Source organism: Zingiber officinale, chromosome 3A, assembly GCF_018446385.1.
Source record: "Zingiber officinale cultivar Zhangliang chromosome 3A, Zo_v1.1, whole genome shotgun sequence".
NCBI classification, from domain to species: domain Eukaryota; kingdom Viridiplantae; phylum Streptophyta; class Magnoliopsida; order Zingiberales; family Zingiberaceae; genus Zingiber; species Zingiber officinale.
This window is the reverse complement of record NC_055990.1, coordinates 29,765,569-29,837,657: the sequence shown is the minus strand read 5'-3', so window position 1 is coordinate 29,837,657 and position 72,089 is coordinate 29,765,569. Positions and strand designations below refer to the sequence as shown.

General features: G+C 40.9%; 2 protein-coding genes and 2 long non-coding RNA genes across 5 annotated transcripts; 3 read left to right on the top strand and 1 right to left on the bottom strand.

Moving 5' to 3' along the window:
• Positions 1-34,215: 34,215 nt before the first annotated feature.
• On the top strand, positions 34,216-37,511 carry LOC122051617 (rootletin-like). The gene is made up of 6 exons (XM_042612826.1): positions 34,216-34,854; positions 35,152-35,274; positions 35,891-36,070; positions 36,149-36,230; positions 37,006-37,070; positions 37,154-37,511. Exons 1-6 carry the CDS (start codon positions 34,570-34,572, stop codon positions 37,430-37,432), a joined length of 1,014 nt encoding a protein of 337 aa, XP_042468760.1. The 5' UTR covers positions 34,216-34,569; the 3' UTR covers positions 37,433-37,511.
• A 301-nt stretch (positions 37,512-37,812) lies between these two features.
• Positions 37,813-39,926, bottom strand: LOC122053633. Its single transcript, XM_042615645.1, has 5 exons — positions 39,643-39,926; positions 39,446-39,551; positions 39,176-39,275; positions 38,296-38,384; positions 37,813-38,185 (listed from the first exon to the last, which is right to left on the bottom strand). The coding sequence occupies exons 1-5, from the start codon at positions 39,830-39,832 to the stop codon at positions 37,999-38,001; spliced, it is 672 nt and encodes a 223-aa protein (XP_042471579.1). The 5' UTR covers positions 39,833-39,926; the 3' UTR covers positions 37,813-37,998.
• Positions 39,927-40,144: 218 nt separating this feature from the next.
• Positions 40,145-41,940, top strand: LOC122051616. The gene is made up of 3 exons (XR_006131472.1): positions 40,145-40,403; positions 41,587-41,704; positions 41,798-41,940. It is a non-coding gene; the product is annotated as an uncharacterized LOC122051616 (long non-coding RNA).
• A 1,976-nt stretch (positions 41,941-43,916) lies between these two features.
• Positions 43,917-46,635, top strand: LOC122051615. 2 transcript variants are annotated; one of them, XR_006131470.1, is made up of 3 exons: positions 43,917-44,260; positions 44,350-45,910; positions 46,258-46,635. It is a non-coding gene; the product is annotated as an uncharacterized LOC122051615 (long non-coding RNA). The 2 variants fall into 2 exon arrangements; XR_006131471.1 differs by having other exon boundaries at positions 43,917-45,391; positions 45,683-45,910.
• Positions 46,636-72,089: the final 25,454 nt, after the last annotated feature.

The window sequence follows — 72,089 nt, the reverse complement described above, 5'->3', positions numbered from 1 at the left end:
GGACAATGGCCCAATCTTCTCAATCCCAAGACCAAACCCTCGGCCCATGGTACACTACCATGGAGTCGTGCTTCGATCGGCGTGACGCCGACCTTCTGATTAATACTTTTGAGATCCCCTCTAACCTTGAAATCATCCTACCCATAGATTTCGCTCGGCCACACAAACCGCCGCGCGGAGCATTTTGTGTTTTCCGCGACCAGTTCACGGCCGGTCTGCGACTCCCCATTCATCCCTTCTTTGTAGAAGTTTGCAACTTTTTCGGCATTCCGCTCGGAAGCCTAGTCCCCAATACTTTCCGCCTCTTATGCGGTGTAGTCGTCCTCTTTAAAATCCATAACATTCCCCTCTGACCTGGAGAAAAAGAATGTGGAGGCTCGGGGCCTAGAGCAGAAAGTAAAGGAGCTGATGGAGCAGCTCGATGGCGAGAAAGCGGGTCGCTCGGCTGACGCGCTCAAGCATATAGACGAGCTGAAAACTTTGCAGGAGTCCCTCGCCGCGTCCCAATTGGCCTTCCAAGAATACCAAGAGGCCGAGCCGAGCCGGGTCGCTGCCCTGAGACAGAATTATATCCGCTCGTCCGAATTTTCGGAGAAAGTTTGCGAGCGGATGTATACTGCGTTTGACCTTGCCATGGCCGCCACCGCCACATACTTGAAGTCCAAGGGGCAACTTCCCGAGTCCGCCGTCATCCCGGTCGCAGATCAGGTGGCGCTCCTCGACAATATCCCGAAGGACCTCTATGATTACCTAGAGTAGAAGTTTTACATGTAATTCGGCCGCTCGGCCAAAGACACTCCTTTTTTGTAATTTGGCCACTCGGCCAGTCTTTTTAATATGTTATCCTTTCGCTTGTTTTGTCCTTTTGCTAGTTAATATGTGTGTTGTCCGCTCGCCTCTTATCACACCTCTCGTGCTCGAAAGATATTTTTATGAAGTATTTTGCGTAATATTTCCGCTCGGACGAATATTTTCTGCTTCGACAGAAGAGGTTATTCACTAGATATTGATGAAGTACCTTTGGGTACTGGGCCGAGCGGAACGCATAGGTGGTCAAACGATATTGACGGCTAGTACAAGTTCTCTTGATCGCCTTCTTCCGCTCGGAGGGTTTATAGACGCTGGCTCGTCTCTCGATTTTTAACGTTGGAGCTCGACGGTCTTCCGCTCGGAGGGTTTATAGACGCCGGCTCGTCTCTCGATTTTTAACGTCGGAGCTCGATGGTCTTCCGCTCGGAGGGTTTATAGACGCCGGCTCGTCTCTCGATTTTTAACGTCGGAGCTCGAAGATCTTCCGCTCGGAGGGTTTATAGACGCCGGCTCGTCTCTCGATTTTTAACGTCGGAGCTAGACGGTCTTCCGCTCGGAGGGTTTATAGACGCCGGCTCGTCTCTCGATTTTTAACGTCGGAGCTCGATGGTCTTCCGCTCGGAGGGTTTATAGACGTCGGCTCGTCTCTCGATTTTTAACGTCGGAGCTCGACAGTCTTCCGCTCGGAGGGTTTATAGACGCCGGCTTGTCTCTCGATTTTTAACGTCAGAGCTCGACGGTCTTCCGCTCGGAGGGTTTATAGACGCCGGCTCGTCTCTCGATTTTTAACGTCGGTGCTCGACGGTCTTCCACTCGGAGGGTTTATAGACGTCGGCTCATCTCTTGATTTTTAACGTCGGAGCTCGACGGTCTTCCGCTCGGAGGGTTTATAGATGCCGACTCGTCTCTCGATTTTTAACATCGGAGCTCGACGACCATTAAGGCTAATTTTGACACTGCCGTTCGGCTAAGCTATTTGCCATCCTTTTTATCATTTCTGCTTCCTGCATTACAAGGACATAGGCAACCAAAACATATATAAAATTACATCAGCGCACCTCTCACCCAGCTCGGTACGGCTGGAGATGATTCGCGCTCCTTGGTCGATCTAGCCGCCACCCATCTTCATCCTCCAGATAATAAGCACCCGAGTGGAGCTTTTCGATGACTCTAAAGGGGCCCGGTGAAACGGAACCGTGGCCTGAGGTGCTTCCGCTCGGCCTCCTGATATTGATGTCGCTTGCTGCTCAATCCGCTCGGCTTGTGCCTTCTGTTTTTGTTCCACAAGCTTAGCTGCCCTTGACTCGATCAGAGCGTCGAGTTCCTCCGTGGAGAGAGTCACTGTATGCGGTCGTCCAGCTTCGTCCATTTCTTCCGATCGGATGCAGGAGCGTTCCCACAGACGGCGCCAAATTGATCCTGTCTGAAAGCTGAATCAACGGACGCTGGGCACGTGGCGCTCTCCGAGTTGCTGACGTAGATCTCCGACCGGTCGTACGAACCTCCGACGAACCTACAAGGAAGTCGGGCTGGGAAGGGGTTCCCGGCGACGACCCTCCGACGCTCAAGTTAGGTAAGCAGACAACCAAGAAATGGCTCACAATCTCCGAAAACGCGTACCTCCGGTGAAGTGCGAGACTCCTTATATAGAGCTGGGAATGAGCTCCTGCACACATGCCGAGGCGAATACATGTCCCCAGCCCATACCTCAGTAAGGGATTGTCAGAAAGCTTACCTGACACCATACTGCTACAGTCCAAGCACGTCTTTGATGGGACATCAGAACCTTCTGTCGTAAGGTTCGGAGTATGGCCTGGCCATAGAGCATGCCCGCTGTCAGAAGATGTTCCTTGTCCTTTTCTCTCCTTACTCCATGCCGGTCGTCCGGCCGGCCGGCACTCACCTCACGTTCGGCTGGTCATATGTACTGGTCCACTTGGGAAATTCCAATGTGCTCTGTGGAGACTTTGCAGTATGCTACTTTATGCCTTCAGCCGAACGGGCTATCCGCTCGGCCATATGCCTCTGTTCAACCCGAGCGTCGGAATCCCTAGTACCATCGGGTCGTCTATGGTTCAGCTGGGACCCCGTTTAGCCGACCGGGCTACCAATCTCCGGTCGGACGTCTGGTATTTTGACCTCCACGTGGCGTTGACTTCCCCGAAAGGGGGTCCCCCGTTCTTACCTCCGGATCACTATGCGATTGCGATCTTCTCCCAATCGATCCACTGATCGATTGGGAGGAGGCTTGTTGCGGGAACTCACCCAATCGATCAGCTGATCGATCCAGCTCAAGGTTTTTGCCCAAAACCAAATCCAAAGTCCCCTAAACCAACATCCGGTCAACCATGACCTGTTGGTACATCATGCCTAGCATCCGGTCACCCTTGACCTGCCAGGACTCCCTCACCAAGTGTCTAGTCAATCCCTTTGACCCACTTGGACTTTTCTCCTCGTGCCAAGTGTCCGGTCCTCCATGACCCACTTGGACTTCCACCAGATGTCTGGTCAACCTTGACCCATCTGGATTTCCTATGCCAAGTATCCGGTCAATCTCTTTGACCTACTTGGACTTCCCAACTGCCTGTCTTCACTCACCAGGTCTTTCCTTACTGCCTAGCTTCACTTACTAGGTCTTTCACCTGGCTTCACTCACCAGGATTTCCCAACTGCCTAGCTTCACTCACTAGGTCTTTCACCTGGCTTCACTCACCAGGATTTCCAGTCTGCCTAACCTCCCAGTTAGGACTTTCACCTGGCTTCACTCACCAGGATTTCCAGTCTGCCTAACCTCCCAGTTAGGACTTTCACCTGACTTCACTCACCAGGATTTTCCAGTCAAGTATCCAGTCAACCTTGACCTACTTGACTCTCCTTCACAATCTCCCCACATGACCAATCGCACCTGCAATCTCCATGTGTTATCTGCATGTATTGTCAAACATCGAAACCCAAACATCAAGACTCGAGCTTGACCCAATTCAAGCTCAGTCAACCAGGTCAACTTTGACCTAGGGAATATTACACCAACATTTCCTTCTGCTTGACTTCACTTACTAGGACTTTCTCATCAAGTGTTCAGTCAAATACTGACCCACTTAGATTTTCATCTTCTGTCAACATTCCCGTTGGACTTCCCTTACCCAACCTCCAATTAGGACTTCCCAGTCAAGTATTCGGTCAACCTGGACCTACTTAACTCTTCTTCACATTAGACTGGTCAACATTGACCAATCTCCCCAAATGGATAATTTCTTCTGCAATCTCCAAGCATTGTCAAAACAATCTTTATATATTGTCAAATATCGAAACTCGCACATTACAACTCAAGCTTGAACCAATTCATGCTTAGTCAACCTAGTCAGCCCTGACCTAGAAAAATTACACCAACAATCTCCTCCTTTTTGATGTTTGACAATACGTTTAAGTTAGGCTAATTCATAGCCTCAATCTCTTTTTCATGCCAAAGTATAAATGAGGGTTTTTTCTTCATTCTCTCCCTTTCCTAGAGGGCAAACTCCCCCTTTAGGTAATAAAAGCCTAACTAAAACCCTACATTCTCCCCCTTTGACACACATAAAAAACTCTCTTCCTGAAGAGTTATCCATACGTTGTTCACAACATCACAATGAAGGTCTCATACCCTTCATTGTCTCCAATGCTCACCCTTGAGTATTAACCCACTTCACAATGCTTATCCTAGAGTATTTACACTCAAATAATAAAGTGATCTAATCTTCCATTGTTTTCTAATGCTCAACCTTGAGCATTCATCATAATGAAAGTTTTACAACCTTCCATGGTTTTAAAGATTGTTTTCATGCCTTTAAGGAGTATCTCTCCTTTAAAACATGCTCTAAATTTCTATCATTGTACTAATAATGACTTGGAATTTCTAAAACTTTAGAAAGTCCAAAATTTAAAGCTTTGAGGTCTAAAATCCAATAATGAAACTAAATCTCATCCCAAACTTCAACTTAGTCTTTTTTAACCAATCAAATTTTATTTTCATCAAGAACACTACTCTTAAATGTTCAAAAAAGAATTTCATAGGGTTTAGGATGGTTAATATGACTAAAAATGACTCAGTGAGATAAAATCAGACCCTTTCAACTAAAATCAGCCTTTCAATCGATTGGAGCCTTTCAATCGATCCACTGATTGTTTCCACGAGGTTCTATTCACGGAAAATGCCCTTGAACCAATCACCCGATCGATCCAAGCAGGGTCAATCGATAGACTGATCGATTTCGTGAGCTTTTACTCACAAGAAAATCTAATTCAATCGATTGGCTGATCAATTGTGTTGGTACCCCGTGGTAGTTTTGATGTGATCGACCAAATCAAGTTAGGTCTTGTTAGTGTTTAACCCTTGTGTCTAAGTGTACAAGAGCTTAGAAATACAAGAAGTCGAGCGGAAGACGTGACTAGCGAGAAGGATGGCACGGGAGAGAGCCGCCAGACTCGATGCATCCGAGGGACGAGGTGTTACGGAAGAGTACACCAACGGACGAGAATGACACATGCGGTGGTACAAGGGACGAGAAGCCGGGGAGGAAGTCTGCTCGAGGAGAAGGTCAGAAAATGGGTTCGGGTGAGCCCTATTCCGATTGGCCGAAACCACCCTAGCAATCTGAGCAGCAGAAGAGCTAAAAAGGAGTTGCGGAGCTGCTGGAGGTGCCTTTATTAGAGTTAAAGGTGCCTCCGTGCCTTTTAGTGGGAAGCGTTGAAGGCGCCTTCAACCTACATGGAAGGTGCCTTCAACCTTGATTGAAGCTGCCTTCAATCTGACAGATTTGAGCGTTGTCGAGGATAATGTTTTATCCTCGGCAGATAAAGTTCTATCTCTTGAAGGTGCCTTCAAGCTATGGATAAGATTTTACAGGGGGTATCAAAAGACCCCTGGACCTAGGAAATAGGTAACAACTTCTGTATTGATTTCCTAGCTACTTTCTATGCTTCCAATGAGTGTAAGAGTCTTCTCCGCCTTCAAAGAAGGAGATCTTTAATGCCTTTACTTGCCTTGGATTAATAACCTCCCCGGTTGTAACCAAGTAATTCTTTTGGCCTCATTTTTTGTTGTTGTTCATTTATTTTGTTTTTTTTTTTGCACTACTAATCTAAGTTAAAAGTTGAGGAAGGTTTTTCTTAAACAACCAATTCACCTCCCCTCCCTCCGGCCTACCTGAGCCAACAATTGGTATCAGACTGAGGTTCGTTTCAGGAGAACTAACCACCGAATGAAGCACATGAGATGGTCGGATTAAGCATCTACCCACCGTAGTTCGAGAGGAATTTCACCAACTAGAAGAAGAAGATGGAGGTATTTTTCAAAACTGATTTTGATTTTATTTTAATAATGGAATTTGATTTTGTAACACCCAAAGGTAAAGAAAAATACCACTTGACCAAAAAGGAGCAGACTGATTTCGTGGAAAATGGCAAAGCAGAGTTCTATTTGCTAAGCGTCTTACCACCACAAGAAGTCAACCAGATCAGAGTCTACGAGTCTGCAAAAGAGCTCTGGGAGAAATTCCTGTAACTACACGAAGGAACCTCGGAGGCGAAACTCGCGAGATGGGATGTGCTCAAAAACTAGATCACCAACATTAAACTGGAAGAAGGTGAAACCATTGCACACCTTCACTCAAAGATCAAGGAGCTCATCACTAGACTCACGAATCTGGAAGAAAAGGTAAGTAACCGAGATTCGCTAAGGTACACTCTTAACACATTCCCTAGAAATACTGAATGATTATCATTAGTAGATGCTTATTATATATCTAAGGATCTAGATTCAACTACTTTAGAAGAATTATTTTCAACTTTTGAAGTCCATGAAACGAGGTGTGCAGCTCCGAAGAAGGAGCATAACATTACCTTAAAGGCAAAGGTGGACAAACAAGATTCAGAATCTTCTCTTGATGATAATGAAACGACACTGATGGTACGTAAATTTAAAAAGTTATTTAAGACCAAAAGATTTAACCAAGTGCAGGGTAGAAAAAGAAGGATAAGATGCTACCACTGCAATGAAGAAGGGCATGTGAAAGATAACTGCCCTAAATTAAAAGATAAGGATAAGAGCAAGAATAAGAAGCCGACCCAAGCTAATAAGTACAAGAATATGAAGGCGACGTGGGATGAAATGTCATCCGAATCGAAAATTGAAGCTATCGCCGAACTTGCGCTAGTGGCAAGCCACCAAGAAGAAGGAGACGAAGCAAACTTGTCCGAAATGAGCATCGAAAGCATCAATGAAGGGGGAGCGACATCGGAAGAAAGTAGTACTTCAGGGGGAGCTTCGGATCATGGGATCGACTAGGTAAGTCAGGTACGGTCTCTTCCTTCTGACAAGTTATTTCAGTTTATAAAACTATTAACAAAAAATTATTGTAAATTGAAAAAGAAATTAAAGAATTGAAATCAATTCTAGCTAAATCTTGTCGATTAGAAGATTTTGATAAAATAAAAAATTAAAATTAAAACTTAAAAAATGAAATAGAAAATTTAAAAAATCATGCATGCTCAAATATTCAATATATTAGAAAATATAATGGATTGAATTGGTACCTTAAATACCATAAGGGTCCGATTAGGAAAATTTCACAGAAATACATACCTAAGAAACTTTTAATTAATTCAATACGAAGGAACCTATATTGGGTTCCAAAATCATATTTGGATTGAATGTTTTTAATAATGGCTTTTAGAGGAAATTAAATATTAACTTTCTTTAAGAGACTTTGTCTAAAAAGTGATTGTTATTCCAATATTCAAGAAGGCCTAGTACCTCGCCATAGCCTGGAAGCCAATTATTGAAATAAGTATTTAATTGACTCATTGTTAAACATTTAGAAATTATGAAAATACCTTAATTTTCTATTAAAAATTAATTAAATATGTTTTTTTTTATTAATTCTTATCTTTTTAAAATAGTTAGATTTTTTTTTTATTTTTACTCTTAGACTTTTAAAAGTACCCTATTTTTAATGTGATCTAAAGAGGGAGTAGTAAGAGATTAAGTCTAGGGGGAGAGTAGTACAACAAATTTTAATTTTTGTACTTGTAAAATTTTTTTACTTGCAAAATATTTTTATAACTGTTTTTTATTTCTGGTTTACCCTAACTTAGCTTCGGTTTGACCACATTAAAAAGGGGGAGATTGTTGGTACCCCGTGGTAGTTTTGATGTGATCGACCAACTCAGGTTAGGTCTTGTTAGTGTTTAACCCTTGTGTCTAAGTGTACAGGAGCTTAAGAATATAGGAAGTCGAGCGGAAGACGTAGCTAGCAAGAAGGACGACACGGGAGAGAGCCGACGGGTTCGGTGCATCCGAGGGACGAGGTGCTATGGAAGAATACACCGGTGGACTAGAAGGACGTATGCGGCGGTCCGAGGGACGAGAAGTTGGGGAGGAAGTCTGGAAAATAAGTTCGGGTGAGCCTTATTCCAGTTGGTTGAAATCACCCTGGCAAACGGAGTAGAAGAAGAGCCAAAAAGGAGTTGCGGAGCTGCTGGAGGCGCCTTCATTGGAGTTAAAGGTGCCTCCGCGCTTTCAGTGGGAAGCGTTGAAGGCGCCTTCAACCCACATAGAAGGCGCCTTCAACCTTGATTGAAGGCGCCTTCAATCTGGCAGATTTGAACGTTGCCGAGGATAATATTTTATCCTCGACAGATAAAGTTCTATCCCTTGAAGGCGCCTTGAACATCTATTGAAGGTGCCTTCAAGCCACATATAAGATTCTACAGGGGCTATAAAAAGACCTCTGGACCTAGAAAATAGGTAACAACTTCTGTATTGATTTCCTAGCTACTTTTTGAGCTTCCAACGAGTGTAAGAGGCTTCTCCGCCTTCAAAAAAAGAGATCTTTAGTGTGTTTACTTGTCTTGGATTAACAACCTTCCCGGTTGTAACCAAGTAACTCTTTTGGCCTCATTTTTTTTGTTATTCATTTATTCTTTTTTTTTTTGCACTACTAATCTAAGTTAAAAGTTGAGGAAAGTTTTTATTAAACAGTTAGTTCACCTCCCCTCCCTCCAGCCTACCTGGGCTAACAGATTGAACTCTCCCAATCAATCGGCTGATCGATTGGGTTTATGATTTCCTGAAATTAAATTTTATCCGAAATTCAGAAATACCTCAATAATTCTTAAAAATTCTAAAAATTATGAAAATTCTTATAGACATTATTTGAGACATATATTATCAAGAAAAAATAGTTTTATAAGAAAATAATTTTTATTTTCAAAGATTGCCACAAAATTGGAAACTCTTGAGAACTTCAATGATTTTCTCTAGTTTGTGTCAAACTTTCAATGATGATTACTATCAAAAGATAGTCTACACCAAAGTTTTTTTAAAATATTTTGAAATGATTTTCAAAACCAAGTTCTTTGGGCTAAATGCATATGACTTGTATATTATCTTTCCCAATGATTGGATAACACATAACTATGTGTTTTGATAAAGCTAAAATCCAAATGGGTGCACTAAATCAACATCTTGAGTCTAGTTCATTATCCTAACATCTCACTTGTATCTAATATGTACTAAAACACATACAAGTCAACTTATAGTCTTTGTGAGATGTAGACTTTGATTTTTCCCTAAACTAAGGGATCATGCATATCTATTTAGGCATTGTAATTTTGATCATTCACCTAAGATGTCACTTGTTGATAAGTTCCCTTATCACACTTGTTGGTAAATGTCATTGTCATTAATTACATGGAATTTTAAAATAATGCATGGTGACTTATGACATATATCAAAATGAGTAATTTTCGAAAGAAAAATATACTATAGATACATGATGTATGTATTGTTAGAGTGTATACTAAAAGCCTAACTTTTTGTAAATATTTATTTTGAAATAAAGAATCACATTGGTCAAATGTCTATATTTATATGCTAAGTGTAGTTGTTCAATTAATTTATATTGTAGATAACATGGTGTGTGGTGTCACACAAAGAAGATCATGTTATCAGTTCCTTATAAATTATAAATAGTACCTCACGGCTAAGATGGATAGGAACAAACCATTGGAACAAGTCGTAGTGTAATTTGGTATTAGTTTATCTTGACTATAAAATTACACTAGTACACTCTGAGTGTATTGAGCAGGACCATTTAAGGTAGTTTCTTTTTATACTGACTGTATAAAAGCAAGACCTTTATTATTATGGAAGTGTGTGCTCTTAATCCTGATATAATAACAAGCGCATATATTTAGTATTTATTTTTTTAATTTATCAATGGGTGAGATTTAGTTCGATAAATCAAGAAGTCAGATAAATTGGGAAATAATATTATTTATAGTGTGTGTTGTTGATTATAGAAGGAAACTGTGTCCTAGCAATCTAGGTTGATGATGTCCCCAAGAGGAGTTCATAAGGATTGTCATGTAAACCCTGTAGGTGGATTTAGTCCGACATGATAATAAGGTTGAGTGGTATAACTCTTGGAGTTAGATATTAATTGAGTGAGTTGTCAGTAACTATTTAATTAGTGGACATTTGATATCTTAAACATAGGGAGATTAACACACTCATGATAAGAAAGAGCCCATATAGTAATATGGGATTGGTGCGGTAGTTCAATAATAACTCTTTAGTGGTATGAGTTATTATTGATGAACTGGAGTTGGGTGTTCAGGGCGAACACGGGAAGCTCAAATTTATCGAGAGACCAAAACCAATTCCTCCTCTCGGTCCCTATCGTAGCCTCTTATTTATAAAGTCTTATATCCACCCAAACCCAACTTTTTACCCACCTTAAGGTGGTCGGCCAAGCCAAGCTTAGAGCCCAAGCTAGGGCCAGCCAAACCAAGGCTAGATGGGTTCAAGTTGTGGCCGACCCTAGCTTGGAGCCCAAGTAGGGTGGCCGGTCACATTAGATTAAAAGGAGTTTTATTTTTTAAAATCTTTCCTTATGTGGAAGCCATGGTTTTAAAAGAAAGTTTAAAATTTAAATCTTTCCTTTTATAACTTTCTACAAAAGATTAAGAGAAAGATTTGATATCTTTCCTTATTTATAGTTGAAAAGGAAGATTTTAATTTTGGAGAAAACTTTCCTTTTTTGTAACCGTCCCTATGTTTTAAAAGACATTTTAATTTATAAAAGATTCCTTTTATAACCAACCATGAAGAGAATTTTAAAAGAGAAATTTTTATTTTAAAAATTTCCGGAAACAAATAAGAAGGTTTTAATTTTGTGTTTAAAACTTTCCTTGTTTGGAGCTCAATGAGGTGGCTGGCCATAGAAAGAATAAAAGGAAATTTTTAATTAAATTTTCCTTTTATTAGCAAGGAAAATAAGGAAGTTTTAATTATAACTTTCCTTATTTGCTATGACCAAGGATTATAAAAGAGAAAGAGAGGTTGCCCCATGAGACAAGACATCTATTATTCCTCTCCTCTCTTTTCTTTGGTGGTGGCCGGCCCTCTTCTCTTGCTCATCCTCTTCTCTTCTTCCTTGGAGGCCGGCGACATCACATCTCTTGGAGCTTTTGGTGGCTGGATCTTGCTTGAGGAAGAAGGAGAGAAAGGAGGCTTTGTTTCCTAGCATCCCTTGGAGCTTGGTGGTGGTGGCCGAAACTTGTAAGGAAGAAGAAGGCTTGGGTGGATTCTCATCTTAGTAGATCATCGCCCACACGACGTCTGAGATAAGAAGAGGAATACGACAGAAGATCGTGAGGTCTATAAGTTACAAAAGGTATAACTAGTTTTGTTTCCGCATCATAACTAGTTCATCTTTTGTATGGATTTTGAAATACCAAACACAAGAGGCTAACAATTCTAGGTTTCGGATTTATGATTCGATTTTATGTTTCTTTTGTTTTTCAATCTTGTGATTCGATTGTTCTTAATGGTTAAACCTAGGGTTACTGTAAGGAGATTAAATATTGAATTTCGTTGAAAGGTTTTGTCTAGGAAGTGGTGGATGATCTCATACCCAAAAAGGCCTAGTGCCTCGCCATATTTAATCTGGAAGTCGATATCTGAAATAAATATTTAATCAAATATGTAACATGGGTGAATTTGGATTAATAATGTTAAGCATCGTTTGCGATCCAAGTCTAAACCTCTAAGAACAGATAAGTTGAATTTGGAATCAATAATGTTAAGTTCTGTATGCAATTCCAAATTTAATTTCTAAAGAACACAATAGGTTGTTAGGAAAGGTTCGGGACTTGTACAAAATTTTTGTACAGGGGAACCGGTATGATATTCCGAGTAGCAACCAACATGTATAACATGACATAGTATTTTTGTTATGTTTTTCATAATAAAATGAATGTGAAATATGATGTCATTGTTGGTTGCTACTCGGAAAACCTAGAGGTTCTACTGTACAAAAATTTTGTACAAAGGTCTGAACCTTTTCCTAGTTACCATGTGTTCTTTTAAATTAAATTTTGGATCGCCTGCGGAACTTAACACGTTTGATCCAAAACTTAATCTATATGTTCTTTTAGGTTTTGACTTGGATCTCCTGCGGAACTTAACACGTTCGACCCAAATCACCTTAAGTTATTAATTCCATTAAATATTAATTTCCATAATTGGTTCCCAGTACTGACGTGGCGAGGCACATGGCCTTCTTGGATATGGGAGCAACCACCACCGACTAGACAAAACCTTTTATAGAAATCTAATATTTAATTTCCTAAAATAACTTTAGGTTAACCGAAAAGAACAATCAAATCAAATGGAAAAAAAAATAAAAAAACACAACTTCGAAAAACATATTCGAAATACTAGAACGTAAGCCTCTTGTATTTGGTATTATTTCCATAAATAACTAGCATGATGCGGAAAGGAAAAATTACTAGTTATACCTTCTAGAAAGACCTCTTGATCTTCTACCGTATTTCTCTTCTAACCTCGGACGTTGTGTGGGCAACGATCTTCCAAGATGATAAACCACCAACCACCTTCTTCTCCTCCTAGCTAGGTTCGGCCAACAATAAGGAAGCTTCATCAAGGAAGAAAACACCAACCATGCTCCAAGAGATGCTAGCTTTCTCTCCTTCTTCTTCTTCTTCTCCAAGTAGTATCCGGCCACCACAAGAGCTCCAAGGGGAGAGAGAGGTTCGGCCACCACAAGAGGAAGAGAGGGAGAGGATGATGGCCGGCCACACCAAAGAACAAAAGAGGGAGAGAAATAATAGAGGTTGTTACATGAAGGCACCCTCACCCATTCTTTTATATTCCTTGGTCTAGGCAAATTAGGAAATTTAATTACAATAAAATTTCTTTAATTTCCTTGACATGATTTAATTGAGAAAAATAAAATAAAATTTCCCCAATTAAACTATATTGGCCGGCCACATCAAAAGGAAGTAAATTAGACAAGTTTTAATCAACAAATTAAAACTTCCTAATTTGTTTCCGGAAATTTTAAAATTAAAATTTCTCTTCAAAAATCTTTTCATGGTTGATAAAAAGAAATTTTCATAATTTTAATTTTACAACATGTGAATAATTTTTAAAGAGAAAATAAAATATCTCACCAATCTACAAATAAGGAAAGAGATCTAATCTCTTTCTTTAATCTTTTGTAAATCTTTTTCAAGAGAGATATTTTAATTTTAATTCTCTTTAATAAATTATATCTTCCACATAATAAAAATTAAAATTAAATTTTTTTTTAATTTAATATGGCCGACCCCTCTAGCTTGGGTTCAAGCTAGGGCCGGCCACCCTAAACCCATGCTTAAGCCGGCCCTAGCTTGGTTCCCAAGCTAGCTTGGCCGGCCCCTTTAGGTGGGTATAGAAGGTGAGTATAGGTGGGTATAGTACTCTATAAATAAGAGGCTACGATAGGGACCGAAAGGAGGAATTGGTTTTGGTCCCCTGATAAAATTAAGCATCCCGTGTTCGCCCCGAACACACAACTTAATTTTATCAATAATAATTCATTCCACTAGAGAACTATTATTAAACTACCGCACCAATCTCAAATTACATTTTTGGGCTCCTTCTTATTATGAGTGTGTTAGTCTCCCTGTGTTTAAGATATCGAATGTCCACTAATTAAGTGAGTTACTGACAACTCATTTAATTAATATCTAAGTCGAAGAGTAGTACCACTCAACCTTATTGTCATGTCGGACTAAGTCCACCTACAGGGTTTAACATGACAATCCTTATGAGCTCCTCTTGGGGACATTATCAACCTAGTATCTCTAGGACACAGTTTCCTTCTATAATCAACAACACACACTATAAGTAATATCATTTCCCAACTTATCGGGTTTATTGATTCATCGAACTAAATCTCACCCATAGATAAATTAAAGAAATAAATATCAAATATATGTGCTTGTTATTATATTAGGATTAAGAGCACACACTTCCATAATAACTGAGGTCTTTGTTTCTTTATAAAGTCAGTATAAAAGAAACGACCTCAAATGGCCCTACTCATTACACTCTAAGTGTACTAGTGTAATTATATAGTTAAGATAAACTAATACCTAATTACACTATGACCTACTAATGGTTTGTTCCTTTCCATTTTGGTCGTGAGCAACTGTTTATAATTTATAAGGTACTGTTAACATCATCTTATGCATGTGACACCACATACTATGTTATCTACAATATAAATTAATTGAACAACTACAAACAAATGTAGATAATTTGACCAAATGTGATTCTTTATTCATAATGAATGTTTACAAAGCTTAGGCTTTCAGTATACACTCCAACAATCTCCCACTTATACTAATGACTAAGCTGTCATATCTTCTACCATACATCTGATTCTCATTCCCTCCACATGCCGATCGAAAGCTTTTGCCGGAAGGGCCTTAGTGAAAGGATCTGCCAGGTTATCTGCTGATGCAATCTTGGCGATGTAAACTTCTCCTCGCTTCACGATATCTCGTATCAGGTGGTACTTGCGCTCTATATGTTTACTTGCCTTATGAGCTCGTGGTTCCTTCGAGTTTGCAACTGCACCGCTATTATCACAATAAATTGTGATGATTTTGGGCAAACCAGGAATCACATCTAAGTCCATTAGAAAGTTCCTGAGCCATACTGCTTCTTTAGCTGCCTCAGAGGCTGCTACATACTCAGCTTCCATGGTTGAGTCCGAAACGCATTTCTGCTTAACACTCCTCCATGAAATGGCTCCACCTCCTAAAGTAAACACATAGCCTGATGTAGACTTACTGTTATCCCTATCTGATTGGAAATCTGAATCCGTGTAACCCACAGGGAGCAGATCGTCTACTTGGTAAACTAGCATATAATCTCTAGTCCTTCTCAGGTACTTTAATATATGCTTTATCATGTTCAATGCCCTTATCCAGGGTTACTCTGATATCTGCTGACCATGCCCACGGCAAAACAAATATCAGGTCTCGTACATAGCATTGCATACATAAGGCTTCCTACAACCGAGGCATAAGGAACTGCTTTCATGTCTTCTATCTCCTTTGATGTCTTAGGAGGCATCTCTTTAGATAGAGCTATTCCATGCCTAACAGGTAAGAAACCTTTCTTGGAATCCTGCATGCTAAAACGAGCAAGGATTGTATCTATATATGAAGCTTGGGACAGACACAACATTCTTTTCTTGCGATTCCTTATTACTTTGATCCCAAGAATGTGTGCACACTCTCCTAAGTCCTTCATATCAAATTGTTTGGACAACCATACCCTTACGTCTGATAATACCTTGACATTGTTGTCAATTAACAAAATATCATCTACGTATAGTACAAGAAATACCACCACGTTTCCGTTACACTTCTTATATACACAAGACTCATCCGGACTTTGAATAAATCCATATGACTGGATTACTTCATTAAACCGGATGTTCCAAGATCTTGAAGCTTGCTTTAGTCCATAAATGGACCGATTGAGCTTGCACACTAGATGCTCTCTGCCTTTTTCAATGAACCCTTCTGGTTGCTTCATATGGATGTTCTCTTCAAGACTTCCATTAAGGAAAGCTATCTTGACATCCATTTGCCAAATCTCATAATCCATATGAGCAGCAATAGATAAGAGTATCCGGATAGATTTAAGCATGGCTACCGGTGAAAAGGTTTCCTCATAATCGATTCCCTCTTTCTGAGTGTACCCTTTCGCAACAAGCCTAGCTTTGAAGGTTTCTACCTTCCCATCTGCCCCTCTTTTCCTTTTGTAGATCCACTTGCATCCAACGGCTTTTACACCATCAGGTTGTTCTACAAGCTCCCAGACCTTATTAGAGTACATAGACTCTATTTCAGAATTCATCGCCTTTTGCCAAGATGCTGCATCTATATCTTGGAATGCTTTATCATATGTCCGGGGATTAGGTTCATGTTTACCCGGAATCAAGTCCGAAGACTCTCCCAAAAACATGAATCTCTCAGGCTGCCTTACAACCCTCCCACTACGACGAGGCACTGTCTGTGGTTGTGTATCATGTGTGACACGTGTTGCAGTTTCTTGTGGTACTTCATCTTGTACTGTTGGTACTAAAGTAGACGTGTCCTCTCTTAGTTCTTCTAAAACAACTTTACTACTGGGCTTGTGATCCATTATATAGTCTTCTTCTAAAAACTGGGCATCGGTGCTAACAATGACCTTCTGGTCTTTAGGACTATAAAATAAACCACCTTTCGTTCCTTTGGGATATCCTACAAACACACGAACTTCTGTACGGGATTCTAACTTATCAGCATCTGGTTTCAGCACATGTGCTGGACTACCCCAAATTCGAATATATCTTAGACTGATTTTTCGCCCATTCTACAATTCTATGGGAGTAGAAGAAACAGATTTAGAAGGTACTAAGTTCAGAACATACACTGCTATTTCCAGAGCATATCCCCAGAACGAATTTGGTAATTCTAAATAACTCATCATCGATCTAACCATCTCCATAAGAGTCCTATTCCTTCGTTCTGCTACACCATTCTGTTGGGGTGTTCCAGGTGCAGACAATTGGGATTGAATCCCGGCCTCTGATAAGTAATTCCTAAACTCTCCTAAGAGGTATTCGCCACCACGATCAGATCGTAGTGTCTTGATATTTTTACCTAATCGTTTCTCCACATCAGCCTTGTATTATTTGAACTTATCAGAGCACTCAGACTTGCGGCGCATTAGGTAAATATATACGTATCTTGAATAATCATCTATAAAAGAGACAAAATATTTAAAACCACCTCTTGCCTGGACAGACATAGGACCACACAAATCAGAATGAACCAATTCCAACACTTCTTTGGCTCTATACCCCTTGACCTTGAATGGCCTCTTAGTCATTTTACCTTCTAAGCAAGATTCACAAGTTGGAAAATTTTCCAACTCTAATGAACCCAAAAGTCCATCGGCTATTAGCCTCTGAACCCTACTTAAGTTAATATGACCAAGCCTTAGATGTCAAAGATATGCTTGGTTCATTTCCGAAGGTTCTTTTCTTTTATTTGAGTTAGAAGATGAGTTATAAATTTCCATGTTTTGCTTTGTGGAAGAAATTGGATTTAAAATATACAAATTGCCAACTAATGTACCAGAACAGATAATCACTTTATTTCTCTTAATAACTACATCGTTACTGAAAGAAACTGAATATCCATCTAAAATAGTTTAGAAACTGAAATTAAATTCTTTCTAAAATTGGGTACATAAAGAAAATTTCTTAAAACCAAATTCCTATTTCTACTAAAAGATAAGTAGACGTCTCCCACTACAACAGCTGCCACCTTAGTAGCATTGCCCATGTAGACGGTAATTTCTCCTTCAGATAGTCGTCGGGTTTCCTGGAACCCCTGCAAGGAATTGCAGACATGATCAGTGGCTCCCGTATCTACACACCAGGTGCTGGTAGATAACACCGCTAAACATGTTTCAACAACTAGAGCATGAGATATACCTTTGTTGTTCTAATTCCTACGAGGACAGTCCACCTTCCAATGTCCTGACTGCTTGCAGATGAAGCACTTGCCCTTCGGCTTCTTCACTCTAGCTTTAAATCCTGTACTTTGAGTTTTATTCACTTTCTTTGCTGAACCAACTTGTTTCTTCTTCTTCTTTCCTTTCGGCTTAGAAGTAGAACCATTTTCAACATAGTGAATATGAGAGTTGTGACGAAACAATCCTTCTGCTGCTTGGAGTTCTGTCAGTAATTCCGCCAATGAATATACCCTTTTATTCATATTGTAATTCAGGCGGAATTGCTCAAAAATTCTAGGTAGTGTTTGGAGGATTATATCGATCTGGGTTTCCCGATCAATTTCTCCTCCAAGGATCTGTATCTCATTCAGATAAGCCATCATCTTTAGGATATGATCCCTTACAGGAGTACCCTCTTGCATGGTGGCTGTCATTATCTTTCTCATGGCTTTTTGTCTAGAAGCCCTATCCTGATGACCAAAGAGTTCCTTGAGATTGTTCATAATATCATAGGCTGTTGGTAAATCTTGATGCTGATGTTGCAATACATTTGACATTGAAGCCAAAATGTAACACCGCGCCATCTCATCTGCTTTTACCCATTTCCTATGATATTCAATCTCATCTTGGGTAGATTCACCAATAGGTGCTTCAGGACAAGGCTCAGTCAGTACAAATTTATAGCTTTCAGCAGTAAGAACAATGTCCAGGTTCCTTTTCCAATCTATGTAATTAGGTCCAGTAAGTCTATTCTGTTGAAGTATGATGGACAGTGGGTTGAAAGTCATCCTAAGAATCACAAATAACTTTTGGTCAGAACTCTAAATTTAGAATAATATTGATTCCTCAAACAATACTATGTTAAATTAACCAACACCTCAAAACACCGTGAATTTTGTATGCCACGTTAGTGTGGACGTATACAAATTCATCATTTGTAAAAGGAGGGTTTTAACCCATTAATTTTATTATCTTGTCAACCTAACTTTTTGACAAATAAAATTAATAGTTGGTGTCTTTTGGTCACACAAACAGTGACTCCGATGGGGAGGATACTATTAGATGTGTCTAAGTGTATACCATTACTTGACACTAAGTCCATTAATAAGATTATGCCCCTTCCGTTGGAGAAGATCACACGCTCTTAATTAACTTCCTATAGTCATCCAAAAATGGAAGTCTGTTCTAGCAATCCACAAACAAGCTCATCCGTTATGGAGGAAGGCACTCAGAGCCAACGTGCAAGCTTGTTGGCATTACTTACAAACCAGTAATGGAGACCATGGGATTTATTTAAAAATCACTCTCCCACTTAGTTATTTATAAATGAGGAATTTTAACTATGCTAGCCTACTAGTCGTGTATACTAACATGCACACACAGCACAATATAAAAGCAATAAATAGAAAATCTAATTTTCAACTATTATGACTTTTTTCTATAGTTGTCCTCCGTGTGTTGTCATCCTAAGCTGCTGCCATATTTGGCCACCGCCACCGGGTCTAGCTGTCGCATCCATCTTGCTCCTAGTTCCGCTGCGCCTCTGGTCCTTAGAAGGTTCCACGCTTTGCAAGATTTGATCCGCGACATAAATAGAATTTTACATTTTTGATTCTATATTCCATAAAAGGAATGTACATGTATCTAGATCAAAAATAAAATCCTAATTAAAACTAAATACAGCTCTTGCTGTATTTTTAATACAATCATGCACACACATATAAATGCCCTTGACATGTCCAAGGGTCCAATCACACATAATAACTAAAAGCCATAATAGTTGGATCCTGCATCCACAAAGTTAGCACATCCTACTATTAACCTGCCTAAATTATGTATGACATGTGCATAATTAAACTAATACCAAATACACAGAGGCAAAACCCTAGCTCTGATACCAATTGTTGGTTGCTACTCGGAAAACCTAGAGGTTCCACTGTACAAAAATTTTGTACAAAGGTCTGAACCTTTTCCTAGTTACCATGTGTTCTTTTAAATTAAATTTTGGATCGCCTGCGGAACTTAACACGTTTGATCCAAAACTTAATCTATATGTTCTTTTAGGTTTTGACTTAGATCTCCTGCGGAACTTAACACGTTCGACCCAAATCACCTTAAGTTATTAATTCCATTAAATATTAATTTCCATAATTGGTTCCCAGTACTGACGTGGCGAGGCACATGGCCTTCTTGGATATGGGAGCAACCACCACCGACTAGACAAAACCTTTTATAGAAATCTAATATTTAATTTCCTAAAATAGCTTTAGGTTAACCGAAAAGAACAATCAAATCACAAGGAAAACAAAAACAAAAAAACACAACTTCGAAAAACATATTCGAAATACTAGAACGTAAGCCTCTTGTATTTGGTATTATTTCCATAAATAACTAGCATGATACGGAAAGGAAAAATTACTAGTTATACCTTCTAGAAAGACCTCTTGATCTTCTACCGTATTCTTCTTCTAACCTCGGACGTTGTGTGGGCAACGATCTTCCGAGATGAGAAACCACCAACCACCTTCTTCTCCTCCTAGCTAGGTTCGGCCAACAATAAGGAAGCTTCACCAAGGAAGAAGATCAAAACACCAACCAAGCTCCAAGAGATGCTAGCTTTCTCTCCTTCTTCTTCTTCTTCTCCAAGTAGTATCCGGCCACCACAAGAGCTCCAAGGGGAGAGAGAGGTTCGGCCACCACAAGAGGAAGAGAGGGAGAGGATGATGGCCGGCCACACCAAAGAACAAAAGAGGGAGAGAAATAATAGAGGTTGTTACATGAAGGCACCCTCACCCATTCTTTTATATTCCTTGGTCTAGGCAAATTAGGAAATTTAATTACAATAAAATTTCCTTAACATGATTTAATTGAGAAAAATAAAATAAAATTTCCCCAATTAAACTATATTGGCCGGCCATATCAAAAGGAAGTAAATTAGACAAGTTTTAATCAACAAATTAAAACTTCCTAATTTGTTTCCGGAAATTTTAAAATTAAAATTTCTTTTCAAAAATATTTTCATGGTTGATAAAAAGAAATTTCCATAATTTTAATTTTACATGTGAATAATTTTTAAAGAAAAAATAAAATATCTCACCAATCTACAAATAAGGAAAGAGATCTAATCTCTTTCTTTAATGTTTTGTAAATCTTTTTTAAGAGAGAGATTTTAATTTTAATTCTCTTTAATAAATTATATCTTCCACATAATAAAAATTAAAATTAAAATTCTTTTTAATTTAATATGGCCGACCCCTCTAGCTTGGGTTCAAGCTAGGGCCGGCCACCTCCTAGGCTGGCCTTAGCTTGGTTCCCAAGCTAGCTTGGCCCCTTTAGGTGGGTATAGAAGGTGAGTATAGGTGGGTATAGTACTTATAAATAAGAGGCTACGATAGGGACCGAAAGGAGGAATTGGTTTTGTCCCGATAAAATTAAGCATGTGTTCGCCCTAACACACAACTTAATTTTATCAATAATAATTCATTCCACTAGAGAACTATTATTAAACTACCGCACCAATCCCAAATTACATTTTTGGGCTCCTTCTTATTATGAATGTGTTAGTCTCCCTGTGTTTAAGATATCGAATGTCCACTAATTAAGTGAGTTACTGACAACTCATTTAATTAATATCTAAGTCGAAGAGTAGTACCACTCAACCTTATTGTCATGTCGGACTAAGTCCACCTGCAGGGTTTAACATGACAATCCTTATGAGCTCCTCTTGGGGACATTATCAACCTAGTATCTCTAGGACACAGTTTCCTTCTATAATCAACAACACACACTATAAGTAATATCATTTCCCAACTTATCGGGTTTATTGATTCATCGAACTAAATCTCACCCATAGATAAATTAAAGAAATAAATATCAAATATATGTGCTTGTTATTATATTAGGATTAAGAGGACACACTTCCATAATAACTGAGGTCTTTGTTTCTTTATAAAGTCAGTATAAAAGAAACGACCTCAAATGGTCCTACTCATTACACTCTAAGTGTACTAGTGTAATTATATAATTAAGATAAACTAATACCTAATTACACTATGACCTACTAATGGTTTGTTCCTTTCCATTTTGGTCGTGAGCAACTGTTTATAATTTATAAGGTACTGATAACATCATCTTCTGCATGTGACACCACATACTATGTTATCTACAATATAAATTAATTGAACAACTACAAACAAATGTAGATAATTTGACCAAATGTGATTCTTTATTCATAATGAATGTTTACAAAGCTTAGGCTTTCAGTATACACTCTAACAGTCATGACATATGATGGATAAACAATCATGGTAATTTAGCATAAATAAATATACCTAGATTATCTATTTAAGTATCTCTAGGTCTTTGCTAACTTAAAATTAATCCTAGATTGTCCTTATCTTCCTAAGAAAATGTTAAAATCTCAACTTGACATTTCTTGACTCTTTCCTATTTGTGTCAATTTAAATTAAGTCTAATTCCTTAAAGTTTGACACATTTTACTCGTTCAAAGAGTAATCATTTAATCCTTTTCATTTTCAAGGTGTAACAATATTTTGAAAATGACTTCCAAGTATCAACTTTTTCAAGGTTAGGTTAACTACCCTTCCAATTAAAGTTGACACTCTCTAAACTCATCTAGAGTGTAAAGAATCTACTCCTAGGAATCTAAAATCTATTGGTGCTCCTTGAGTGTTCTAGGTATTCACTAGGGATAACTTCCCTAATTACCTTCCTAATGGCCTTTCTAGGCTTCTTAGAAGCCTTGGTCATGCTCTTCTCCTCTAGGTCAACTCTAGGGATAGCTTCCCTTATGACCTTCTTAATGACTTTCTTAGTCTTCTTAGAAGCCTTAGTCACGTTGGTCTTCTCAAGGTTAGTTCTAGGATGACCTCCCTTGTAACCTTGGCTTGACTCCTAGACCTAGGGTTGATTCCATAACTATATGGAACTCTGTGATAAGAAGACACATCCTTCTTGGTTTTAGGTTTATATCCCAAAACTCTATAGCCACAGGATGACTCTTGCATTCCTAAACCTAGATTGTGCTCATTTTGCCTCTTAAAGATATTTTCCATTCTTTTTAGGGTCTTTTCTAATTTATCAAGGCTTGGCCTCAAGACTTGATTTTCCATCCTTAAATCCTTATATTTTGATTTTTTTTTTTTATTTGGTCTTTGAGCATTTCTATTTCTAAGCTTATATCTAAAATCCATGGAACTTTTTCCTAGATTGGTATTTACTTTCCTAACCTTTGGTGAGGTGGTCCCGGTATGAAAAGCTACATATTTTTCTTTAATCCTATCACACCTTCTATTTTCTTGATAAATAGTATTGAAATAATATAAATTATTTCTAGCATACTTTTCATTATCACTTAAAGGAGTTGGTTCAATAAACGATACATTGGGTTTTCTCTTAAGAACTCTCCCTTGACTTATGTTTCCTCCTTTGACTTTGGCCAGATTCTTCCCCTTTGGGCATTGGCTCCGGTAATGTTCATTTTATTTACACAAGAAGCACATAATGTGCTCCTTGCTCTTATGTAGCATGGGGCCGACCTCCTTGGGTTTCTCCTTGCCTTTGATGTCACTTGACCCTTCTTCTTGGTCAATTTAAAACACTTACTCTTGTAATGCCCTTTTTCCCTACACTCGAAACAAATAATATAATCTTTATTATTTACAATTGAAATTTCTATACCTTTACTTATAGGGGTAACACTTCCTCCATTTGATCCAGATGAAGAGACTTCTTCTTGATCCGGCATTGATGTTCTATACTCCCCCTCAATCCTTGAGGTGGAGGCTTCTCCATCTTTATCCTCCTGTACATGAAACAAAGAGTATGCTCTCTCTTTGCCTTTTTCGTTCCACTCCTTTAAGGATGAAACTTCTTGGACTTCTTCTTCTTCCGATGTTAGCACCTCTCAATCTCGGAGTCCTCTTCTTATTGATCCAATGAGTTGTCCTCTTTGGATTTTTCTTGACTTGGTGTAGTGGAGGGTTCTTCATGGATCTTCACCAACTTGTTCCAAAGCTCCTCGGCGTCTTTGTATTCCCCTATCTTGCTCAAGATGTCGCTAGGCAATAAATTGACTAATAGCTTGGTCACTTTGTCATTGGCCTCACATCTTTGAACTTGCTCCTTGCTCCATTTGTTCTTCTTGATGATTTTGCCTTTGTTATCCTTTGGAGCTTCGGAACCTTCCATTAGAGCAAATCATTGCTCTATCTCTATCATGAAGAAGTTTTCAATTCTTAATTTCCAATAATCGAAACTTGTCATTGTGAATGGTGGAGGCACCCTTGTGTTGAATCCGAGTCCATCTTGGAATTCCATCTTGAAGTTGAGCCTTTGATGAAGTCTTTGACTTAGTGAAATTTGGGCTTCAACTTCTTCTTCCTCTAGCTTGTTGTTCTTCTGGCGATGAGTCAGATTAAGAGCGGCCTCGCTCTGATACCACTTGTTGGAATAATTCGGAGCTAGAGGAAGGGGTGAATAACTTCTCGTGCTTCAATGATAATGATTTTCAGCAGAATGGACTCGAAGCAAGATCTCAATGCTAACACAAGAATTTACTTGGTATCCACCTCAAAAAGAGGTGATTAATCCAAGGATCCACATGGTGCGCACTCTCCACTATGAACACAACTCCTTCTCGGAACAACCAAAGGTGGAGAAACATTGTACAAGACTCTCACAAGCATACAACTCAAAACAAGAAGTAAATGAATGATAAAATAAATGAAAATCTTCTTGCTTGATCTCTTGTAGCTTGTAGATGCCTCTGGATCAGTTGAAAAGTACAGCAACACTTGTCTTCCAAGGCTCTAGGTCCGACAAACAATAGCGGAGAAGATGGAGTCAAGAGATATCTTGTTTAAACCTCACTGTCACCTTTATATCTGCGCGATCTAGGACTCCCAATCAATTGAGCCTCCTCCCAATTGATTACCACATCAGATCCCAGTGATCCTAGCTATCCAAAACCTACATTCTACGCAACGATCATATCTCAATCGATCGACCAATTGATTAGGTGTAGCTGGATCGATCAACTGATCGATCCAGAAACTTTCTGTGCTTTCGCAGAAAGCCCCAGAATCGATTGACCAATCGATTCTGACTTTTCCTAGCGTCACTACGAGAAACTAAGCTCCAATCGAAACCTGATCAAAACAATCTTCATATATTGTCAAATATCGAAACTCGCACATTACGACTCAAGCTTGAGTCAATTCAAATTTAATTAATCTAGTCAACCTTGACTTAGAAAAATTACACCAACACGCCGATACAATTCATCCTCATATCCATTAACCTTTTAGTCATCATAATTTATCTCCCTATGGTCTTGAGCGGGCTAACAGGACGATGGACGAGAAAAATTGCCAATTTGCCCAATTGGTATGCATAATTATAGCTCACCTGCGGCGGCGTCGGTGGGTGTCGGTGACCAGGTGCTCTTGTTCTCCGTCCCCACCGTGGACCACGATGAGGAAGATGAAGACGGTTGCCTGATCTTGTCGTCCTTCCCGTGGTTGTTGAGGGCAGAATTCCCTGCATATTATAAAGATTCACCGTAAAGATTTTCTTGAACATTTTCAGAAGCAGATCACTGATTACAAGGGGTTGCTACAAAAGAAGGAATGATATCTCCAGCCATCACCACGACCATGATCCTTGGCTCCAAAGTCTGCACTGCCACGGTTAGTTGGCGATCTCCGACGGCCTCTCGCCGACAGCGGAGGGCAACTTGCTATCAGAGCTCATCTCCTCTTCTTGTTCTTCTTGCTTAAGCTTTTGGTTTCGCCGAGGGAGCTCTATTCACAGAGAAGGAAAGCGAGTGGAGAAGATGGTGGAAGTGTTGAGTTTTAATTCACATTATTCCTTATGCTTTTAGTCCCACATTGCTAAGCCAAGAAAGTTGGAAGGCCTTATATATGAAGTCCTTCCATCCATGCTTAGCAATGTTAAGGGGACTTACACACATGCGTGGGTAGAGCCCAATCAAGTGGTTTCGAGGGGTTCGAGCCGAAAATCCATAAATCGAGCGCGACGCACGCGATCATCGCGCCCAGGGGGGGTGCAAATCCCCAGCTCGTGGGCCTCGCGCTTGCGGGCGGCCTGGTCTGTTTTTGCCAATTTGGTGACCTGGTTTATTTTTATTGGTCCGGTTTGGTTCTGTCCCTCGCATCTGGTGGTTTGGTTCTGTCCACGCGAGGAAGCGAAGCAGCGCGACGGCATCTGTTCGGTTCTGTCCGCGTCGCGTGAGGATGCGAAGCAGCACACCCGCGCGTGAGATGAGAAAGCAGAAGCAAAGCGTGAGTCGCTTCCTCTGCACTGCTTCAAGTGTATAAATACACTTCCTCTGCTCCTTCTCAACTCACTTCGAAAAAAAAGCAAAGCATTCCTCTGCTCTCTGCTTTCTCCTTCTTCTTCTTCTTCTTCTTCTTCTTCTTTCCAAGTTCCGAGGCTTGGTTCTGCGATCTGAGGTTGAGTCCGAGTGCGGCGTTCGTCTTGGAGTGCACCTACGAATGGCGCGAGCGGTTGTCGGATCTTGGGAGGATTTTGTCGGAGAGCCTCTGCACCGTGGGCGACAATAAATTCTCTAAAGACAGTCGACAAGCCCGACGCTTCAACCGGAGATACACAAATTCTTAACCTTACTCTTATTACCATTTATTGCATGCTTGTCATTTATTGGTGTCATTATAGATTACTGTGTTAGCGTAATCATATTACAACAATTTTTAGAGAATTTATTGTAGCATCAATAGACATGATGAATGATAGGGTAACGGGGTCTGATGAGGCTAGCGCCCGACCCGAAAGATTTTTCGGGCAAAACTTCAGACGTTGGCAGCAACGGATGAAATTTTGGCTTACTACGCTAGGGCTATTCTCCATTATAGAAACAGATCCTCCTTCACCTGATGAAGAGGAACCTGCCTATAGTGCTGCCTTACAGAGGTTTAAGCAAAGGGATTATCTCTGTCATGGGAGGATCTTGTCTGCCCTCTCAGACGCACTATTTGATGTGTACTGTTCAACCTCTTCAGCTAAAGAGCTGTGGAAATCTTTGGATAAAAAATACAACTCCGAAGATTCTGGTTTAGAAATGTACACTGTGGCAAAATTCCTAAACTTCAAAATGGTTGAAGGCAAATCTGTAATTGAGCAGATACATGAATTCCAAGTTCAAATTCATGGTCTTGCCGAAGGAGATATGTCATTACCCGAAAAATTTCAGGTCTTATCAATCATCGAAAAATTGCCTCTGAGTTGGGAAGATTTTGGCATGACTCTTAAACATCGGAGAGATAAAATCTCTCTAGAAGATTTGATGATTGCCTTAAATATCGAAGAAGAACATCGGAAGCAACATAAAAATGATGATACAAGAATGCCTATGGATTTTATTCTAAATGCAAATGTAGTAGTCTCATCTGACAAGAAGAAATTCAAAAATCAGAAAATGAAGAACAAGATGAAACCCAAACCAAAGGTTCAAAAGAAAAATGTAACCAAGCCGTGCTGGGCATGTGGACAAATTGGACATTATGCCAAATTCTGCCCTAAGAGAAAAGACAAGGAGAAAAACCAAAGCAATACGTCCAACATCAAAGCACAAGCAAATGTCGTGACTGCTAGTGACGACACCAGTAATAGGTTTGTTACCTTCAAACCTGAACTAAACTTGATCTATCAACCTAATGAATGGTTAGTTGATACAGGTGCAAATGTGCACTGTTGTGTTGATCGCTCTGCCTTCCTTACTTATCAGGTAATTGAAGGCACTTCCGTGACCATGGGGAACCATTCTGCGGCCAGGGTGTTTGGGATATGACAAGTTGACCTGAGGTTCACCTTTGGAAAACTCCCGTCACTGCATGAGGTGCATCATGTTCCAGCGGTCCGTCAGAATTTGATTAGCGGGTCAAAGTTAGTCTGTGCTGGTTATGAGTTGAACTTTAAATGTAATAAAGTTGTAATATTACATTTAGGAACCTTTATTGGAAAAGGTTACCTTAATGAATGTTTATTTAAACTCAATGTAGAAAATGCTACCTTAAATAAATCTACTGATATTGGTTGTTCATATAACATTGAGTCTTATGATATATGGCATGACAGATTAGGACGTGTCAATTTTAATACCGTGAAAAGGATGATGAGCCTAGACATGATTCCTAAGCATGCTATAAATGATAAGAAAAAATGTAAAGTTTGTGTGCAATATAAACAAACCCGAAAACCCTTCAAATCAGTTGAGAGAAATTCTGATATTTTAGAATTGATCAATACTGACTGTTGTGAGTTTAACGGTGTAATAACGAGAGATCATAAAAGGTATTTCATCACCTTCATTGATGATCACTCTCGTTATTGTTATGTTTATTTGCTGAAAACTAAGGATGAAGCTTTAGATAAATTTATAATTTTTAAATCTGAAGCTGAGAATCAAACAAATAAATCTGTTAAGAGGTTAAGATCCGATAGGGGTGAAGAGTTTACCTCAAACCTGTTTAAAAAATTTTGTCAAGATACAGGTATAATTCATGAGGTAACTGCTCCATATAGTCCTCAATCCAACGGTATAGCAGAACGAAAAAATCGAACCCTTGAAGATATGATTAATTCCATGTTAGGCAGTTCTGGGTTACCCAACTTCATGTGGGGGAAAGCTCTATACACTGCATGCCATGTGTTAAATAGAATCCCCATGAGGTCTAGGGATAAAAGCCTATATGAGCTTTGGAAAGGCCGGAGGACAAGTTTGAAATACCTTAAAGTGTGGGGGTGCCTTGCAAAGGTACTAGTACCTGAACACAGAAGGAAAAAACTTAGTCCAAAAACCGTAGATGGTATCTTCTTGGGTTATGCTCAAAATAGTATTTTATATAGATTTTTGATTATTAAATCAGAAATTTCTGGAATAGATGCAAATACTATTGTCGAACTTCGCGATGTTACATTTTTTAAGGATATATTTCCTATGAAGACAAGAACACCTCAGTCTATACCTAGTATTCCTACTAGAGATAAGCCTGCTTCCGAAGAGGCCCAATTATCCATAGAAGGTATACCTGTTGGGTTCTTCGGGCCGCGAAAACCGTTTTTCGCGTCGTAGAAACCCCGAATCACCCAAAGCCGTTGATCCGTGCAAGGAAAAACCGAATGAAATACAAGTACGAGTTTCAAAACTTTAGATCTACTCCTAGATCTATGTGTTGAGAGCTTTTACCTTTGAAGCGTGCCCTCGCAAATCCCGCTCGTCCAACGGTACACCGGATCTCGAGAGTGTCAACGTAGACACTCCTCTAATGATATCCACACGAACAAGGAGTGTCTCTCACACTCAAAGGATGGAGAAAAGAGCCCTAAGTGTGCTAGCACTTTCTAGAGCTCTCGAATGGGATTGGAAAGGAAGAAAAAGAGGATGCAAAAGGAATGTCATACACTCAAGATGTAGTATCCCTCCTTTGTGACCTTCACTCTTCCTTTGCTCTTGGAATTCACTCAACCACCTTCTCCTTTGTTGGAAGCTCACGGCAACAGCAGCAAAACAAAGAGGAAAAGACCAAGGAAGAAGATGGAATGAATGCACACATTATTACCACAAAATCAAAACCCCTCCTCACATTTGTGTGGCCGGCCACACAATGTAACCCCCTCATTTAATGTGGCCGGTCACATTAAGTGGTATGGGTGTGTAACCTCCATGAGGTGGCACACCATTATGAGGTGGTGATGATGTGGCAAGGATGTGTCATGCCATGTAGGATGCGTCAACCTACATGATGTGGCAATGCATCAAGTCAAACTTGATGTTTCAACTTCCATTTGGTCAAGTCAAAATTGACCAATTTCTTCCTTGTTGAGTTAAATCCAACCTTTGATTCAAGTCAATTTCAATTTAATGAATCTCAATTCATTAATATAAATTGACTCAATGAATCAAATTTAAATTAGACTCATTCAACAATTGAATCTAATTGAGTCTAACTCAATAAGTCTAATTTAAATCAATCCGAATCCAATTGGTTCATCATATGAACCTAATCCAATTGGTTCATCCTATGAACATAATATCCATCCACTTGTTCTTTGTGTGTGACCCAATAGGTTCTTGTAACGTTGGTAATGTTTCTAAACTCCTTTAGAAACATAAGCAATGAGCTGCATCTAGCAATACATCATTGCTACCCAAGTTACAAGAAATGTTGAGATCCAACATCACCTTGTGACTATTAATTGTGACTCCTCACAATATATGACAAGTGTCCTTCTATCCTAGACATCTAGATTGATCAATGTGAGGCATAGACGGTGTCATCCTCTGACCAATCTAAATCTTGAACTCCAAGTAGACTCACTCAATCAAATGAGCTCAATATCTCATATTGACTCATTTGGGTATGGTCATACACTTCGTGGTCTTACTCTATCAAGAATATCGATGTCACTCCCGTCATATAGGAGGGATAGATCCCATCTACATCACTCACATCCCTCTGCATAATTCGTTACATACCCAGTAATCGCCTTTATAGTCCACCCAGTTACGGGTGACGTTTGACGAAACCAAAGTACATAACTCCTTATGTAGGGATCCATGGTGACTTCAGGTCTAAGGACTAATAGTCATACTAATAGCCACATGAGAAAGTATATGACACTCATATAACGATCCATGATACTTTCTCATGGCGGGTCATTCAGTATACATTCTCTAATGTATACCCATGTGTCAACTTGATATCTCTATATCCATGACTTGTGAGATCAAGTCATCGAGTTGACCTACATGCTAGTCTTATTGCATTAACATTGTCCCTGAATGTTAATACTCGACTAGGAATGATTTAGAGTAGTATTCCTTATATCATCTCACTATCGGTTCAACTAACCAATTGATATAGGTGAGAACCATATACTCAAGGGCATTATTATACTTAGTTTATTTGGCACCAATACAAGTAAGTATAATAACCAAATAAATGCTTTTATTAATATACAAGAATATGATACAATGAGTCCATACAATCATCAAATGATTGACTCTAGGGCTCTAACTAACAATACCTTCCTCAAGTCACTCTAGACTAGATGAATCTAGTGAGTGTACAGAACTGAGAAGAAGAAAGAGGCAACGTGTGTCTATGGATTTAGGCCAGGACTTTATCACCTATAATATAGAAGGTGACCCTATGACATATAGAGATGCTATGGCTTCTCCTGAAGCTAAGCACTGGAAAGAGGCCATTAAAAATGAAATGGACTCTATTATCTCTAATGCCACTTGGGAGTTGGTAGATTTACCTCCTGGGTGTAACACTATAGGATGTAAATGGGTGTTTAAAAGAAAACTAAAACCTGATGGGTCAGTAGATAAATTCAAAGTCCGCCTAGTTGCTAAGGGATTTAAACAGAAAGAAGGGATTGACTATTTTGACACTTATTCTCATGTTACTAGAATTACTACAATTCGAGTGTTGATAGCATTGACATCCATATATCATCTTGAGGTTCATCAAATGGATGTCAAAACGACATTCCTTAATGGAGATCTTGAAGAAGAGATATATATGGAGCAGCCTGAGGGACATGTAGTTTCTGGAAATGAGGATAAAGTCTGTAGGTTAGTTAAATCTCTTTATGGTTTGAAGCAAGCCCCAAAGCAGTGGCACGAAAAATTTGATAGTGCTATGCTATCGTTTGACTTTGAAATGAATAACTCTGATAAATGTGTGCATGCTAAAAAGAAAGGTGATAGTTGTATTATCTTATGTTTATATGTAGATGATATTCTACTTTTTGGTTCTAACCTTTCTATTATTAATGAGACTAAGACCCTCTTAAGTGGTAAGTTTGATATGAAGGATATGGGTTGTGCTGACATGATTTTAGGGCTGAAGTTGACTCGATCAACTGATAGAATAGCAATTTCTCAGTCACTCTATATTGAGAGAGTATTAGTGAAATGTGGCTATAGCCAAGTTAAATCTGTAGTCACACCATATGATCCTTCAAAAACTCTCCACAAGAATAAGAGTGGTGTGGTAGTGTCTCAATTAAGATACTCACAAATAATAGGTAGTCTAATGTATTTAGCAAATTGTTCTAGACCTGATATTTCTTTTGCTATATCGAAATTGAGCAGGTTTACCAACTGTCCGAACAGAATGCATTGGGATGCATTAGACAGAGTACTCAGATACCTAAAAGACACTATATCCTTGGGCTTGTGGTATGGGAGATTCCCTGCAGTCCTGGAGGGATATAGTGATGCTAGTTGGATAGCGGGCACTGTTGAGTGTAAAGGCGTTACTGGTTATATCTTTACACTTGGAGGCGGTGCAGTTGCTTGGAGGTTTGTTAAACAGACGATTATAACCCGTTCTACATCTGAGGCAGAATTGTGTGCTTTGGATACCACAGTAACTGAAGTTGATTGGCTGAAGGGTCTTCTTTCTGAAATTCCCTTGATGATGAAGCCAATACCTTCTATTTCAGTACACTGAGATAATCAAACAACAATAGCTCAGATTAGAAACTCCAAGTATAACCAGAAACAGAAGAGACATGTACGAATACGATTAAAGTCTATTCGTGAGTTAGTGTCTCTTGGAGTGGTGTCATTGGACTTTGTAAGTTCAAAGGACAATATTGCTGATCCACTCACTAAAGGGCTTGATTTTGAGAAAATCAAGAGATCCAGTAAGGGAATGGGACTGAGGCCTGTCCTGGATTCATCTATAGCAGCAACCCAACCTATCTGATTGGAGATCCCAAGAAGTAGGTTCAATGTGGTATAAACAAGCTATAAGGATGAATCGTAAGCATCAAATTGATTGAGATGTAATCTCATAGTCTCTTTCCTGGATAGATGCTTGACTACTAGTAAGGATGAGCTTAGGAGCTCTTAATGAGTTCAAGGTCTTAATGGCAAGATGCTTGCAGTACATCCTTGGAGAACTCACCTATGTAAGTGTAACTGTGGAGCCGCAGTGTGGGGGGAGGGGGTCTAGGCAACTCTCCTTAGCACTTATGAAACAAGATTCGGTGGCATGGCCGTAATGCACCAATCTAGAAGGATTCAACCGTCGCCAGTGATTAGTTGTTGCCAATTGATCTTCACATATAAAAGGTTTAAGATCAAGACTCAGTTCTCTTCAAACCTATGTGAATAAGATTGGTGTACTTAGGTGAAAATTCAAACCGGAAGGTATTTTCACTAAAAACTTATTGCAACCAAGCCTCAGAACTTATCTTTGTTTTCGACTAAAATAATTTGAATTAGTGGGGGATTGTTGAGTTTTAATTCACATTATTCCTTATTCTTTTAGTCCCACATTGCTAAGCCAAGAAGGTTGGAAGGCCTTATATATGGAGTCCTTCCATCCATGCTTAGCAATGTTAAGGGGACTTACACGCATGTGCGGGCTGAGCCCAAATCAGGTGGTTTCGGGGGATTCAAGCCGGAAATCCATAAATCGGGCGCGACGCACGCGATCATCGCGCGCAAGGGGGGGTGCAAATCCCCAGCTCGTGGGCCTCGCGCTTGCGGGCGGCCTGGTCTGTTTTTGCCAGTTTGGTGACCTGGTTTATTTTTGTTGGTCCGGTTTGGTTCTGCCCCTCGCACCTGGTGAAGCGAAGCAGCGCGACGACATCTGTTCGGTTCTGTCCGCGTCGCGTGAGGATGCGAAGCAGCGCACCCGCGCGTGAGATGAGGAAGCAGAAGCAAAGCGTGCGTCGCTTCCTCTGCACTGCTTCAAGTGTATAAATACACTTCCTCTGCTCTTTCTCAACTCACTCCAAAAAAAAGCAAAGCATTCCTCACTCCAAAAAAAAAGCAAAGCATTCCTCTGCTCTCTGCTTTCTCCTCCTCCTTCTTCTTCTTCTTTCCAAATTCTGAGGTTTGGTTCTGCGATCTGAGGTTGAGTCTGAGTGCGTCGTTCGTCTTGGAGTGCACTTATGAACGGCGCGAGCGATTGTCGGATCTTGGGAGGATTTTGCCGGAGAGCCTCTGCACCGTGGGTGATAATAAATTCTCTAAAGACAGTCGACAAGCCCCCGACGCTTCAACCGGAGATACACAAATTCTTAACCTTACTGTTATTACCTTTTATTGCATGCTTGTCATTTATTGGTACCATTATAGATTACTATGTTAGCGTAATCATATTACAACGTGAAGCACTTGATTACTGAGTTATATCCTCAGCATATTCTCAGGGATTGAAAGCGTGCAATCAGGTAATCGACGATCCAGTTTCTGCATTCTGCTGCCTTGGATTTCCAATGGAAGGTTTGATTGGTGCTCGACAATCAGTCATCGCACCAAAGCAGAGGCCAGAGATTGAGCAAAGCCATCATCATTGCAGCTTTCACAGATTCATAGTGTGCCAACTGTTCGTCAAGAAGCAAAGTCAATTCAGCTTGGGCTGTATGTCAACATCTTTAGCACATAAATCACGCAAGATGCTGACATTGTCCATTTGCCACATCCTGGCATGAACATCGCCAGCTCCACTTAATAAAGTTTTTTCTGGATGAGCTGCATAGTATAGTTGCGATCTAATTGTGTTTGCTGAGTGAAGATTGAGAGATGATGTTAGGGAAGAAATTAGTCTTTTGAAGATTCAGAGAATTTTGATCTTGAGATTGATGCGTGTGATGCAATTACGACCCAATTCAACGTTGGTTAGGTTGAACCACGTAGGAGTTATCATATATGTGAATCGGCCAGATTGAAGAGCTTGGTTAGGTGGAGTCGACTAGAAATTATTGATTTCCAGTTATGATTGTGGTTTGAGTTCGAGGATCGAGAAGGGGACGCGATGGCGGGGCTGTTGGCGTGGGCAGCGGACGTGGTGGGAGGGAGCGGGCAGGGAGACGGCGGAGTGGAGGCGGGGATCCCTGTGGTACTCACCGCGGAGCAGCAGGGGTATGCGGCGGAGCTTGACGCCAAGGCGGCGGCGCTGAGGCGGTCGATCCAGGACCTGCGGCTCAGGATCCCTCCCGCACACATCTCCCAGCGCCTCCCGGATCTCCATGCCCACTCCCTCGCCTCCAACGCCGCCCTCACCCTCCAATTGAACGCCCACTCCACCACCCGAGAACAGGTCTCCTCTTCTTCTTCATCCTCCGTTGCATAGACACATTTTGATCCACCTGTTTGCGTACACCAATCTCTGTGATCTTACCATAGAATCCCGATGCAATAGTTACCAATTTCCCCCATTTTTCTTTCCTATTGAATTCTTGGTTTGAAATAGTATATTTTTCTAAATCTCTAGGAAGATGTGGAGACAGATCCTGCACATTTATACTTGTTGTTATAGCTGTTCTTATCGTTTTGAGATGCTCAGTCTTCTGATTGTTGTTTCCCTCTTCAAATCATTCTTTTGCACAATCTATAGGCACAACTTCGGGAGATGACCCTTCAAGAAGAAAATGATGCATATGAAAAGGCAATATCTAATTGCCAAAAGAAGATCCAGGATAAATTGCAGGAGACTAGCCGTCTACAAACTAAACTGAAGGTTGGGGATTGTAACCTTTATTTTCTTTATTCTTCATGCAGTGTTCTTCCCTACTTTTCTGTAAAACAGTTCTCATTTCTGTGAAGTAGCTAGCGTATACACAATTCTTGGTTATACTGTTTCTTTTCCTTCATCCTTTTGCATAGGTCTCAATCTTAGCCAAATTATTTGGGATGTGTATGCACTTCAAAATCACATTCAGTGAACAAAAACAGTTCGAATCTCTATTGATAGACAATATTAAATGTGTCTTTAAAGATTTACTAGGAACTTCTCTGATTCTGTAATGTTTAGCTATCGAACTAGTTGGAAGCTATAGCATGTGTTATTGCTTTTGAACTAGCACATTTGTAGTACATTTCAATTAGTTTATTCTTTGTTTTACTTCGTCTTGTTTGTTGTTTATTAAATGGATTCATGTCTGAAATATCCATGTCAAAGATTGTAGACTTGTAGGAATGTGGAAGATTTGTTTACACAATCTATATTAGAGCTGACTATATTAGACTCGACCTGATAACATGATCCTTCCCGAAACATTCAGACATCCATGTGATTATGTGGTTATGTTGTAGAGCCTATGAAGCAACGGTGTTAACTCATCATACTTTAACAGGAAATGGAGTTAGTAGAGCAGGATCTGAAAGCTGAGATGGAAAAAGCATTAGTTTCCAAGGATAAGAACCAACATGATACCTTGTCAGCTGATTCCATTAGCCAAGAAAAGTTTCAGCTTGAAAGAGAATCATCAGAAAGCTTTAAGCTGAATGACCTAGAGGAGAAGAAAAGGGAGTTGGTAAGTTTCAGTTGTCTTTTGATAGATCCGAAATGACATAATTACAGATCATTTTATACTATTTACTTTTTCTGGAAGTCTTCCATGGAAGTGATAGTCCAGAGATTGGAGAGTGAATGGGCATTGGTTCAGCAAGAATCTTCAAAGAAGCCTACTTCAGGTACTTTCAGTCATAAGGATCCTAAAGAATGTTCTGAGATGTTTGTCTTTTTGAATGTTTCTAATTCTACAGCTTTAAGCTAATTATTATTAGGAAACATTGTTCTGGTATGTTCATGACTAGATTTTCGGGTATCATGAACATTTGTGTTGAAATCAGCCTTGAAGGATGTGATTTCTTTTGAACTGCAATGAAGAGTAAGGTTAACTTTGAAATATAACGAAAGTAACAAAAACAGTATCGTGTCTTTTATGATTTTTAAGTTTGATAATGCAAATATCTAAAGTTTGTAAATGCTTTTTGCAGACTCCATTCGACAAAGCAAGATGATCCTCCTAAATACAAAATTGAAAATTTATTTTAACCAAAATATGAATTCTGAGTTTGCCAATGCTCACATTAGACATTCTTGATATGATATATGAGCCAAACTAAGCTTTCTTGTATTAGATTTACTGTCTATAGCTAAAATCTATGTTCAAGTGAGGAAAGATTCATATCCTCCGACTTAATTTCCGTTGCATGCCTTTTTGCCTCGTATTACAGTCCATGAAGAAACTGTATATTGTAAAATGTCTTAACTGTGGTGCAAAAGGAATATTCAGGATTTCAGCTGGCAACTGCATGATAATTGTTTTGGGTTTGTATAGGAATAAAGGTACAACAATGACACACTTGAAATGCGACGTGTTATTGGCTTTTCTCTTGATTCTTGATCTTTTTTTGGGTTCAGAGTAATCAAATATATATCTAAAGATGATTCTTTTGACTGCAGCTCAAAGAGAGAAGGTACTGGAGAAGCAACTCCACAGCATAATTGAACAATTGACTTCAAAGCAGGTTCGTCCTAGCTTCTAAAAAGCTTCCTAAAGACCTTGTTTGATCACTGTACCATAACCTTTTTCTCATCCCCTCTGTTGTAGGTTCAAGCAGAAGGATTATTAACTGAGATACAAACTAAAGAGAAAGAGCTGGAGAGATTGAATTCGCTGAAGAGGAAGATAGACACCGCAAGGAACCACTTCGGAAAGAACATGTTAGGTTCTGAACCTACAATGGACTATCCATTTGAGTCTCATAGAAGACCACATCATACCGGTGGCAGAACCGAAAGCCAACAAAAACTCATGATTCTAAGATCTGCGTTTATTCTGTACATATTGGCCCTTCAAATCATTGTCTTTATTAAGATCGCATCATGAATTACCTTGACTGATCGTTGGTTGGAGACGCTTTGTATTTTGTTTGTGCAAGATACTCCATCGGATATTCTCATGACAACATCAATGCACTCAGATATCTCACATCTTTTTCTTACGATTACACCTTAAAATGCAATTTCATCAAGTTTTATTCTCATACTTCTTTCTGCCCTTTACAAGTCATATAATAAACAAAAGACCTTTACAATGTGACTATTTCAATGCCTTTACAATTTACAGCCTTATGGCATAGAGTTAATGAGAAAGAATTAAGGTTGAGAGTATTAATGTGATCTTTTAATGAAATTGTTTTAGAGGTGTTATCGGGATCATAAAGTTATTAAAAGATGAAATGATTAAAGAGATTGACCAAAACATCATCAAGAAAAATTCAAATCTTCTAAGGAATTGCAAGAAACAAAAGAAACCTTCTACCACTAATATTGACATCCTTGTTTGCACTGCCAAAGTGCTACGAAAAAACAAAATTATTTCCATCGAGGAAATGCTTTGGTTCAATTTTATGCACCCTTGGTCCATTTCTGGGCTATCAGAGTGATTTCTCTCTAAATATCCGTTACCTGAGTTGTCCTCAGCCTTGAGTAGCGAAACCGTCCACGAAGTAGGCATAGACGATGCAACTTCAGTTCTACGGATCCAATCCGACCAAAACTCTGATTGCTCTTGTCTACAGATGGACTAGAATCAACTCCCTCGCAAACTTCACCCTGAACTTTTGAACCTGTTGGTGAACTTCAGCCAGAGAAGATAAACAATAATCAGGGTTAACAAAGGACAATGCTAGTAGTTTCCTTGCTCCCTAAATCAATAACCATGAAAAAGAATGACATCTAGAGCCTCACATTCGCTGTTGGTCCAGTTCAGCTCTAGCATTACTTGATTTCCTCTTGTTAGATACTTGATTGAGAGAAAGATGTCTCATAAAATGCAGCTGCATCAAAAGGAAAGCCAAAACCAACAAAGTTTACATAAGAATGAACTTTTAAGGTTCCATAGGCAGAAAAGGGGCAAGAATACCATACACGAGATCTAGACTCATAAGAGGAATGAGTTGATATTGAGCAAGGACTGATTACTAAGGGATGCATCTTCACAAAACATGATATCATTCCGATACAATCTCTACATCTACCATTGGCAGGTAGGAAGCACAAGAGGAAGGGAAGGGAAGAGAAAGTAACACAAAAAGTATATCAATGATATATGATCAATATGTATTTTGTGATTCTTTCCCTGTGCTACCTCCCCCCTCCTAACTTTCTCCTAGATAAAACCAAGCCTAAGATGGCCTATTTATGGGGTAGTCTTTGCATAGTTGATGGTTGTGATTACTAAATAGCTTGCATATGAAATGGTAGTCTTCTCACACAAATATTGTTTCAGGTCTTTTAAAAGCAAAATGAATTATGAAAGTCGAGAAGATCACTCAGAAATATTTCTATTTCAGCCAAGAATTTAGAGCTTGCATTTAATGATACCAAGACAGTCCGCATCAATCTTTAGAGGAGCAATGAGAAATTAATGCTCTGTATCCACAGGGTACAAATCCAATAGTGAAGAAATACTGGATGAAGTTGAAGTGCTTCTCCATGAAAATGATGATTTGCTGAAGAGCATGAGACTTGCAGTAACAATAAACAAGCATTCGTAATACTTGTTTCTAACGACCAGAAAAACTGAATTTACAGATGAAGGAAAGCGAGAACAGGTTTCAGTGATGACCTGATCTCCATCGTTGATTCGGAAGGTCTTCAAACACGCCTTGTCATCTGTTAGCTTATGTTCTTTGTAGCATAAGCAAAAATGACCCCAAACATGAGACCTGCCATTGGGAGTGGATTAAGCGAACCCTAAAAGAAACAATATAAACCCTAATTCTGAAAACGTAGTACTTGCAAGCAATAGTAAACCAGAGCATAAAAGAACCATCTTGGTTGGAATTTGATGAAAGAACCCTAGTTATGAAAAAGGAGATGAACGGATTCCATTTACCAAGAAATAGAGCCTTTCCCGTCCTCGGGGTCGCGCAACTCACTAAAGAGATCCTCCACCGCATCCTTGAGATCCCTAACCGACGCCGTCCTCGCGACTCGCACATCTGCCCACAATGCATGTGGAAACAGACAAATCGTCGACAAATCCGAAAGAAAAAGGGGAGAAGGGCAGAGAACGGGAGGGAAGAGGAGTACCGAAGGATGATCCGTCCAGTTTGAGGACGGAGAGGCGGAGGATTCCGTCGGAGGGAAGGCGGAAATAGGACGAACTGCTTCTCCGACGGGATCCGACGCCGGCGTCGGATGAGGGGGAACGGCCACTGGAAAAGACGGGCTGCGAGAGGGACCGCAGCAGCTTCACGTAACCCGAGATGTCTCTTGGCATCGCACGGCAATCGCCGATCTTTTCCTTCGCCGGCGACTCGTCTTCTTTGGCGAGCGAGCGAGCAGGCGATTGTTATGTTTTTCGACGCATTCGCGAGTTCAAAATTTAAATAGACAAATAAGAAATAAAATTGAGGGAATGTTTCTCCTTAAAATGTCTAAATTGCCCTTACATCAATAAGAAATAAATAAATAAATGTCAATATTTTATAAATAGTTTGAAATTTTAAACATTAAATACGCAAAAAAAATAATTTAAAATATTTATTTGACGCGACAATGTCAACGTACTATTTCTTCCCGTAAGAGCCGAGTCATGCCGCGGATACCTCCGCAATGCTCCGCCGGCGGCGCCGCCTCCCCGTCTTCCGGATTGCAAGTCCGATTCCTCCGGAGAAGCAGATCGAACTATTTTCTTGATTTGTTTTTTTTCTTTTGGCTAATTTGGTCGATCAAGTTTGGAGTTTGTGCGGATGTGGAGGTCGATAAGATGGCTCCGTTAGGGAAATCAAGGACGCTGTCGAGGATCTCTTCGGCCAGTTCTCCGAGGATGGAAGCGACGCCATTCCCTGGTATGTTCGATCGATTGGCTGACTCATCTCTTAGGGTTCCTTTATTGTATTGAAAATGGATCTTTTAGGCTCCTTGTTTTCCGTATCGTAATTTAGGGCTTTTTGTGTTCCTTTTGGCTATGACCGGCCTCAATTATCTTAGGATGAACACTAAGTTTACAGATGTCAATGCTCTTCTACGGACTTTTGGGATCAATGACGGAGATCAGGTCTGCACTGCAACATGGTTGTCCATTAGTTTGTTCGTATAAACGTTTGCCTCATTGTGGATCGATGTAAACCTCATTCAAGTGCTTCACTACTTGTTCAATTCATAGCTCAACTGAGTACATTATCACTTCAGTGTTTTCCCCTGGATTTGAAACAACAATTTAACTACTGCAGACCTCCATTTTCGTAAATACTCGCTGAGCTAGAAACATTCAGTAAATTTAAATACAGAGTGCTGAAAATTGGTGGGGTGATTGTCATCTATACTAGTCAAAAAAAATCCGCGACTTAGGCTTGAGACTGAGTTTTTGTACACCACTTTAGTTGGAGGCTACAATTACTCTTGATTAGCACCAACATACGATCTTAAGAAGGGGAAAATGGTAGGGTTCTGTTAAGTTTTCTAGGTATTAGGGTTTACTTATATAAGGAAGAAGCCAATTTTGATTTACTGAACTCCAACATATACTTAAATTCCATCAAACCATGTGAAAATTTCGAAGGAGTAGTGTTATATAATTGCTTGATTGAGGTCATTTACTTATATCTGTAGTGCTCACTCAGATATCTCATCATTCTAATCTACCTAATGGAATAATTTTTCAACCTCTCCACTATGAAATGTTGCCATTGTTCTCAGTTAAATTCTAAACCATTATTTCATGTGAGGGCCTTCATGTCAATTTAAAATACATACGTATTACTAGTAATACAATCTCTTAGTTGTTTCATTGACCATCTGTTGCTGTTTCATGTGAGGACCTTCATGTCGATCTGTTGTTGTTTCACTGACTATGCAAGACTTCCTTACTTCTTGGTTGCTTTTGAGAAGACGCATCTCTTAATTAGTTATTATTATGTCTCAATATTCAGTAATTACTAACTGGATTGCTTCTGTAATCGGTTCATCGTATGGGTGTTTATTATATAAGCAGTGCTTGTTTTTCTTTTACCCTTTCTTCTTCTTGTGCAGCTCCATTTTATCACGCACGTTTCTCCTAATCAAGAATCAACAAAAAAAAAAAGGAGAAATAGGAGATCAGCAACGAACCAACACAGGATCTGAGGTTCTACAAACTATATTATCGTTTGTGCGTATTCTTCATTTCTATTGAATTTGCAAAGCTTTCCACTTCCTTTTTTATTTTCCAGACCTGAAAATTTATCTTTTCCTCCCCTTGAAGTTCACGAGCTGGTTCAAAAGAACATGTTTAGTTGAGAAGCACAAGAATGGAGATTGTGGCAGAGTTGATTCTAGTCTATCTGTAAGTTAGCACAATCACGATTCTGAAAATGAACTATTGCTTCCTATATAATTGAAAAAAAAAATAATAAAAATCAGAAAAGTTAAGCCATACCTAATTTGCTGGAATTCAAATGAACTATACCTTCCTTTTCTGGTCAAAAGTGCAGTATTCCTTCCTCTTCTTCTGTCATATTAACCAATACCATGATCAAAGCTAATGATCTAATTATGTCTGAAGCAATAAACACTAACTTTAACTAAGTACTGTAATCAAGTAAATATGGAATCTTAAAGAGACAAATGAATGAAGAGAAGACGTGTCCAAGTATAGTGATATTGGCGCGGCTCAATCTGAGAAGGGCTTACCATTGTTTGTAAGTCAATCTTCGGATTGAACCTCACCAATATCGCTGCTTACATCTTCAGCTTACTCAATCAATATCTAAATAGATAAATAGATAGATAGATAACTCTCTTTCTTCATTTCATGAAGAGTTTCTTCTAGTTGAAAGCTCTGAAAGGAGCAAACTGTCTGTGCTGTAAATTAAGATAGAAACAGGAGAATGGTGATATATATACAAAGAAGAAGAGAAAAAAAGAGAGTATGGCATGTACTGGAACTGGAGAAGTGCTGCTTTCTAGGGTTTTATATAAGGCTTAAAATCAGCAGGCATGCAAATGGGAAGCAGAGAAGTTCATGTGAGGGGCAATATTAATAATTATAATCATGCAAGTTGAGGTACGAACCTACATGTTCAGAACTAAGCCAACTATCTGCCATTTCTTTACACAAAATATATTTCGAATGAATAATTACTGCACAGTGGTTCATGCAAAACTTAATTGCGCATGCATGCATGCATAGCCACTGCAATATTCCCCACTTAGATAACACCAAACCAATACTTTTGCACTTACACATCTCCCAATGGAAGAGAAGAAGTAGAAGAAAGAAAGAGAGAAAGAATCTTCATGTCGTGACTTTAGAGGGCTTTGGGAGCATGATCCAGAATGTGTGTACCTAGAAAACAAAGTCATATTTATCAAATAATAATAAGTTGCTATGCCATAGTGGTGGACAAAGAAACATCCATGTTTTGCTCTCACCAAACATCTCTTCAGGATTTCCTCATCTCATGCATGCACTTGTTGCTACTTAGCAGTTGGATTAGGATGATCCAAATGGAAGGATTAAGTTGTAGATTCACAGTGAAAGAACATATATACAAACTCACACATTCTTATATATTTAAAGATTAATGGGGCTTTTTAGGTAGTCTATATGAACTTGTTGTGCATAGTGGGGAGGATGAGTGCGTTAGGGAAAAGGGGGCTCTCTTTAATTATATTGCTTTGCTTTGCTTTGCTTTGCTTGGAGTCTCTTGATTGTGTCATGTTGAGGTTGGTGGTGGAGTGAAAAGGAGAGAAGGGATATATATAAAGGTGAAGAGATATCCCATGTTTCAATCATGCATGTCAACTTAGTCTCCTTCATTATTTTTGCTTGCTTTAGTTTGTCTCCTTGTGAAGACAAAGACAAGACACCTCCAATCTCCCATGGAGTTTCTATGTGTGCAAGTTTTGTAGATCTCCATGCACACATGCTTTATATTTAATTCAGAGGTGGCCTTTTCTAAGGTTCAATAAATGAAGGTAATAAATCTTAAATCAGACAAATATTTTAAATATTTCAAATTTATCAGATAGAGAAATTGGGAGGACGAATCCTCTAGTCCGTAAATTACGGATCAGAAGATATTCTATTTTTTTAGACTCTTAATTTAGATGGACCATATCTATTTAAAGATGAAGTCTATCCAAATCAATGGTTCTCATATAATGGATCATCCCTTGATCCATAATTTACGGACCAGAGGATCCCCACAGATAAATTGGTAGAAAAGATTGTTTACCTTTAAAATTAGTCCTAAATTATCAAAAATAAATAAAGGTAATAATATTATATGGATACTTTAAAGTGTAAGTATAAAACATCTATAGAACTCAATAGAATATTGTGTATAATTCAAAGTGTAAAGTATGTTTCTTGAAGTTAAAATAAAAAAAATAAAAAAATGATATACATTGTAAAATTATGGTTTTTATTTTTTAAATTAGGCCTTATTTTAAAATTGGGCCTCTTATTAATTGGATCGAATTGCGTTGGGCTTAATACAAGTCAATGCAACTCCGGCCCATTGTTCTTGTCGTCCCCGTCTCCTCCTTCGGCGCCATTCTCCAGCGTTGCAGCCCTCCTTTTACGTCTTTCGTGCTTCCGCGCTCGGATCCAATGGCGACGCGTAGCTTCGTCCTCTGGATGCACGGGTTGTGCGATTCCGGATTGACCAACGAGCCCATTCCGCTCCTTCTTCTCCGTTCCCGAATTCAAGCTCGCCAAGCGGTCCGTCTCTTCCGCCCTCTCGCTCTACCGTCTCCTGCAACTGTACCACCTTCCCTTCTATGCTTGAGCATTTGCTTTTATGCAAAAAGGTTATGCAGATCAATGGAAAGGGAACAACTTCGTGCTGATGCAATTGGACTAACTTTGTTATGGGTTTCCGCCTTTGATCTATATCGGTATTTTCCATACGCTTTCCACTACTTTTTCTGTATTGTATCGACGAAAAAAAACAGTTGTTTTGTTGCCATTTTACCTCATTCTATGTTCAATTAAGAGCGGTATATTTAACTAGCTCGGCATTCAGATTTTGTGAAAATTAGGGTGCTTTCAGTGTGATTTTTGTGCTGTCGAATTGTAATTGTAATGCTTGGTCTGTATGAATCTGCTAAAAAAAAGTTTTGATCTATATGTAAATGTTATTTCTCCTCAGTCATCCATGTTTAGCTTCACAAGTGAAGACATACTCCTAAAATTTGTAATTTTTAACTTTTTGAAGAATCAATTTCGGATGAGTTTCTAGTTTACAAGATTTTCCTTTTGTGGGCTGAAAGAAAATTTCTTGAACTTTTATTATATGTATTGCTGATGTAATTGCATTCTAAAGTTGGGTGTTCTCTCATTCCTGATTTTTCAGCTTGGCTTGTCAAAACAGATGAAGAATGTCAAAACAGATGAAGAATTATGCTGACAATGATTTTAGATGTTCAGTAAATAATCACTGGGGCGAAAGATTATGCCAACTAGTATAACAGAGATTGTCTAAGTTCTCTGTTGATTTCATTTATCTTTTAAATTTCATGTTGATCAACTTGTAGTCACTTTGGTTCCAGATTCATCTCCTTATATAGAAATATTCTTTAGTTATGAGAAATTGAGAACAAATATTATCAAAAACTAGTGAAATTATGCACTATTTTCAAGTCCTTTTTTATTCACTTATGTCCCTTCATTATGTGAGATTTGTTATGGCTGACAGGACTGTGTTATTTGAGTTGGGGGAAGCCGGACCTCCTTTTCTTGAATAAGCTGGTATTCATGGTGAATTCAAGGCAATCACTATGATCTGTTTTGCCTTTGCATCCATGGAATTAGAAGATGAAAACTGAAAGGAGTTCTTTCTCTTATTTACTTGTAAGGAACAGAAGAGTAGAGAAAGTATGATTTCTTCTTTCCTAAAATTTATCAGCTCAAAGGCAGACCAAGAACCAGCAAATCTGTAATAATAATAAAAATAAAATTCCTTCCCTTGGCTTTTCCTCCCTAAAGAAACAGGCAAAAAGAAGATTAATGATCACCTTCTGCTCAAATATTTAAGTAGACAAAAAGAACACATTTCCGTTTATTTTCTCCCTTCTGTTCTTCCACTGCTTTCTCCAAATATGCCAAGTTTTTATCATCATCTAAGATCCTTTCATTTTACAGGCTGATCCTAGTGTTATTCATTCTATCACCACTAAGAATTGCTTCAGCTTGAATCATGGATCAAGACTCGTCTGAAGAGTTCATCAAGAAGGCCATCACCAACTTCTCTCATCAATATTCTATTCATGCTTGGTGAACCATGTACCCTTTCTCGATCATATACCGCTAGCTCTGCTATGGCTATGCATCAGCTACCCAACCATCTTGTTTCCATTGCATCCAATTTCTGTAAGTGATAATTTAAAACTGCTGTTAAATTATCAATGCTGTCTCATTACTGATAAAAAAAACAATGACAGAACATTATAGACTATATTTGATGTTATGTTTAACTAGTTTGCCTTTTTGATACTGAATATCAAATCACTTTGAGTTTAGCTGTTGCTTTTAGTGATCTATTGCAATTGTTGAATGAGCCCAATGAAATTAGTACAATGTATGGTCTCTCAGTTTCTAATTTTTGTGAAGCACAGATAGATACATGACAATAATAAATCATGAAAAGAAAACATGCTAGTTTGATGGAACTATCATATTAATTAAAACTGTTGGAACATCTTTTAATCTTGCTGTAGCTTGAAGGACCCTTAGATGCCTGGTTAACCGCTTGGAGGGTCTAACCGTTGCAACATTGTCCGGGAGTAAGAATTGCTTCATCTTGAATCATGGATCAAGACTCGTCTGAAGAGTTCATCAAGGCTATCACCAACTTCTCTCGTCAATATTCTATTCATGCTTGGCGAACCACGCACCCTTTCTTGATCATACACTTCAAGCTCTGCTATGGCTATGCATCAGCTACCTGACCATCTTGTTTCCATTACATCCAATTTATGTAAATGATACTTCAAAGCTGCTATTCAATTATCAATGCTCTCATTACTGATAAAAAAAACAATGACAGGCAACAATATTATAGACTATATTCTATATGATGTGTAACTAGTTTGCCTTTTTGATATTGAATATCATATCACTTTGAGTGTAGCTGTTGCTTTTAGTGATCTATTGCAATTATGGAATGGTTCCAATGAAATTAAAACAATGTAGATGAGTCTTTATGACATTTGGTCTCTCAGCTTCTAATTTTTGTGAAGCGCAGATAGATAGATACATGACAATAAAAGATCATAAAAAGAACACTTGCTAGTTTGATGGAACTATCATATTAATTAAAACTGTTGGAATATCTTTTAATCTTGCTTTAGCTTGAAGACTCTATATCAACATCAATGCATCAGTGGTGGGAAAATGGCAAAACAAAAAGCCATATGGCAACTCCATTGATCGTCGATGTAGTTCCATTAATTTTTAAGATGTTGAGACAGTGATGAATTGATCATTCACAGTTTGCACACTGCTGAATGGTTGATCTATTTTATTTAATATATAACTCGTGAGTGTTTTCAGAGTTATTGTTGTCTGTATATTGACAGTTAACCCATTTAATTTGTTTGATTTCAATCGCAGTTCAAATACTACAAGAAAACACATAAAAATCTAGGCTAGGAAACACATTAAGGCTCCGTTTGGTATGCACAATAGGATAGGATTATTGATCCTGTCCGAGAGTTGAGACGGTGGATGTTGGGGACGTGGCGCTCCCGTTGACCGTTGGGAGACTTCTTGTCAGTGAAACCTGTAACCACAACAACGATAGTACCGAGCCAGGGAGGGGTTCCCGACGATGACCCTCCGACTCTTAAGTCAACCACCGGCGATATAGAAGAAACGAGGAAGCGAAATGGTAGGGTAACTGTAGCTACAATAGAGATTATGCATATCTCTGTCGAAGCTTGAGGGTCTTTATATAGGACTCCCGGAGAGCGCGTGCATGCTTCCCGAGGTGTGCGCGCTCCTCAAATCATACTGTGAAAAGACGTGTCAGAAAAGTGTCCTTGATACTATACCTTCACGACCCGAGCATATCTCTGACAAGAGAGCAAAAGTTTCCGTCGTACGATCTTCTGCCTGACCATGCCGCCAAGCATGCCGTCTGTCGACGACACGGGTTCCCAGAGGGATATCCTCTTATCCTCCTTTTGTCTGCTACAGGCCGAGCGGAAGAGTCGCTCGGCCAGCCATTGGCCGTCCGGGCGATCTTGTCCTCGGGCCAAGCGGAATGGCTGCTCGGCCAACATCCCATGGTCCGGGCTCCGCTGTTATGCAGAACGGAGGAACTATGTCTGAATGTAGTCTGCTTGGTCGTCACTGTTTTATCGATGTGAGTCTGAGCGGGCTGGTCGTTCGGCCCATACCTTGTCTGTTTGAGCGTTGGAAGCTCGGTACATGACCGAGCTGTGCTAACATCTGCTTCATGTAGGCTCGACGATTCTTCCTCCCGATCAGGAAAGGGGGTTGCCCGATCGGACGATAATACTAAGGCGTTGACCAACTTGACTTTGACCTCCACTGTCACGCCCCAGAGGAGTCTCTGTCCGAAGAAATTTCGGAAGCATCTCCCCTGTACGGCGGACAATCTGAAACTTTTCTACAAGCACTATATACCTCAGCTACATGCGGCTGGAATAATAACAATAAAAGAAAACAAACACCACGCAGTTAATATCAAATTCAGCCTACTCGGCTGTACCACAACCAAAACACAAAACTGCTAGTCGGCTAGGCTTACACAACCAATAACAAATACAAAACACCACATAACAACATCAACCCTCCAAAAATAAAACCAGAGTACAGAGCTAAACAAACTGATACATAAAACAAACAAAACATACGTGAAACCGATAAGTCCTCTGATGTGACGTGGGGACCAGGAGACAGCGACACCAAAACCAACCTGGTACTGAAAAGATAGTATCAACGGGGTGAGTTCAACAACTCAATACCAATGGATATGAGTAGTAAGATATATCTAACAACAACAAACATGGAATACGACTTCCTAATCATATATAGGAATATGCAAAACCGAAAGGTAACTGAGGAACAGGAACTCCTATCCAGACAAAAGGTCGTCAAACCGAAAGTGTCAATAAGTATGCAGGTCAAAAGTATGTATCCAACCAAAATGCAACAACCGCAGCAAACACAATCATAAAATATAAATGCATCAATGCATATGATGCTAATGATGCGTCTGGTCACCCCGGTCGATCATCTCACACACAAATGGTGAGACCGAGGTGGGTAGGGTTGTGACAACCGTGCACTCTGTCGTCACTACTCCCGATGAGTGACCAGTGGACGGGATCTTGTCGACTCCTGTCCCGTGACCCCAAATCATAAATGGGGGCTCGATGCTCTCATCTCCCGGTACACGATGACGGGGGAGGAATCTCTGCCGGAGCTGCTACTACTCCCGAGGCAACTACGTAGGCTGCTACTACTGCTGCTACACTAGAGTACACAGGTGCTGATACTGCTACATATGACCAACGGAGCCAAACAGCAGAACCGCCACACACTTGCCTGATATACCACTAAACCATGAGTGGGGGTGTGTGCAGTACATGTAACTGGCGATGGGCTCAACCATAGTGGAGCCGACAATCGCACAGCATGCAATCATGATGCATGTCACTATACATAACAAAAACTGATCAACATAACTATATCCATATATACAAAATGGGTACTGTAAAAGCGATGGTCACATACCAAAATCTAGAATACACAGGTCAGATAGAATATCAAAAAAAACCTATGGTCCTGAACATAATAAGTATGGAATATCCTGATCAGCATAGAAAAATCCATATATACATAATATGGGTACCATAGTATCAGTAGGTCAATCCACGGATCTAGGGCATACAGGCCCTCTATGGTATAGCAACCTAGATCCTAAACATATCTCCTTCCATAACATATGTACCAACAATATGCACATATCAAGAATCAAGGTCTAGGTACACGAATCATATATGACATACAAATAGAGGTACACAAGCCAGTCATAGCATAAAACCTAAGTATCAGATAATCTCGATACACATGACTGAAACCAAAAGTCCAGAACCTAGTCCTAACCTCAGTAAAACATGGTATGTCACTTATTCTAGAAACTAAGATACTTATGGTAATAAAGTACTCATGGCAATAAATCACATGATATAAGCACGGATACGTCACAGGCGATAAACCTAACATGCTATGGATATCAAACAGTGACATACCAAAGACAAACATGTTCATTGCTTGTAGTTATAAAATACTATGCATATCCAAAGACAATATCATAAAAGATAAGTCAAGAGGTACCCGCCTTTAACTGTAGTCTGTGATAAACAATCCTCACATCAGAACAATCGTCCCGTAATCAGGGTCCTGCATACAAATATTCAATTTAGCTACTCTAACAAGTATCATTTAGCTAACTGAAGATCAGGACCAAATAAATAAACCTATTTCCTTTCCGATTAAGGAAACCCAATTTGAATCAATCCCAAGTGATCCCAATTTGTTATAACTCAAGAACAATCTCAACTAATACAATTCATTTTATCAACCCAATTCAACCATCATCCATCTGAACCAACCAACCACCAAATAACCATCATGAATCAAACTAAACTTACCCAATAGTGAGTATCCTTTTATCACCTCGCAGTCAGAGAAATGGTGGTCAGAAAATCCTAGTCGGAGCAACCACGAAGCTACCGCCCTCAATGTAAATCATCGACGATCCGCACCTCAAATCACATCTGAAATTCCAACCTAAGACAACTAATTACTCATTAGTCATGTTATCACATATTAACATCTCAAATATAATATGTTACCAATCCATATCAACCTAATACTAACAAGAGATCAACCAAAACAATATACATAGCTTATCTTGAATAAAAAATCTCCAATTCAAATCTAAAACCTTCACATTTCACATGCCAGTGAATTTTCAATCCAAACTCCCTCCAAGGTCCGGCTAGGCACGGCTTGGCACAATAAATCAAGCATATAGCTCGGCACTGGTTTGTGGTTGGAGAAGAATAGGACACTCAATGGCAAGGTCATAGTCGGGTCGAATTTGCGGCTGAGGAGGGGAAGAAGGCTACGCAACGCCGGCAGAAGGACTCGCGGCTGCTGGGATGACGACGGTGGTGGCATCAGCTCTACGGCATGACACCAGTGAGGAGAATCCCGGCGATCACTGGCTGCTCAAGCAAGGAACAAGGCGACAGTCGGTGTTGCAGATCTTCGGGCACAATGGCTGTTTGGCAGGGCGTCGGTGCTAGGGCAGCGAAGAAGGCTCGGCGTTAGGGTTCTGATGTCGGCTGTGGTGACCGAGGCAATGGAGAAAGGGCGGCGGCGGCGCGTCAGTTTTGGGAAGAGAAGGAGAAACGGTCGGAGTGTGGCTAGGGCGCGTAGCGCAGATCAAGGAAGAAACGGGAAAGAAAGGGAATAAAGAAAAAGAAAAGGAAATGATTAAAGAAAATAAACATTTCCTCGTTTAAACGGGGTAGCCTAAACAGGCTTTCTCGGACCCCGTTTTTATCCCCACTAACTCGTCCGTACGAGCTCCGAAAAATTCCCAAAAATTCCGGAAAATTTCCTTATTATTATTCTCTATTTTCCGGTATTTTACATTCTCCCCCACTAATAAAAATTTGGTCCCCAAATTTCGTTATTTACCATCAGCAAATACTAACAACTGGTAAAGAGTACAAAATGCTGACCGGTAAATTAAATCACATATCTCAAGTGAAAAGATGGGGGTATCAGGCTCGGATAGTATCCTCGAGCTCCCAGTTAGCCTCCTCATCCGAATGATACTGTCATTTGACTTTAACCAGTCGGATAGTCTTGTTCCACAACTGATGCTCTTTCCGGTCTAAAATCTGTACCGGAATATCCTCATAAGTGACGTCAGGCTGAACGACGCTGTGATATCTGTCAGTACATGTGTCGAGTCGGATATATACCTCATCAGCATAGACACATGGAACACGTCGTGAACACCCGCCAAAGCTGGTGGTAGCGCTAAACGATAGGCTATTGCTCCAACCCTTTCCAAGATCTGGAAAGGTCTAAAGTATCGAGGAGCTAGCTTGCCTCTGAGGCCAAATCTCTTCACCCCTTTCGTGGGTGAAACCCGCAGAAATACATGATCACCAATAGAGAACTCCAAAAGTCTCCGTCTCTGATCAGTATAACTCTTCTGGCGGTCCTGCGCCTCTGATATCCTCCGTCTGATAATACGGATCATCTCTTCCTCATGCGGAGCTCTATGAGGTCCCGACAACTGGGCCTGAGGTCCCGACAACTGGACCTCCCCAACCTCATCCAGAGGGTGGGTGTCCGACAAGGCCTACCATACAACACTTCAATGGTGGCATTAGGATAGTCGAATGCAACCCGTTGTTGTAGGCGAACTCTACCAATGGCCAATGATCCGCCCAATTGCCTCCAAAATCCAATACACAAGCCTCAACAAGTCCTCTAGAGTCTAAATGGTCCACTCTACTGTCCATCTGTCTGCAAATGGAAAGTTGTACTGAAACAGAGTTGCGTGCCCAAGACCTGCTGCAGACTTTGTCAAAAATGAGACGTGAACCAGGGGTCTCTATCCGAAATAATAGTCAACGGAACACCACGTGATCTGATGATCTCCCGGCAAAATAGATCTACCAATCGATTCCAGAAAATCTGTCCTCCGAATAGCTAAAAAGTGCACGGATTTGGTTAATTGATCAATGATTACCCAAATCGCGTCATGGTCTCGTCATGTCCTCAACAAACTCACCACAAAGTCCATAGTAATATGTTCTCATTTCCACTCAGGAATAGAAATCTGCTGAAGTAAGCCGGTAGATCTCTAATGCTCGGCCTTCACTTGTTGACAGACAAGACATCTAGCTACAAAATCCGCGATGTCTTCCTTCACACTGTTCCGCCAATAGGAACGCCTCAAATCTCGGTACATGCGGTTCCACCTGAATGGATCGCAAATCGAGAGCGATGAGTCTCATAAAGTAGCTCCTGCAAGACCAGATAAGACTGGGGTACGCATAATCTACCTCGGAAGTATACAATACCCTCCTCGTCTCGTGTGAACTCGGTCTACTGCCCGGAAGCTATCTGACTGCAAATAAACTACATATACTGATCAACAGCCTAGGGCTCTCGGATCCTCGTCCTGATCAACGACTGAGCAACCATGGTAACCAGAATACCCTGCTCTGTCTGTCCTTACCCCTCAAGACCCAACTCGGAGAAATCTTGTATCAAGTCTGTGACCACAACTCGATGGTAAGCTAAAGTCCCTTTGGACTTCCTGCTAAGTGCATCGGCAACCACATTAGCTCTCCCCGGGTGATAGATAATGGTACAGTCATAATCCTTCAGGAACTCCATCCATCCCCTCTGTCGGAGATTAAGTTCCTTCTAAGTAAACAGATATTTGAGACTCTTATGGTCAGCGAGAATCTCAAATGTAACGCCATATAAATAATGTCGCCAAATCTTCATGGCAAAAATAATGGCGACTAGCTCCAGATCATGTACAGGGTAGTTCTTCTCATGCTCCTTCAACCACCGAGAAACATAGAAGACTATCGTGTCGTGCTGCATCAGAACAGCGCCAAATCCTGTAGAGATGCGTCGGTATAAAGCACGAATCCGTCCTCTCCAAAAGTAAAACAAAAAAATCGGAGCCGACACTAAACTCCGCTTCAGCTCCTAAAAGCTGGTCTTGCAAACCTCAGTCCAAATGAACTTCACGCCTTTCCTGATCAGGCGTGTAAGTAGCATAGCAATCCGCGAGAAACCCTCAACGTATCTCCGGAAATATCGAGCCAAACAAAGGAAGTTGCGAGCCTCTTATATCAACTCCGTCTACTCCCAACGGTAACAACCTCGATCTCCTGTGGAACCACGATATACTCCTACTGGTGACCGTGTGTCCTAATCATCATCACATAAGACAATCCAAATAAGCACTACTGATCATCACATATAGATGTTCTCGTCGAAACATCTCTAGATCTAAGCAAAGGTGGTGCACGTGACTCACCTCGGATCCGAAATAGATCACCACATCGTCAACAAAGACAATGAAAACTAATCCAAACATTCTAGTAATACTCAAATCATCGAGTTCATGCTAACATTTAGGGCACTACAAGCCCTAATGGTGAAACCAAGACACCTAATGTCCGTATCACAGACATTCCTAACCATAAGATCCTCAACAATAAACAGATCTGATCACCAACGATATAAATCACCAAAGAATAGATCCTCCAGTGTGAGAGCAACGCTCCATCACACGAAATACCACATATGTGGGAGCAACGCTCTACCACAAGAAATCCTCCATATGTGGGAGCAACGCTCCACCACAAATAATCCAGAATATATATATCCACAATATATATGGAAGCAATGCTCCGCTACAAACAATCCGCAATATGTAGGAGCAACGCTCCACTACAAAACAATCCCTAAATATGTGGGAATCCAGAATATGTGGAAGCTACGCTCTACCACAAACGATCCATAACATGTGGGAGCTACGCTCTACTACAACAATACAAAAGTACCCAAAGCACCGAACTATCTAGCTAGAGACTGTACAAGATCTCTCTACCACAGATCACTGTGGGTAGCCTAGGGTATAACCACCCAGTAAGCAAATCAAATCCATAGTCAACTCTATCATCCTCCTAGTGGGACGGTCACCCACTAATGGGAGAATTAGTTGACCGGGTAAAACGACCAATATCATAATGTAGACATTTAATATTCTACATTTAACATAGGTAGAATCATCATGATGCTACCAACCATACATCTGACACACGTGCACACACAACATATGTATGATCGACATAATCCTCCGATTAGTACACACCAAAGATACTCACATCATAGGTATAAATCACCGTGATACCTCCAACAATGCATACCGAACCCGTGTGCGCATATCAATATAGGTATAATCGACAATACACCTCAAACAACACTCACCTGACATATATACACACATGCCAAGAGTATAATCAACGTATACTTCCAATAAGGCATACTAAAACCCAGGTGCATTCACAAATCACAAAAAATCAACAAGATACCCCAGATATGTCAATCAGACACGTACAGCTAACTAAGAAGCTGTAATCCACAAGGAACCTACAATAACCATATCTAGATGGGAATACCCACACTATCCACAATTGAACTATCCATCATAGAACTCCTTCAACTTATAACAATCATATGTACCCATCATAGATATGCAGAATCAGCATATTTGACCCAATCAACCTGACATTCCGAAACGGCAGGGTCACCTTCTAAGTTATCCAACTAGATACATACCGTCTAAAATTAAAGTACCCATAGAATAGGATACATCGATCCTCTATAGTCTGACCAAAATCGACAATGATATACGATCAACTCCGTCTTTTCCACGTCAGTACAAAACTTGTACTCAAATGTGCTCTAGATATCAATTAAGCACATACAACCCAAGGATTCAGACATCTAAAAGTAAAGTAGGTTAATCTGCTACTGATCGGATCAACACAACTAATCGATCATCTGCTAACTAATCAAGAATAAATAAAGCCTCTACAAGCATCTAAGGTAAATCGATCACAACTACCCAAATCAAACAAACGTCAATCTATCTTCTACTGACAGATCTAACAAGAGTAAATCAATATTTACTGATGAAATTTACTAAAATAACATGGTATACTACTGGCTAGGTCATCATAAAGATATAAATACTACTCACTACCTAGCTAATAATGACAGAGGCTTGTATGTGCATCAATCTGCTAACCAACTAGAAATAACAGAAGCTACAAACTACTGGTGTATGATATGATAAATCACCAGAAACTGTAACCCTTAATCTCTATCAAGGTCGATCATCATCAGGGTTTTACCTAATACATAAAATATATGCTATATCTACCAGACAGGTACCAGTAAGAGTGCTAATACAGGTCATAAACAGTAATAGTCAACAGTGCATATACTAACAAAAATATATATAGGATAACAGTATACCAACATACCTCCTAAAGCTTGGAGTTGTCCTGCTGCTGCCAGGTCCCAAAACCCAAAAAGTCACATCGAGAAGACCAAAACACGAAATCTGAAACACCGGAAAAATAAGACACGTAAGTCGATCTCTGATACCAAATAAATTGATATCAGATAAATCTCGAAAATCCAGAACACCTAGCAAGTATCGTATACCTGCTCTGATACCACTAAATTGTCACACCCCAGAGGAGTCTCTGTCCGAAGAAATTTCGGCAGCATCTCCCCTGTACAGCGGACAATCTGAAACTTTTCTACAAGCACTATATACCTCAGCCACATGCGGCTGGAATAATAACAATAAAAGAAAACAAACACCACGCAGTTAATATCAAATTCAGCCTACTCGGCTGTACCAAAACCAAAACACAAAACTGCTAGCCGGCTAGGCTTACACAACCAATAACAAATACAAAACACCACATAACAACATCAACCCTCCAAAAATAAAACCAGAGTACAGAGCTAAACAAACTGATACATAAAACAAACAAAACATACGTGAAACCGATAAGTCCTCTGATGTGACGTGGGGACCAGCAGGCAGGATACTCCAAGCGACACCAAAACCAACCTGGCTGAAAAGATAGTATCAACGGGGGTGAGTTCAACAACTCAGTGAATACCAATGGACATGAGTAGTAAGATATATCTAACAACAACAAACATGGAATACAACTTCCTAATCATATATAGGAATATGCAAAACTGAAAGGTAACTGAGGAAGCTCACAGGAACTCCTATCCGGACAAAAGGTCGTCAAACCGAAAGTGTCAATAATCATGTATAGGTCAAAGTATGTATCCAACCAAATGCAGCAAACAAATGCAGCAAACATAATCATAAAATATAAATGCATCAATGCATATGATGCGTCCTGGTCACCCAGTCAGTCATCTCACACAAATGGTGAGACCGAGTGGGTAGGGCTGTGACAACCGTGCACTCTATCGTCACTACTCCGATGAGTGACCGAGTGGGCGGATGCTGTCGGAGTACTCATGTCTGTGACCCCAAATCATAAATGGGGAGCTCAATGCTCTCATCTCCGGTACACGATGACGGGAGGAAATCTCTGCCACTACCACGAGTCACCGACCAACGGAGCCAAGCGAGTCCACCGTCTGGCTACTACTGCTACACTAAATGCCGGTGAGCCAAGCAGGCCGGCTACCACGAGTCATATGACCAAGGAGCCAAGCAGTGAACCGCCACACACTTGCACGATATACCACTAAACCATGAGTGGGGTGTGTGCAGTACATAATGGCGATGGGCTCAACCATAGTGGAGCCGACAATCGCACAGCATGCAATCATGATGCATGTCACTATACATAACAAAAACTGATCAACATAACTATATCCATATATACAAAATGGGTACTGTAAAAGCGATGGTCACATACCAAAATCTAGAATACACAGGTCAGATAGAATATCAAAAAAAACCTATGGTCCTGAACATAATAAGTATGGAATATCCTGATCAGCATAGAAAAATCCATATATACATAATATGGGTACCATAGTATCAGTAGGTCAATCCACGGATCTAGGGCATACAGGCCCTCTATGGTATAGCAACCTAGATCCTAAACATATCTCCTTCCATAACATATGTACCAACAATATGCACATATCAAGAATCAAGGTCTAGGTACACGAATCATATATGACATACAAATAGAGGTACACAAGCCAGTCATAGCATAAAACCTAAGTATCAGATAATCTCGATACACATGACTGAAACCAAAAGTCCAGAACCTAGTCCTAACCTCAGTAAAACATGGTATGTCACTTATTCTAGAAACTAAGATACTTATGGTAATACAGTACTCATGGCAATAAATCACATGATATAAGCACGGATACGTCACAGGCGATAAACCTAACATGCTATGGATATCAAACAGTGACATACCAAAAACAAACATGTTCATTGCTTGTAGTTATAAAATACTATGCATATCCAAAGACAATATCATAAAAGATAAGTCAAGAGGAACCCGCCTTTAACTGTAGTCTGTGATAAACAATCCTCACATCAGAACAATCGTCCCGTAATCAGGGTCCTGCATACAAATATTCAATTTAGCTACTCTAACAAGTATCATTTAGCTAACTGAAGGTCAGGACCAAATAAATAAACCTATTTCCTTTCCGATTAAGGAAACCCAATTTGAATCAATCCCAAGTGATCCCAATTTGTTATAACTCAAGAACAATCTCAACTAATACAATTCATTTTATCAACCCAATTCAACCATCATCCATCTGAACCAACGAACCACCAAATAACCATCATGAATCAAACTAAACTTACCCAATAGTGAGTATCCTTTTATCACCTTGCAGTCAGAGAAATGGTGGTCAGAAAATCCTAGTCGGAGCAACCACGAAGCTACCGCCCTCAATGTAAATCATCGACGATCCGCACCTCAAATCACATCTGAAATTCCAACCTAAGACAACTAATTACTCATTAGTCATGTTATCACATATTAACATCTCAAATATAATATGTTACCAATCCATATCAACCTAATACTAACAAGAGATCAACCAAAACAATATACATAGCTTACCTTGAATAAAAAATCTCCAATTCAAATCTAAAACCTTCACATTTCACATGCCAATGAATTTTCAATCCAAACTCCCTCCAAGGTCCGGCTAGGCACGGCTTGGCACAATAAATCAAGCATATAGCTCGGCACTGGTCTGTGGTTGGAGAAGAATAGGACACTCAATGGCAAGGTCAAAGTCGGGTCGAATCTGCGGCTGAGGAGGGGAAGAAGGCTATGCGACGCCGGCAGAAGGACTCGTGGCTGCTGGGATGACGACGGTGGTGGCATCAGCTCTACGGCATGACACCAGTGAGGAGAATCCAAGCGATCACTGGCTGCTCAAGCAAGGAACAAGGCGACAGTCGGTGTTGCAGATCTTCGGGCACAATGGCTGTTTGGCAGGGCGTCGGTGCTAGGGCAGCGAAGAAGGCTCGGCGTTAGGGTTCTGATGTCGGCTGTGGTGACCGAGGCAATGGAGAAAGGGCGGCGGCGGCGCGTCAGTTTTGGGAAGAGAAGGAGAAACGGTCGGAGTGTGGCTAGGGCGCGCAGCGCAGATCAAGGAAGAAACGGGAAAGAAAGGGAATAAAGAAAAAGAAAAGGAAATGATTAAAGAAAATAAACATTTCCTCGTTTAAACGGGGTAGCCTAAACAGACTTTCTCGGACCCCGTTTTTATCCCCACTAACTCGTCCGTACGAGCTCCGAAAAATTCCCAAAAATTCCGGAAAATTTCCTTATTATTATTCTCTATTTTCCGGTATTTTACATCCACCATGTCATTGACCACCCTGCTGACTGGACCTCTCCTCATCACCAGATCACATGCCTCCCCCTCAAGTCTAGTCGAAGGAGGCTGCAAGTCCGACTGACTGGATGAGCTAGTCTGGAGATCGGTTGGCCGATCGACCATGATGCTGGTTGGACCCCAGTCGGTCCGCCCGAGGGTGTCGGACATCCCTGAGATTGCTCCTTAATGTCGATCGGTACTTCGCATATTCGCACTTTGAAAAATTTGTAGTTTCTATCCTTGGCTGAGAGCGGTCCATGCTGACATCATCTGAATCCCTTCGGAATTCGTGCAAATCAGGATCATTAAAGCTGAGCACGCACCCATTAAATGTCGTCCTGTAGGCGTGTGCCACGTGTCACTGCCACTATCACCGCACGTCCGAAGCAACAGACGTTGATGTGACGTTTAGCGATTTGAATTCAACGGTTAGATCTGCGCTTCGGCTTCTGTGCCCTAGATCGAATGGCTCAGATCGACTGAACCCAATCTTTATAAAGTCATCGCGTTGCCTCCATTTTCTCGCCTCACGTCTTCTTCTCCGATAGCTGCAGGCAGTTCCTTGTGCGACCAGTGCTCCGGCGACCCTCTATCTTCCTCGGCGACGACCTCCTCTCCTCTTTCTGTAAGCATTTTGCGACTTTTTACTGTTCCTTCAGATTCTCGCGTCCTTCCAGTGTCCTCTGCATTTTCTGTCCATCCCTTCCGTCGATCCTCCTGTTTTTCGTTTTCCGGTGATGGCGAGCTCTTCTCGGTCGTCCGACCCCGCTCCTGGTCTATGGTATACCACCATGGAGACCAGGTTTGACGAGGGCAACGCCGAGAGCCTCCAAAACGCTTTTGAAATCCCCCTGACCATAAAATCATTTTAGCCTCTTCGTCTGATCGACCCAATGATTTGCCGATCGACACAATATGTCTGTTCAGAGATCAATTTGTGGTCGGTCTCCGCTTCCCAATCCACCCTTTCATCCTTGAAGTTTGTAATTACTTCCGTGTTCCTCTCCCCCGACTAGTACCAAATTCTTTTCGTCTGCTGTGTGGCGTTGTTGTCCTATTCCGGCTGCACAGCATCCCTTTGACCCCTCAAGTCTTTCATTATTTCTACTACACCAAGCAGTCCGAGCTGGGGACTTATCTCTTTCAGTCCCGGGTCGGGCTAGTATTTTTTGATAAGATGCCCTCTTCCAATAAGCATTAGAAAGAGTATTTTTTTTTCTTTCTGTGACTTCCCGAATGACCGAGCTTTCGGATGCACTGGCAGGTCGGACTACCCCCTCAGCTGGATCTGAAGAAGTATAAGAACCGACCGGATTACCTTTATGCAGCCAAATGCTAGCTGATCAGAAATACGACATCCATAAGCTACTGCTGGAGGGTGTTATGTATATCTTCGGGTTGAGTTCGATCCGCGCGAGACTACCGAGCAGCTTAGGTATGAGATTTCTTACCCTTCTCCCTAGAATATAATTGATTTCTTCTTTTCTTTTGCAGCTAAGATCATGATGTGAGCACGTGCGGCCAATCTGACCAAGCTCAAGGATGCAGAGATCGAGGTAGCTGCAGCAAAGGAAATGGCGAGCCTCGGCATAACGCCGATCTGCTCCCATGAAGGCACGTTGGCGGAGAGCAAGGGGACGCCAATTGTGGGCGAAGGTGACACCGGCCGGATGGCCAACATAGAGGTGGCGGATGATCCACTCCCTTCTGGAGCGCAACCCGCCGCCCAGACCGGCGGTTCGGGATCTTTAGGAGACGGCGAGCCGCTCATCAAGTGCAAGAGACGTCGCACGACCACTCCTTCCTGATCCGCCATCTCGGCCGTGAGACCCTCCGAGCGGGGCGGTACATCATCTCCCGTGGCCATCCCTGAAATAGTGCAGGCCACTTCCTCCGATCGGACACCCTCCTTGGCTGATTTGCCTCCGAAGCCTATTGTCGCGCGACCTATCGCATCTCTACCTCCGTCCCGAACCCAACGAAGGCCACTGCGGTCCAGGATCGACCCAGCGTCGACTGCTGCTCCTTCCGGCATGACGATTTCCTCCTCATCGGACCCGAGCGGTCAGCGATTGGTGACTGCGACCCTCAACTTCCCGTCAAAAGACTACCTGGAGCAGTGCACCCGTCTGACTATCCCTGAGCATACAATCCTGATCCGCGGGTCACTTGTCGGTATTTGGGAGGAAGCGTGGGCCCGAGCGGCGACGATGTTGCCAGGAGCGCTCGGGAACAGTCATCTGCAGATGTCCACTCAGATACGTATTTCATCACTTCATAATTTTCCTCCGATCGGCATTAATATTTTTCTGTTCCCTTGTAGTACTAGGTGGAGAGCGTGGTCATGTGCCAATGACTCGCCTTTGTGGAGGAAGAGCTGAAGAAGCTCAAGATTTCTGGTGGCGCCTCTTCCTCCCAGGGGCCATTGGTTGCACAGCTACAGGCTGATCTGGAGAAGGCCCAACAACTCCTTATGGCCGAGCAGTAGAAGTCTATTGATCAGGCTATCAGGCTGGGCCAAATCGAGACACAGTTGAAGACCTACAATAAAAAGCTCGAGCTGGCCACCACAAGAAAACAGTGAGCCATCGTCGACCTGGAGCTAAAGAACCAGGAGGCTCGGCAACTCACCCAAAAGCTTTAAGAAGTCAAGGACTATCTGATCGCCAAGTGGGTCTGCCGAATGGCTGGAGAGGAGTCTTTGAATAAGAAGCTCAAGGATGTCGAAGTTGCCCTAGAGGCCTCCCGTTATGCCCTGACGGTCTATCAACAGGATGAGCCGAGCCGATTTGCAGTGATGAAACAGGAGTACCTTCGCTCAGACCAGTTCATTGACAAAGTTGTCCGGCGGATTGCCAGAGTGTTCGAACTAGCGATCAACGAGACACTTATTCAGCTGAAGGCGAGTGGCCACCTCCTCGAAGCCTTGACGAACGACGTCATCAACCAAAGCCAGCTGAACGATTCGATGCCTGACGACGTTTTCGATTATCTTGAGTGAGGTAGTCCTGTAAAAGTTGAAAAGTCTAAATGTATTCCTGCCGCTCGGCAACATCCTTTTGTGAAATGAATGGTTTGCCCGCTCAGCGGGGCTTTTCTTTATGATTTGTTTGTTTCCATGCTCGACACCAGTTTCTCCGCTCGGCTATAATCATGGCCTATCTTTGGTCTACCTCGACGAATTTGCGGGTCGTCGATCAGACATTGACGAATTTAATAAGGTTCATACATTGTCCTAGGTTTAAGGTCGTCACTCGATCGTTGGTGGAGACTAGGGTTTAACGTCGTCGCTCGACGATTTGATGATGATCTCGCGTTTAACGTTGCCTCTCGATGATTTGGTGAAGACAGGGGTTTAAGGTCGCCGCTCGACCGTTGGTGGAGACCGGGGTTTAACATCGTCGCTCGACGATTTGGTGAAGTCGTAGGTTTAAGGTCGTCGCTCAACCGTCGATGGAGACCAGGGTTTAACGTCACCGTTCAACGATTTGGTGAAGACAGGGGTTTAACGTCACCGCTCAACGGTTTGGTGAAGTCATGGGTTTAAGGTCGTTGTTGGACTGTTGATGGAGGCCAGGGTTTAACGTTGTCACTCGACGATTTGGTGAAGTCAGGGGTTTAACGTTGCCGCTCGACGATTTGGTGAAGTCGTGGGTTTAAGGTCGTCGCTTGACCGTCGATGGAGACCAGGGTTTAATATCGTCGCTCGACGATTTAGTAAAGTCAGGGGTTTAACGTCGCCACTCGACGATTTGATTTGTCATTCGGCACAAATTTTTGGAATCCTTGCTTTTTACTTCAATCCTGCGTTCAAAGGGCACAGGAATAAAAATACATTGATTACAACGGTGCACCTTGTTGGTGCGGTTAGCAGTAACGGTCGAACTCAAGTTTTGATGAATGACAAAATATGTTAAGTTAGTTTTGATGTTGATCTAACACTCTGACCGAGTGTGCAGGAGAAGTCCAGATAGGCCAACGGGCTGACCGGATGTTTGGTACGAAGCCTAGCTAGGTCGACGGGCCGACCGGATAGCTGGCACGAAGTTCAAACGGGTCGACGGGTTGACCGGACGTTTGGCACAAAGTCCAGCTAGGTCGACGGGCTGACCAGATAGCTGGCACGAAGTCCAGACGGGTCGAAGGCCTGAGCGAACGTCTAGAAGGTAAGTGGAGGTAAGTCACTGGAGGGGAGTGATTGTGAGGATGCGTTCCCGGGAAGGGAACTTAGGCGCCGATCCAACTTAGAACCATCTTGGAACTCTAAGTTGAGATCTTGACTAGATTTCGGTCTCGGAGAGGCGGAATCTAATTACTGTTTTCCTTATCTATAAAACTGTGCTAACAATCTGTGTTGCAGGGTATAATTGTCTCGGACTAAAGTTTTTCTTGCAAGAAGGACTCTACTGGAAACTTGGGTCCGAGCGCCCGAAAGGTACCTGAGCGCCCGGAGGCAAAGTTTATCCTCCTCGTGTCATCGGCACATGGAGCCTCCTGGTTGGGTCAGCTACGTCATGGTCGAGGCGCCCTGAAGGTTACAGGTGCCCCGAGCCTTCTATATAAGGAGGGTCAAAGGCGGAGCTCAAAAAAACAACTCAGAACTCTCAGACTGCTCTCTTGTGCTCTTGCGACGCTGCGAAGCTACTCCGATTACGCACTGCTTTCTTTTCTTTTTGTCAGTATTATTATTTTTATTAGAATTCGTGTACTCAATTTGTATTTAATATTCGAATTGCTAGTGAATTGCCCAACGAAAGTACTCAACGAGTACGGGCCTTAGAGTAGGAGTCGACATAGGTTTCGAACCAAGTAAAAACGAATCTGTGTTAGCCTTGTCTCTTTTCGTTTATATTTTCCACTGCGCTTAACTCTCTTCGACGTTTTTTTTTAAATCGATATTCACCCCCCCCCTATATCAAACGATCACGATCCAACACACCTCTCATCCGGCTCGATAAGGCTGGAGATGGTGCGCGCTCCACGAATGTTCTAGTCGTTGCCCATCATCATCTTCCAAGTAGTAGGTGTTGGAGTGTATACTAAAAGCCTAGCTTTTGTAAACATTTATTTTTGAAATAAAAGAATCACATTGGTCAATATCTGTATTTATTTGTTAAATATAATTGTTCAATTAATTTATATAGTAGATAACATGGAGTGTAGTGTCACACTTAGAAGATCATGTTGTAAGTTCTTTATAAATTATAAATAGTTGCTCACGACTAAGATGGAAAGGAACAAACCATCGGAATAGTCGTAGTGTAATTAAGTATTAGTTTATCTTGATTAATAAATTACACTGATACACTCTAAGTGTATTGAGTAGGACCATTTAGGTAAGTTCTTTTTGTACTGACTTAATAAAAGAACTAGACCTTAGTTATTATGGAAGTGTGTGCTCTTAATCCTAATATAATAACAAGCACATATATTTAATATTTATTTCTTTGACTTATCAAAGGGTGAGGTTTAGCTCGATAAATCAATATGCCCGATAAGTTGGGAAATGATATTCCTTATTGTGTGTTGTTGATTATAGAAGGAATCTGTGTCCTAGTTATCTAGGTTGAGAATGTCCCCAAGAGGAGCTCATAAGGATTGTCATGTTAAACCCTGCAGGTGGACTTATTCCGACATGACAATGAAGTTGAGTTGTACTACTCTTGGAGCTAGATATTAATTAAGTTGTCAGTAACTTACTTAATTAGTGGGCATTCATTATCTTAAACACAGGGAGACTAACACACTCATGATAAGAAGGAGCCCATAATGTAATTTGGGATTGGTGCGGTAATAACTCTCTAGTGGAATGAGTTATTATCGATGAACTTGAGTTGTGTGTTCAGGGCGAACACGGGATACTCAAGCTCATCGGAAGGCCAAAACCAATTTCTCCTCTAGGTTCCTGTCGTAGCCTCATTAAAGCCTCAAGTCCATCCAAAAAAAGACCCATCTTGGTGTCCAAGAAGGGGGTCGGCCCAATGCTTGGTGACCAAGCAAGGGTCGGCCACATCCTATTTATAGGGGTCGGCCCTATTACTTGGTGACCAAGCATGTAGAGGTCGACCAAGATTAATTCAAATAGGAGGGTTGTTTTGAATTTTTAAAACCTTCTCTTTGTAGAAAATTATAAGTTTTAAAAGAGAGATTTTAATTTTTAAAACTTTCCTTATTTGAATTTGGCCACATGTTTTAATAGAGAGTTTTAAAAATTTTAAAACTTTCCTTTTTTAACCATCCTCATGGTTTAAGAAAAAAAGGAAGATAAGTTTTAATATTAAAATTTTCTATCATCATATTAAAAAAGGAAATTTTATAAAAGAAGTTTTAAATTTTAAAATATGGTTTTAATTTTTAGAACTTTCCTTTTTTAACTCCTACTTTAGGAAAGAGAGCTTGTAAAATTTTATAAGAATTTTTCTTGTAAAATTTTATTAAAAAATTATTTCCTTTTCCTCTTATGGGGGGTCGGCCACCCTTGCTTGGTGCCCAAGCAAGGTGGCCGACCATGTTTAAAAAAATAAAATCATCATCAATTAATTTTGGTTATTGATTCAATCAAGAGGAAAGAAAAGGAAAATTAAAAGGGAAAAAGGAAAAGCTAGAGGAAGATTTTAATTTTTGTAAAAATTCTTCCCTTATTTGCCTTGGGTAACTAATATAAAAGAAGGGGTGAGGAGGCTTCATGAGATACAATTCTTATTCTCTTGCTTGGAGAACCTCAAGTGGTCGGCCCTCTCCCTCTCCCTTCTCTTTTCCCTTTTGCTCTCTTCTCCTTGGTGGTGGTGGTGGCCGGATTTTAGAAGAAGAGGAAGAAGCTTTTGGGTGGTGTTCATCTTGGAGGATCGTCGCCCACACGACGTCCAAGGCGAGGCGAGGAATACGGCAGAAGATCTTGAAGTCATTAGCTTACAAAGAGAAGGTATAACTAGTAGTTTTCTTCCGCATCATACTAGTTATTTTCTTTGTAAGAATTCTAAATACAAGAAGCAATTAGATCTAGTTTATCGAATTTATTTTTCGAGTTTGTGTTTTCTTCTTTTTCGAATTTTTGATTCGATTGTTCCTTTTGATTAACCTAGAGTTATTTAAGGAAATTAAATATTAGTTTTCCTTAAAAGGCTTTGTCTAGGCGGTGGTGGTTGCTCCCATATGCAAGAAGGCCATGTGCCTCGTCATGCAGTCCTGGAAGCCAATTTTGGAAATTAATATTTAATGGAATTAATAACATAGGTGGATTTGAATCAATAGTGTTAAGTTCCGCTTGCGATTCAAATCTAAACCATTAAGAACAGATAAGTTAAATTTGGAATCAATGATGTTAAGTTCCGTCTGCGATTCCTAATTTAACTTCTAAAGAACACAATAGGTTATTTAAGGAAAGGTTCGACACTTGTACAAAATTTTTTGTACAGTGGAACCAGTACGATTTTCTTAGGACTAACCAACACACATGTCATACATAATTTAGGCAGGATAATAGTAGGATGTGTTAATTCTTTGGTTGCAGGCTCCAACTATTATGACTTTTAGATATTGTGTGTGATTGGACCCTTGGACATGTCAAGGGCAATATTTTGTGTGTGCATGATTGTATGTATCTAATACAGCAGGAGCTGTATTAGTTTTAGAATTTTATTTTTGTTCGATCTAGAATACATGTACATTCCTTTTATGGAATATAGGATCAATATATGTAAAATTCTATATTTGTCGCGAATCGTATCTTTGCGAGGTGTGGTGCTATTGGAGGACCAGAGGCGCAGCGGAATAAGAAGCAAGATAGATGCGACAACTCGACCCGATGGCGGTGGCTAAAGATGGCAGCAGCTATAGTTGGAGCATACTGAAGACAGTGAAGCAAAAGGCCATAATAGTTGGAAAATTAATTTCCAAATTTATTGCTTTTATTTACTGTGATGTTTATGTGCATGTGATGTATGCTAGCATAGGTTAAAATCCTCATTTTTAAATAATTAAGTGGGAGAGGAATTTTAATAAATCTCATGGTCTCCATTACTGGTTTGTAAGTGATGCAAAAAACTTGCGTGTTGGCTCTAAGTGCCTCCCTCCACAACGAATGGGTTTGTTGCGGATCACTAGAACAAATTTCCTTAATGGATGGTTATAGGAAATTATTTAGGAGTGTGTGATCTTCTCCAACTGAAGGGGCACAATCCTATTTAATGGACTTAGTATCAAGTAATAGTATACACTTAGACACATTCAATAGTATCCTTGTCACGCCCCAGAGGAGTCTCTGTCCGAAGAAATTTCGGCAGCATCTCCCCTGTACGGCGGACAATATGAAACTTTCTACATATCACATATACATCAGCCACAGGCGGCTGGAATGATAACAAAAATAAAAACAAACACCACGCAGTTTATAAAGATATTCAGCCTCTGGCTGTCACAACCACGCAGTTAATAATAGTAATCAATAACAATAGGACTCTGACTCGAAATCCACCCTACTCCACTACACTCGTAAAGCTCAAATCCAACGAACTCACCTCTTCTGCCGTCCAGGCAGGCACGTAGTAGAATGGAATCCAATATCATATCAAAAATCCATCAAAAGGTATCACTCCATACAATATCCCTAGGAAAAAATCCAAAGACAATACTAAAACAAAGTCTGATATAGAAAAAGGCCAAAGTAAAACAAATAACGAACTAATAGAGAACTAGCTCTACGTGCAGATGGGGGGTCAGCGACTGGAACTGCTCCGGACAGCCTCAACCTGAAAATATCAACAAGGGAGGCGGGGTGAGTCCAACACTCAGCAGGTACAACTGATATGCATAATAAAACAAATAACAGACAACACTAATCATGCGTACAGTCTCCTGAATACGAGAAGAAATAAATGCAACTGAAACGAAATCAGGAGATAACTGTACTAACCGGGATCAAGGTACAAAGTTAACAGGTCGTCAGACCGAAGAAATCATAATCCTGTATGCATGTCAACAAATGCATCCATACAAATGCAGCATATAAGTGCAGCAATCACAACAATAAAATGAAATAAATGCATATGGTGACCGTGCACTCTGACATCACTGCTCCTGATAGTGATTGAGTGGACGGAATGCTGTCGGAGTACTCCTGTCCTCTGGCCCCAAATCATAAATGGGGGAGCTCAATGCTCTCATCTCCCGGTACACAATGACGGGGAGGATATCTCTGCCGGCTACCACGCTGAGTCTCCTGACCAACGGAGCCAAACAGAGTCCACCATCTGCCGGCTACCACGCTGCTACACTAAATGCCAACGGAGCCAAACAGAGCGGAACTGACTGCCGGCTACCACGCTGAGTCCTCAGACCAACGGAGCCAAACAGCAGAACCGCCACACACCTGCCTGATATACCACTAATCCATGGGTGGTGGTGGTGTGTGCAGTACATGTAACTGACGATGGGCTCAACCATAGTGGAGCCGACAATCGCACAGCATGCAATCATGATGCATGACGCTAAAAACATGGCATAGTCCATATAACTAGATACAAGTGTGTATCACTGGAAGAAGTATCAAATAGAAGGTACACCAATCAAATAGGGTATCAAATAAACCCTAGATCCAGAACATATCATAGCATGTGGTTGGTTCACTACCTAAAGCATATGTGATCAGGTAGATATCATGCAGTGCAGCATAAATAAACAAACAAACATGTAACTAATCATGTAGCGACCAACCGAAACAAACAGATAACACAATTATTGTTATATGTTAAACATATTATCATGCATATCAAAAGACATAAGTCAAAGTACCCGCCTCCGACAAAGAAAGGTCCAATTCTGACTCCGAGATACTCGTCTCGCGTCAAAGTCCTGTGTCAAACGATATACATACATTTATTTAGCTAGAACTCAACGAATAGCTAAATAAAATCTCAACGACCAATAGGATAAAATCCTAATCAACCTACAACAAAATTCAAAACCCTAAACCATACCTCAATTCACCGCCGTTGTTACTACCGAAGAAGGGCGGTCTCGCTGCTAGAACTAAAACAAGCCCACTGCAAGTCTGTCTTCTCCTCCCGACCGGAATCACTGCTGGAATCAAAACTGATCAAACAGAAGCTCAAGCAATGAAGATCACATATCACACAACCCCAACTCACTTCAACAAGTTCCAAATTCTTCAGCCGAGACCTCCAAACAATAACTCAAATCAAATCTTACCCAAAGATGAAGTCGTTGATGGTGGCTACAATGGGTAGAGCTAGGCACAACCCGGGAAGTCTTCGGCAGATTTAGGACAGATCCGGTGAAGACTCGGCTATACCAGGGGATGTCGAAGGGCTAGGGCACAAGGCTAAGGTAGAGAAGAGGTGGCCCCGTGAGATGAGTGTCGCGGCTGAGCACAGAAGAAAAGGTCGGCTCTGTGAGTTGTGGCCGGTGATCGGCTGTGCTCGGGCTCGAGGGCAGAGGAAAGGGTGACTGGCACTCTCCGTTCAACGGCGGCAGAGGCAAGGAAGTGGCGTCGCTGGAGTTGGGTGTCGCCGGCGGCTAGGGCACGGTTTGCGGCGGTGCTACTCGGGTCGGCGGCGCTGGAAAGGGGCAGAGGTTGGGTCGCCGGCGTCGGCAGAGGAGAGGAGGAAAGAAAAACCGCTCGGGATCAGGGAAGGAGGTTAAGGCACAAGGCTCGCGCGGGGGAGGAAGATGACTCGGCGTCGGGTGAGGAGAAATGAACGGCGACACATTATAAATAAAGGAAAAAGGAAATTAAGAAATTCAACTTTTCCTCATTTAAATGAGGTAGCCTAAACAGGCTTTTCCGGGCCCCATTTTTATCCCCGTTAACTTGTTCGTACGAGCTCCGAAAAATTCCCGAAAAATCTCCAAAAATTCTAAAAAATTCCCTTATTATTATTCTCTATTTTTCGGTATTTTACATTCTCCCCCACTAATAAAAATTTGGTCCCCAAATTTCGTTATCTACCATCAGCAAATACTATCAACAGGTAAAGAGTATAAATGTTGAACGAAAAACTGAATCACATACCTCAAGTGAAAAGATGGGGATATCGAGCTCGGATCGTTTCCTCGAGCTCCAAAGTAACCTCCTCGTCCGAATGACTTTATCATCCGATGTTAACCAGCCGGATAGTCTTGTTCCACAACTGACGCTCTTTCCGGTCAAGAATCCGTACCGGAATCTCCTCATAAGTGACGTCAGGCTGAATAGGAACTGAGACATCTGTCAGCACATGTGTCGGGTCGGGTACGTATCTCCTCGACATAGATACGTAGAATACATCGTGAACACCTACTAGAGACGGTGTCCAACCGATAAGCTACTGCTCCAATCCTCTCCAGGATCTGGAAAGGGTCAATGTATCGCGGAGCTAGCTTTCCTCTGAGGCCATATGAACTTCACGCCTTTCCGGGTAAGACGTGTCAGTGGCATAGCAATACGCGAGAAGCTCTCGACAAAACGTCGGTAATATCCGGCCAATCCCAGAAAACTGCGAATCTCCTGAATTGATCTCCCAACCGGTGACACCTCGATCTTCGAGGATCAACTGAAATACCTCTGCTAGAAACCACGTGTCCCGAAAACCAAGATAGCGAACACTTGCTGAACTTCGCATACAGCTGATGTCGTCGAAGAATTTCCAAGACTGTGAGATGTCGTGCATGCTCCTCCTCAGAGAGTAGACCAATATGTCATCAATGAAAGCGATAACAAACCGATCCAGATACTCCAGAAAGATGTGGTTCATCAAATCCATAAACACCGGAGCATTGGTAAGCCAAATGGCATTACAAAACTCATAATGACCGTATTTGAGTACGGAAAGGCATCTTCGGACATCGAATCTCGACTCTCAGCGATGATATCCGGATCGCAGATCAATCTTAGAATACAATGTACCTCTGGGCTGATCAAACAAATCCTCATCCGTGGTAATGGATATTTATTTCTGACGGTCACTGATTCAGTTGCCCGTAGTCAATACATAACCTCATGGTACCATCCTTTTCTTGACAGAACTGGAGAACCCCATGGTGAAACACTAGGCGAATAAATCCTCTGTCTAAAAGCTCCGGAGTTGAACCTTCACTCGTTCAACTCTTTTGGTGCCATACGATCGGAGCTTTCGATGTCGGCGCGGTTCCGGAATCACTCAATAGCGAACTCCAGGCCTTGGGAGGCAAACTGGCGACTCCTCGGAAATACATCGGGTATTCCGGACAGAACGAGCGTCGGAGGCTGCGAACTACTCATCTCGTCTTGATCAGCGACAGAGAAAACCATGGCGGTAGTGAGGCGGTGACCTGCTGAATCGCCGAAATAATCGAGATACCGTCGTCTCGATGCGGTGAAACTCCACGAGGGTTGGTTTGGAGGTGGAAGGTAACCACCCTCGTGGCAATCAACGGTAGCATGATAAACTGACAGTCAATCCATGCCAAGTATGACATCAAACTCGACCATCTCCAATACTAGAAGATCTACGTAAGTATCATGTTGCCAAAGTCTAACGGGCAACCTCGATCTCTGGGTGACTTCTAAAGTATCACCGGACGATAGCGAGACGGTCAATCACTGGGGTCTGCAAGTGGGTAATCTACCAATCTCTGCATAAATGTACGAGATATAAAAGAGTGCGAGCTACCAATCAATATATCAGCAGTAAATGCATAAATAGAAATCATACCGCGAAAAACGGATCCGTCGGCTCATTGCGCATCCTCCCCTGTAATCGCATGAACTCGTCCGATCTACGGCGGAGGAGGAGGAAATATGTTGCCGGCTGGGCGAAGCACGCTTGGCGGACTATGTGCGGATAAGGCGAGAGGATGGGGAGCGTCTTGTGCGGTGGTGGGGAGTCTGCACAGGTCGGATAATAAGGTCTCGGAACAAAACTGGGGTGCTCTGAAGCACCGAGTACTCTGTCCAAGCATGCCAAATGCTACTGCTGCTGCTGAGGGAGCTGCTCCCTGCTGACGTTGTGAGGGTGTGAATCTCCGCCCTCCTCGTCGAGACATGACT

Bases quoted from the DNA above. Each gene is read 5' to 3' on its own strand.
- LOC122053633 (XM_042615645.1), bottom strand. From the start codon at position 39,832: ATGCCAAGAGACATCTCGGGTTACGTGAAGCTGCTGCGGTCCCTCTCG. The intron at 39,552-39,642 runs GTACTCCTCTTC...CATTGTGGGCAG, and splicing joins ACTGGACGGATCATCCTTCG to ATGTGCGAGTCGCGAGGACG. The intron at 39,276-39,445 runs GTAAATGGAATC...TCCCAATGGCAG, and splicing joins GGGAAAGGCTCTATTTCTTG to GTCTCATGTTTGGGGTCATT.
- LOC122051617 (XM_042612826.1), top strand. From the start codon at position 34,570: ATGGCGGGGCTGTTGGCGTGGGCAGCGGACGTGGTGGGAGGGAGCGGG. The intron at 35,275-35,890 runs GTTGGGGATTGT...ATACTTTAACAG, and splicing joins GTCTACAAACTAAACTGAAG to GAAATGGAGTTAGTAGAGCA. The intron at 37,071-37,153 runs GTTCGTCCTAGC...CCTCTGTTGTAG, and splicing joins AACAATTGACTTCAAAGCAG to GTTCAAGCAGAAGGATTATT.